The following is a 72,089-nucleotide window of genomic DNA, read 5'->3' as shown; positions in this document are numbered from 1 at the left end:
GTATGGACATGTAAGAAGAACTAGCGACAGCAGATGGATAAAGAGAATAATCGCATGGAGCCCCATAGAAAGGAGGAAAAGAAGACGACCCCGAAGTTCCTGGAGGAACGAAGTAGACAACGCCATGAGTAAGAGAGGCCTAAACGATGGCGAATGGGACAACAGAGAGATGGAAACGGTTGAGCAAGGGAAGACAGTGAATACTGTAGAATCCCTGAATATATATATATATATATATATATATATATATATATATATATATATATATATATATATACAAAGAATATCGTGGCTTAACAACTTGAATGAATGGTTTGAATGCAGTAGAACAGTACTATTTAGAGCGGCAGTCAACAGGGTCCGTTAAAATCAAAAAGAGTTTTGTTAAATCCTATAGAAAGAGTGCCCATCGAAACACTGAACAAATTAGACTTGCAACGAAAACTACTACAGAAGATAAAGAAAAATCGCGTAAAATATGATCAATTAGGATATAGAAAGATATAAACGTAAACGAGAGGCAAAAGTGATGTAAAAAATAGAGGAAAATGAAAATAAATGATGAAAGAACTCTAAAACACAATATTTTTTAATTTTTGCCGTAATACAAAGCCGTAATACAATGTGGTATTTTTCCTTTGTTGATTTGGTTACTTTCGATATTAAAACATTTAAAAATAATCTAGATAAGAACAATTCGAAATCATAGAATGTATTAATTGTCTCTAATCGGATTTTTTCATCAATATCCTACTGACACAGCAATTATCACTAATCATATTTAGTATGTAAATTTTCATCCTTATCTAAAAGGTAGGTATTGCATTTATTGCAACAACTGTTCTGAGTGATGAATCATTGCATCGTCATATTGATCAGCAGTTCGAACTCCAGCAGAAATTGTTTTGATATCAGGTGATGAATAGGATAGTCAATTTTCTTCGTAATCAAATGTTTAACCTTCAATTAGAAGAATACTTTAGATTCCAATGAGTACTATGCGATAGGAAAAACAGTATATACAACTCCTAATGAATTTATTATTAAAAAGATTGCCTGAATATATTAATTTTGAATATATTGAAAATATATTATTACAAAATTTGGCAAGAAAATCGAGATTGGAGAGATACACGAACAACAAAATAAGAAAAATGAAGCTGAAACTATTGGAATGTAACATGTGGTTTATGACCACGCCTAAAATAATCAGCAAGAAGTCTTGTTGAAGGCCTAGAGCTTTCGACTTAAAAGCATGCTTCATATGATTCCACAATATATACAACTTACAGTTAAACTTATCCGTCATACTATTTACTCTTACTAAATTCTTATAATCGACTTGTAATCTGGAATTGCTACTGAATCGGTGATTAAAAATTAAAAAATTAATCCATTTATACTACGACATTGTGCAATTAGGCGTGATAATATCTGGAAAATATCCGATTTCTAAAGCGCAAATATTACTTACTTATCGTAATTGATATTTCCGCGGAAATAAAATTAGAAATTTCGTCAAAAGATTAAGCAACAGTACCAACGATTTCAGATGAATTGTAGACACATAGGTCTTTGGCTTTAATACTTCTTGTTCATCCTGAGGACTTGGGACTTAAATATTTTAATGTTTGATACCACAAGTGCAGAATGGTTTTTTATATCAACAGTTTACGTTCTATCAAAAATCTGGATAGTCCACCTATTATCCAATACAGACTATTTAGTTGAAGACCCAATTCTTTTAGAAGTAGGTCCTCAAAGACAAGAATCTTACAGAATCTACTTTCCTCGTCCAATAATTTTATCCCTTCAACACTTAAATCATCTGAACCAGACGCTTTTCCATACTTAGTTTCCTCTGTTTATTCATATTGTTCTGAAGCTATTTTCTTGTGGCATTTTAAAGTAATTACTATTTAAATGGGAATAAGCCACAATTAATGGTTTCAATTTCCACTTTCGAAAAATAAGAACGATTTCCGAAGTGGAAATTAAAACGTCGACTCGGAGATTGTGTATAAATAATCGCACAATCTTTGAGTGAGGCGACCTGATTCGAATAGTGACTCCATCTCAACAGCCTCCAAAATGTTCCACTAAAAGAGGAAGAAGAAGAAGATCGCTAAAGCCCCAATGAGTTTTTGGACTGTTATTGCTTTTTTCAACACATTCAACGCAAGTCTGAAGAGGATCAAATGATCCTAAACGGGTACAATTTGTTCATTCCCTTTAGAAATAAAGCTAACCTAACCCTATCCTACAAAATGAACATTGACTAACTCGAGTAGTGAGGATCAGTCGTTTGACCACGGCCTCACCTAGAGCATAGTACGCTCTAGGGGGTCGCCGGTCGGAGCTCTGCTCAATTTGCTACCGCAAAAATCTTAAGACTCTGTAGATAGTCTTCTTCACACATCAGAAGTTGTTTTAATTCCAACGATGGTTTACTTGATTACTCATATAAGAAGTTTCACACCAAGTCTTTATCAAGACTTGATAAAATGCACAACATCCAGAAGCTAATATGGATAAATGCTTAGGGGTACTTCATACATTATACATGAAGCCCCTAAGCAGAGCGTACAGCAGAGTGGATAATTTCATAGGTCCACTCTTGCTGCGATGACAAATCTATGGTACCTTTCAGAGGGAGACTCCATTTTCGTCAGTACATCCCCAAAAAGACTCATAAATATGGAGTAAAACTATACAAACTCTGTTCTCCTGAAGGCTATACTTTCAATGTAAGTATTTACACAGGAAAAAATTAACAACAACCAGTTAATGTAGCACACTCTGAAGCAGTTGTTCTAAAATTACTTCAGTGTATCACAGATAAAGCTGGCAAAATATTATTTGCTGATAACTTTTAAACAGAAAAGGAATACCACCTATTTTTAACAAGTCCAAGAAGATGAAACCAATAGAGGTCATTGGAAAAAAGAAAGATGGACTAAGAATTATTAAGTGAATGGATAAGAGACCTGTGTTAATGATTTCAAGTGTCCCAGCCCATACTAAATAGTTGATTCCAACAGGAAAGCAGAATAGGCAAAAAGAGGATGTTGTGAAACCGAAATGTATAATTGATTACAACTCCGCAAAGAACGGTGTAGACTATTCTGACCAGATGTCATCTTACCATACAGTGCTACATCGAAGCTTGAAATGGTACCAATAAGAAAAAAAAAAATAAGTTATAATTTTAATCTTCTTCTTCTTCTTAGTCGTTAACCTGATGCAGGTATCGTGATATCATGAAGCTATTAGCTGAATTTTCCAATGCTCCTCCTCGTTTTTCTGTCTTCTGCCATTCTAGCACATTTTGACAATGGAGCGCCAATGGTAGCAACAATATGATCCGTGTATCGTGTGGGAGATCTACCTCTATTTCTTTTGCCTTCTACTTTTCCCTGGATGGTAAGTTTTTCAAGACCATTTTTTCGAAGCATATGTCCAAAATAGCTTATTATTTGTTCTGATATTTGTGTTCTTAGTCTTTTCTTAATGTTTAGCTGGTCCAGTATGGATTCATTTGTTCTTCGGGCCACCCATGGTATTCTCAGCATTCGTCTCCAGCAGTACATCTCAAATACATCTATGTTCTTTTTGTCTTTCTCAGTAAGGGTCCAGCATTCCGATGCATAAGTAAAAACTGGAAAAACTAGACTTCTTACTAGTCTCATTTTTGTATCGGTAGTTATTTCATCGCTTTTCCAAATTTTTGTTAATTTTGCCATAGCGCTTTTACGATTGCTGACCGCCGCTTTATTTCTTCAGTACAGCCTCCTTTGTTGGTTATTAATGCGCCCAGATACACAAAGTTATCTACAACAGCGATTATCATGATTCTCGTTTTATCTCTGTTTATTTTAAGGCCCATCGTTAAGCTTACGTCTTCTATCCGTTGTAGCAGGTGAATCAATTCAGCTTCAGAACTAGCGAGGATAGTAGTATCATCTGCATATCTCAATCTCATAATTTTAATATCTCTTTCTTATTAATTTTTTTTAGGAAAGTAGTATTTGAGACTCGGAATAGCTATTGTTAATAGTTTAATTATATTCAATATGTGCTCCTAAATAAAAATGAGCATTACAGAATTTAGACGGCAGTTAGCTTATAATTTAATACAATCACCTGACAAATAAGTTATCAAACCTCGTCGAAAACCATGTAGGGGCTGTTGTCAATTATTACAATCTTCAGGTTTAAGTTACCGTGAAGTGGATAAACTTTTTGTTCTGATTGCCCTGGTCAACCTGGATAATGTTTGCCTTGTTTTAATAAGGCACATAATTAATAAGAAGAAGTAGAAATTACCAATCAATTTTAAAATGCGTTTGTTCTGTTAATTTTAATATAAAGTATTTTGTTTTTATAAACAACTTTAATTTATCTCCAATTACCTCCAAGAGAAAATTTGTTTAGCTGTCTGTGCTACACCGGATGTTGACGGCATGTCCTGTTTGAGAGGAAAGTAGATTAATACTTCTATAATAGTTTTCTATATCTAATATATGCAAAAGTTATACTTCTGTGTACTAGAGGCATAAAGTAATAAGTAATGTGACGCAAGAACTAGTATATTAAGTATTTAACTGCCGCAGTAAAGGTGTTAAAGAAGTACTTTTTTGATACAGACATAATTAATAACAATTAATAATTTTACACACAAATTAACATACAATAAGGAAAATATAATTTTAAAATTATATTTTTAAAAATTTTAAAATAATTTCATATAAATATAATGTCGAATTTTTACAATTATCATTTCAAAAATTGTGGCAAAAAAAGTTATTTACATTCCTGTATAATTTCTATATTCTACTGTCTATTTGACATATGTACACAATCATAAATTTTAACCGTTGCTACAGAATTGCAGAAACATATCTACTTTTTTTTTCTTGGTCCTATTTAATTTTTTGTGTAGATGTAAAACTCACTACCAAGAAATAATAAAAGAAAACATTAATACTTATATTGATTTAAGTAATTCACAAAAAATGCCGCACACCTGCTTTACAATCGGTACTAATTTCCAATTACTCAGCATTTGCCAAATATCCGCTAATAAATCATCACGTATGATATTCACCGCCATTTCTATTTAACTTAACAATTATGATCATTTTCGAGGCACCTACAATTTTCTCCTGCGACCAAATTAGTCTCTTTACCATAAACTTAATTTGTTTGAACAAAAATTTTGACAAATATTTGAACAACGGGTATCATAATTCACATTATCAACAAAAATGAGCGACTAGGTTCCAGATTTAGAATATGTGTCAGTGTCATAGTTTTTTTGATTAAGTATACAATGAGTGAAGGATTTTGTCATAATGTTAACAATTTTTTTAACTAAATCATACTAAATTCTTTAGACAATAGAATACACAGAAAGACAAACAATGAAGAAAATACTTCATATAGACGTTTAATTTTTTACAAGAAGTTTTTCCTGTTGAAGGACTAAGAAAAACATGTTTTGGAAAGGCAATACACAAGTATTTCATAACACGACAACAGAAAATGGAGTCTTGCTTCCTATAGATCATAATCTAAATCAACAAGAAAACCAATTTACCTCAATTTGAAGATGAAATGGAGAAAACATTATTGTGAAATATGTATTAGACAACATTTTGCAGAACTAGATTCACAATTTCTAAAAAAATATTTTATACTAAACCAATTGTTTTGTTTCTGTGGTAATTTACAACGTACCGTAAAATTCAACAAGATTTTGAATAAAAAATGCAAACAACTGGATACACAATTTCTTACCCTGAATGGGGCGAATTGGATCACACCTACGTTATAAATATTGATGATAATCTACATTTTCATTACAACAACCCGTTTTTTAAACATACAAGCTCAACGTCAAGTTCTTTTTCATGGCATCCTTGTTATTGGCGAAATATTCAACCCCATTATTGTCAAACTCAGCCAAGTTAGACGTTTCACTTTCTGTTTCGTTATCATTTGGTGGCTCTTCTTAACTGTCGCTTTCAGTTTTATCAGGTTGTTGAGCTACAACACTTTTTCCTGGCTCGACATTCAGTTTGGTTCGCTTAATATTTCGACTGGAGGGAGCAGCTGAATATCTTTTCTCCTTTAGATAATGTACCAAAAGGTTGTCGATTTGGCCCTCTATTTCTTCATCTTCTCTAGGTAAATTTCTCGAGGAAGAAAGGTAAATCCCGTGGCTGCAAAGGAGGAAACAATAATTCGTTTTATAGCGCTGTTTTCGTCCTCTGTTTTTGTTTTTTTGTCCATGTGCTAAAGATAGTGTTTAACAAGTGTGGAAAATCTTTGTATCTATCTATTGTGGTTAATGTGGAGGGACAGTTTTTCCAATCATTAAGAGTTTCCCTCCAAGCTATCTTGAAAGGGACGGAAAAAACCGGCATCAAGTGGTTGGGTCAAATGTGTTGAGTTTTTGTCCAAATATATAAAGCCCACATTGTTTTGTTCGCATAAAGATATCACCTCATCGGTAAAATGTCAGAAAAGGTTATCTTCTAGGATGATTTTTCGCCCTTCAATACGTTTTGCATGTGGTAAAAAGGTCAAGAAGACGACGACGAGAAAATTGAGGTCATTGAACCAAGAGGAAGAAATAGACCACCAATCACCAAAGACGAAATTAAGAAAGCGCTAAAACGTATAAAAAATAAGAAGGCCATGGGACCAGATGAAATACCTACAGAAATCTTAAAAATATTAACAAAAAATCATATGGGCACACTAATAGAATTATTTAATGACATTTATTATACGGGAGAGATTCCGAAAGAATGGTTAATATCAATATTTATTCCAATACCCAAAAAATCAAAAACAATGAAGTGTGAAGAGCACAGGACAATTAGCTTGATGAACCATATTCTAAAAATGTTCTTACGAGTGATACACGAACGTATCTATAAAAAGCTAGATGATAGAATAGCTGAAAACCAATTGGGATTCAGAAAAGGCTTTGGCACCAGAGACAAAGTACAACACCGAAGAATGGCAAAAATACTGCAGAAGACAGAATTAGATGACGAAGACGTGAGAATCATTGCCAATCTATAACAATATCAGAAAGCCATAATACGAATAGACCTACAAAAATCGAAAGAAATACCTATAAATCGTGGAGTAAGACAAGGATGTGTGCTCTCCCCTTTACTTTTTAATATGTATTCAGAAGAATTGTTTAAATAGGCATTAGAAGACGTAAATTAAGGCATATTTATTAACGGAGCACTTCTGAATAATCTTAGATACGCAGATGATACAATACTCCTTGCGGACAGCAGAGGACTACATATGTTGGTTGATCGCATTACCCAATACTGCGAAAGGTATGGAATGGCACTGAATACAAATAAAACAAAAATCATGGTGGTAAGCAAGAACAAGATTGAGGAAGACAGTGTTTATGCTACAGGAAAACTTTTTGGCAGGGTGCACAGATATCAGTACTTAGGTTGCGAATTAAATGAAGAATGGGATAGAAGTACGGAAATAAAACGGCGTATTGAGATAGCTAGAAGTGCTTTTAATGAGATGGAAGCAATATTATGCAATTGAAAACTCAACATCTAAATTAGAACTAGAGTATTGGGATGCTACGTGTTCTCTGTCCTGTTGTATGGAGTTGAGGCCTGGACAATTACAGAGGCGATAGAGAAAAAACTCATTAAAAAGGAAGGTGGAAGACAAAAGAGGACCGGGGAGAAGACGCACATCCTGGCTGAAGAATCTGAGACAATGGAGTGGGAAAACGTCAATAAAACTTTTCAGAACGGCTGCAGATACAGTAAAATGGACCATGATGATCTCCAATGTCCTTAGGGATGGGGCACGTTAAGAATAAAAAAAGGTCAAAGTAAACCAATTCGTAAATGTCTGTGAATCTATCCATCCATGATGGGTGCAATTATATCGAGAACCTGCAGAGCAGCATCAAAGCACACACAAAATTAAAAATCCGTTCGGGATATTTGGTGCCGCGTGGAAATATAATTTCCTTATTTCCAGGGTTATCCTTGTACATTGGTCAGTTCCAGGTAAATGGTTTGTGAAAATATGCACTTATCGACCCTGGGCATTAAAAACACTTTTATATCTCGCAAGTCAAGGGAAAATCCCCACTGGCCGCATATTGCAGCACGCTGTATAATGGTTTTTCTTCGTTCGCGGAAAATACAGTCTGCTCAACGTTTTTTCGTCCATGTCGGCCATTATAGCGGTTATTAAGGGTTCCATAGGGAATTTTAGATTCTTCGGCAGCGCGACGTAAGGACCATCCCTCTTCAAGAACTTTCTGAAAGGCATTTTCCACCCTTTCTTCGTCATAGTCCTTATATGGACGAGCATCAAGTTTTCTTATATAATTTCGAACCATTGATCTAAAAAGAATCGCCCGCGGTGGAGATACTATACATTTTTTTTTTGTTTCTTAGTTAGATAAGAGGATAAGAGCCTTTTCTACTTCTGCTCTTAAAATAATTGGTTCTGTCTCTTTGATTGCATTGCATTACCCAGATAGCATAGCATTTCTACTTTCGAGTGTAGTCTCGAGAAGATAATCAGGTGGTTTCCCCTTGCCTGCTTATTCTATACTATAATAAATAAAATATAATTTAGTATTGAATGAAATATCTTATTTTCAATACAGATCTTGCTATTTGCACCTGGTTAGATTTTTGATATCCAATTTATTGTTTCAGTCATTAGGCTACATAAATATCCACTTTTTTTATTCTCTATGTGTATATTGTGTTTCATAAGGTTTGTGATGTTTTTTCTATTATATTTTGTTACTTTAAAGTTAATCTATCAGTCAATCAAGGACTGTTTTTCTTCGTCTATCTGTTTGTATTTCCGTATTTTATTCATAATCTGTATTTTGATGATCTTAGACTGATTTATATCTCACAATCTGTTGCCCACTAATAATCCTCACCCACTTACATCATTAAACCCGATCCAGAAAATCGTCTTGTCTTCTACAACCAACACCAATTTTTTTCGATCGCAGGCCGACGGACATCAGTTACCTTTTTAAAAATGTGTCACATTAATGGGACCGATATCTTTCTAATTGATTCGAAAATAGCCAGGTGACTAGTGATTAAGCCATTATCGTCGGTTGAAACGCCTCGAAGAGAGAAGTTGTGTCTACTTATTTGGATCTTAAATATATATACGAACCCTTTATGATGTTCCTTCATTCGGAGAGACAGAAACAAGAAACTGGCTCTTGGGAAACTTTCCTCGCGGATACAGGGCCGAATTCGCCAGCTTTGAGTCCTAAAATCGTTTAAAAAGTGTTTAAATAAAGAAAAAAAAATCGAAAATACACTCAGGTGCAAAAAAATCGATCCATTCCTTTTTTCTCATTTATTTGAAGTTGTATAATTTTAGAGACATTAAATTACGTATTTAAATTTAGGTATTTAGGGTTTCTCGTATACGATAAATAAAATAATATTTTTAATATTGTTTTTTATATTTCTTAAAACAAATTGGTATTTCAGGTTTTTGTCAAAAAGGGTCTGAAGCAAGTAGATATTTATTGAATGTTGTTTTTAATTCAACAACCATACTAGTGTAGTGATTTTATTTTCAAAACGTGTTATATTTTAATTTAATTATCCTTCCTAAATGTCTTTATCTCCGACAGATGCTGCAAGGGCGGTGACTTTAGTTCAAGATGGTCGTAGCCAATATTATGCAGCTGAAATGTTGGGTGTTAGTCGATCTTCGGTTCAAAGAGCAGTTCGGCGTTTTAGCGACACCGGTAACTTCACAAGAAGACCAGGATCAGGTCGTAGAAGGGTAACATCCGAAAGAGATGATCGATTTCTGATCTCATCATGTTTGAGAAATCGGCATCTAACTTCAGTTGAACTGGCAAATCGTCTAAGGGAAGTGAGAAATGTGGATGTAAGCAGAGGGACAGTTCATCGACGACTTGTAGAAGGTAATTTAATATCCAGAAGGCCAGCCCTATCTCCAATACTATCCATAGAACATCGCAGAGCTCGCCTTGCTTTTGCAAGAGATCATGAAAACTGAAGTGATGCAGATTGGAGCAATGTATTGTTCTCAGATGAGTCCAGATTTTGTCTAAAGTCACCAGACGGCCGAGAAAGGGGTTGCAGTAGACACGGGGAGCGATATTTTCAATGTAATATTGCGGAAAGAATAAGTTATCGGGGGGGCTCCGTTATGGTTTGGGCTGGTATCAGTTCAGAAGCCCATACTGATTTAGTTGTTATAGATAGAGGTTCTATGACTACTGCAAGATACATAACAAGTAATTTAGATCAGCATGTGGTACCTTTTGCTCCTTTCATTGGACCTAATTTTATTTTTATGGACGACAACGCGCGTCCTCACCGTGCTAGAATCATCAACCAATATATAGAGGAGGTGGGAATTGTCCGTATGAACTGGCCAGCTTGCAGTCCCGATCTCAATCCCATAGAACATCTATGGGATATGATGGAAAGACGTCTTCGAGCACGAGTACCCCGTCCAAACAACTTGGCTGAACTTACAGCGGCTCTTCAAGAAATATGGGACCAATTGGATCAATTTGATATTCAGAGGTTAATTACCTCAATGCCTAGACGTGTACAGGCTGTTATAAGGGCCCGAGGGAAAAACACTAGATATTGATTTATTATGAATGTTTTTCTTAATTTCAGAAAGTTTTGAATATTCTTGTATTTTTGAGTTTTGGCGTATGTCTCTATAAATAAATGATTTTTTTGGATAATCTGTAAAAATTATTTTAATCTTACATATACTTTTAGATATATACCTGATTTAAAACTAATATCTTCAAACGTTTTCTTTTTTCAACAAATAATACCCATGGATCGATTTTTTTGCACCAGAGTGTAGAATAGAATAAAAATATGTTTTATTGTTACTGAAAATTGTACAATTTTATGGACAAAGCTTACAAAAAGTCAAAAAAATAACAATAACAATTTAAAATTTACTAAAATTACATAGGTAGATTGCAATTCCTATAAATTGCATCCCAGTAAGTGTGTCCAAATATTGGCCGTTTCTGTATGAAGCCTAAAAATCCTTTTGAAACATGCCCGGAAACTAGGTAGCGGTGGCAGATGACCGAATATAAGAAAATCATTATCTTGTAACCAAGTCGGTAGGTTCCTAAAATGACAAACGGACCATCCAGCCTGGATCATCTTTCTGACATGAATGTTCTGAACATGTTCGGCTTGGGACGCAGCATTGTGGGCCAAAGCTGATATCCAATTCGTCTCCTAGAACTGTTCCATTTTTATTTCTCCAACTAAAGTATTCGTTTATAGTAATTGTATGCCTGTTGTGTTTTGTTTTGTAAAAAGTCTTTCTTTTTTTTTTCACATTTTGTCTTCACTTCCTGTGAAGTGATTCTGTTGCGGTGTTAATTATGTTATTTTTGAGTTCTTCCCAGCTTTCCTCATGATATGGTTTTCTAATATATCATTCTCAGAAATTTTCTATGATATTCTTTTTCTGCAATAAAAAAAAATAATTAGTAAAACAAAAAAACGAGAAGTTGACTGAATGTTCGTTGAAGAACAACGATTACAGCGATGATTAAAGAAAGGACATTTAAAAAAGTCGAAAGAAAAGAGAAATTCTAATTTTTTGTCTGTTTATAATCAGAAGAAAGAAAATTAAAACCAAATTACTTAATGATCAGGACATCAACTGTAATTAAAGAAAAAAACAGGATGAAGTAAGGACAAAGCGAATAGTAGAACAACACTGAAAATGGAATATTATTATCTTAAAATATTTCTCTAATTTAAATACTAAATTGTTACAAATTAAATTGATTAGATTATTCTATATAAAGTATAAAAAAAATTAAATCCATTTAAAATCAGGTTCTTTTTAATTAAATTAATTGAAATGCCACTTACGCTTCGGTTATCCACTGCTAGATACATATTTTTGATAATAGTTTCAATAACACATTTTTATCGACGTTCTCACACATTATTAGTTTGCTTACGTCAGTAACTTTAGTGATCATTCTCCTATGCCTTGACATATTTCCTCTGATCTTCATTTTCCGTTATTAAAGATTCCGATTTAAAGATCTAATAGGTTCTTCTTAGAAAAGTGAAGTTGAAGCAGCAATTATGAGGCAAAAAAGTCAGAAAGCTGCCGGTCCAGATAACATACCTATTGAAATGATTTGGGCCCTAGATGACGTTGGAGTGGATATAATACATCAAATTTGTCAAAGAGTGTGGGAGACAAGTAAATGGCCTGAGGACTGGACACAATCACTATATATTCCCATACATAAAAAGGGAGCGAAAGATTTATGTAGCAACTATCGCACAATTGCTCTAATTGCGCATTGCAGTAAGATACTCTTACACATAATTCTCGAGAGGATAAAGCCCTTTTTACTACCTAACATTGCGGAGGAACAAGCAGGTTTCGTCCCCGGACGTGGTACTAGAGAACCAATTTTAAACGTACGGCAGATTGTAGAAAAATCCAGAGAATTCAACATCACAACATGTTTGTGCTTCATAGATTATAGTAAAGCTTTCGATTTGGTCAACTGGAGTAAAATGTTGCAGGTTTTGTCTGAAATGGGAGTCTCCAATCATCTGATACTGCTAATTAAAAGCCTGTACAATAACAATTATGCCAGAGTTAGAATAAATGGGGAACTAACCGATAGTTTCAGGGTCACAAAGGGCGTGAGACAAGGCTGCATACTAAGCCCAATTCTATTTAACATCTAGATGAATGGATAATGCGGAAAGCTACTGAGGACTGGAACGGTGGCATCACCATTGGCGGGAAGAAGATTTGCAACTTGAGATATGCAGATGATACTACTATCCTCGCTAGTTCTGAAGCTGAATTGATTCACCTGCTACAACGGATAGAAGACGTAAGCTTAACGATGGGCCTTAAAATAAACAGAGATAAAACGAGAATCATGATAATTGACAGAGCTAACAACAATCAAAATCATCTGGTCATGATAAACAATATCGCTGTTGTAGATAAATTTGTGTATCTGGGCTCATTAATAACCAACAAAGGAGGCTGTACTGAATAAATAAAGCGGCGGTCAGCAATCGCAAAAAGCGCTATGGCAAAATTAACAAAAATTTGGAAAAGCCATGAAATAACTACCGATACAAAAATGACACTAGTAAGAAGTCTAGTTTTTCCAGTTTTTACTTATGCATCGGAATGCTGGACCCTTACTGAGAAAGACAAAAAGAACATAGATGTATTTGAGATGTACTGCTGGAGACGAATGCTGAGAATACCATGGGTGGCCCGAAGAACAAATGAATCCATACTGGACCAGCTTAACATAAAGAAAAGACTAAGAACACAAATATCAGAACAAATAATAAGCTATTTTGGACATGTGCTTCGAAGAAATGGTCTTGAAAACTTACCATCCAGGGAAAAGTAGAAGGCAAAAGAAATAGAGGTAGATCTCCCACACGATACACGGACCATATTGTTGCTACCATTGGCGCTCCATTGTCAAAATGTGCTAGAATGGCAGAAGATAGAAAAACGTGGAGGAACATTGGGAAATTTAGCTAATAGCTTCATGATATCACGATACCTGCATCAGGTCAACGACTAAGAAGGTTCTTCTTAAAATCCTGTCGTTATCTATCTGCCTTTCTGCGCGATACATTTTTGAAGCAAAAGTTTTAGAGTTTTGAGGGTTCCCGGAAGAACCCTCAAATAAGAAGAATTTAGAATTAATGTCAAAGTTATAGAGAGTAGGCGTAGTCTAGGGAGTAGTTAAACATTGTTATATCTTACAATTTTAGTACAGGATTTTCGTGATGAACAAGAATTCTGTCTGATCTTTTAATATGTCGTCTATACCGTTGTGCTATGATTACGGTGCTATAAGTATACCTAGTATTCTTAAATGTAGTATGTAATGCACATTAATTCCCGTACAAGAATTAATAAAACAGCATCTACCATAATTGATTATATTGTCTCAGATTTCTCCCCCTTGATGTCCACCCTACAATTATTAGTTACGGGACTATCTGATAATGAATCACTATCACTATCTACCAAGTTCAATACTCTCAGCAAATCCTTTTTTTTTCCGTTCAGAACTTTCGTGAACTCCTAAATCTTCCAAATGACACTTTCCCTCTGTGGACATGGACTATAATTTCAGTGATATTTAAATAAGCTTGTCTGTATTTTCAGTAAGGCATTTCCTTTAATTACATTTAAACCAAAACATCTTAAATCCTGGACTACCAAGGGTATCAAATCAATTTAGGATCAAGGAAGGAAATCAATTTAGCATCTTCCAAAATAACATATATTATAATGTATTTTATATATTGTAATATTTTAATGGATTGCTTTGCTCTAGTGTTTTTATGCTCTCTCTCTCTCTTGTCGTTTCCTCATTGCTGAGAATCGTGATTTCCTACAATGCTCTGTCAATTCTCTCCATCTCTTGCGATTTTGGGCTGCTCTCATGGACTCGGAAAACGTCTCTCCAGTGGCTTTCTGTACTTGATCTGACCATCGGATAGGTGAGCGTCCTCTGCCTCTACGTCCTTCTACGTTTCCGCACACAATTAGTCTTTCTAAGTTGTCATTGTCTCTTCTCGCAATGTGGCCAAAAAACTTTAAAACATTTGCAAGACACTGAGAGGAGAGTCTGGTCTGAATGTTTAGCTCTTCGAGAATCGACTGATTGGATCTGTGCTCCGTCCACGAGACGCGTAGCATTCGTCTCCAGCACCACATTTCGAATGCGTCAATCCTTTTCCTATCCTCTGATTTTATTGTCCATGTTTCGGCACCGTTTTTATGCATTATACTTCAATTTATATAAAATATGCAAAATTTGCATAAAATCTGCTCTGTGCATATTTCCCTTAGTCTGTTAAAAATGCGCTTACACATTGGGCGCGTCCGAATCTGGTCTCCAAGCTCTCTCAAAGAGTACCCAATGACTCAACACTTCGACAGACAAAAGGAACCCGGTATACCGGGTACCCGGATTGATAGAACTGCATTCCTTTTGGGTTACTTACAAGTCACAATGGAACCTGAAACCGTACAGTGGCGTCAGCTGGGCCGGGGTCAAAAGTTCAAGGAGGCGATCTTTGTGCAAAAGATATTAAACAAAGAATTGTTTTAAATATCAATTATAATATGCAGGGGTACGGTAATATAATAAAAAAAAACAAGAAGATGATAGGTATTGATCTTTTGTAAACTGATTGATTTTTAAGTTAGTGATGTCATTTATAAAGATAAGGAAAAGTGGAGGACCCAATACTGAACCTTATGCTACTCCACATACAATGCTTTTGTGACTAGAGTCAGTATCATTTGCTCTAACTAGTTGTTTTCTATTCCTCAAGTAAGATTGGAACCAATTCATAGAAATACCTCGAATTCCGTAGAAATTTAGTTTTTTTATCAAAATGTCGTGATTTACACAATCAAAAGCTTTGGCATAGTCACAAAAAACAGTAGCAGGGTAAAGATTATTGTTTAGTGCTTGATAGACCTCATGTAGTACAGAAAACAGCATCACTGGTACATTTATTAGATAAAAAGCCGAACTGACTTTGTGATAAAGTGTTGTTTTCAACGAGAAACAACATGAGTCGGGCTTTTGTAAGTCTCTCAATAATTTTGAATAGAACCGGTAGTAATAATGGCTGTCTTTAGGCACTCTGGAAATATGCCTTTTTCAAAGGAATTAATTAATGGGACCAGGACTTCCAACACATTTTTTGGGAGATTAAAGAAAATTTTTATGGATATTCCATCAGTACTACAGGAAGATTTGCTTTTAATACTACTGATTGTTTGGTTCAACTCAGACTTATCAACTGATCTTATAAAGATTGAATTCGAGACCTTTTTTGAATTGGGAAGATAGGAAATAGGATCTTGTTGTGGCAAAATAGTTGATGATATATTTTTACTCACATTAACGAAGTATTGTTTTAGATTTTCAGGGTTTGGAAGTGAAAATGATTGAGCTGTGTTAGTTTTTCGTTAGAATTTCGTTAATTATGGACCAAGTTTCTCTTACAACATGTTTAGAGCTTGCCAGACGATTCTAATAGTAAATTTTTTATCTCTTTTGATAAGTTTTAGATAGGTTCCTATGTACTTGGAGATATATTCAGTGACAAAGACGTTGGTACTAAATTTCTTGATGTTCAGTAGTGAATGCATATTTTTGGCTGATATGCAGATACCTTTTGTAGTCCAGGGTTTGTGATGTTTTGACTTAATCGTAATTAAAGGAAATGTCTTATTGAATATACAGACAAGCCTATCTAAAAAAATTACTGAAATTATAGTCCACGTCCACAGTATGTTTAGGTTGTCATATATGTTGTTGTGCACACTTCGATATTGTCTGTCTTTATTTATATATAATCTGAATTTGACATTTTTTCTAAATGTTTTTTGGGGTTTTTATACTAATAATTTAAACAAAATTTGCATAGTAGTATTTGTGCTCTCCTGTACATTAAAATAATAGTTGTTGCATTAAAATATGTATTATATACACATACTTTGGCATAAATTAAATAAGTAGACTTGACATATAAAAACGGAAACGGCCAATTTTTATTAAATATCCGAATGGAATGCCATATTTCGCCTCGAGGATCAAACTCATCGACGTCACTGGGTCTACAAACTCTCTCCGTCTCTGTCGCTCTCTTTCTACACCTCTCTCGTTCAGTCTCCGTCTTCGCAACGACCGTCTTCGTCTTTAACGAGAATTCCAATCTCTTTAGCGGCTACTGTTCACTTCCCAAGAAACGGAATCGACCTGAGAATTCTTGATGACGACGAACAACGAGCCACGGCTTCGCCTCTGCATCTCTTGTTATAAGTAGCACGGTAGTTTACTAATAACTACGGTTTATCAAAAGAGAAGAGGAGGCTGGCTTTTTACCTACTTTAGACAAGATTATTAATTTTTTCTTAACTTTTGGATAAGTGTTAGATCAAAAGTACCGGTAGGAAAGAAGTTGCTTTTCGTTTTTATTGGTCCGAGTTTTACTTTATAAAGTGTTTTGGTGTGTTTGATTTTTCTTCCATTACTTCCTCTCTTACACAGCTATGTATCAGCTCCCATCTCTTTCCTTCATTGATTTGCATTTTGTTCTTTACTGCAACTTTAAAACTAAGTTTAAAGGAGAATACTGTTTGGCATGAATATTAAAGGATGTATTTAGACAGTGGATGTGACAATAGTTCTTGCAAAATAAATATAAGATGGTATAATTACCGTAGCTTCACGTTCTTTTGCTATATTTTAAATTTAAATGAACATAATTTTCATAACTTCTTTTCATAATTATTTGTCATTACTCTTCAATTTATACCTAGAAAAAAATAATGCGAGAAGCAAAAATCAATAGAGAAGTACTCCTATATCATAAAAGACGCCAAGTTTTGGCATTTGCGGATGATGTAGTGTTGCTGGCAAGAGGAAAAAAAGAGCTACAGGAGATAGTACAGAGAATAGTAAAAGCAGCAAAGAAAATGGGACTTTACATAAATGAAACTAAAACAAAATGTATGCAGTGGACAGATGATCAGTTCAGGGATGGACAAAAGTTTAAAGTTGAAGTAGGAGAAAAATCATCATACGAATTCGAAATGGTAGAAAGATTTACATACATATAAAAGTGCAATAATATCACGTAAACCTAACATTAAGAGCGTAGGCGCAAAATTTTGGGCCAATGCTTTTTAAATGGATTCATTTTTTTTTAATCCTGAGAAAACTAGTATTTTTGAAAAATTTAAACGTAGAATGAAATAATACATTATTACTGACGGCCGAAAGTCCCTGAAAACTTCTATAATGTTTATTTTAATAAGTTACAGGGGTGAAAAAAAAAGAAAGTTTAGTGTGATTTTTTAATTTCAAATATCTCATTCAAAAAAACTTTTTGTTTATTCTAAGAAACTTTCGGCCCTCGGTAATAAAGATATGGAAAAAATTGGACTAGAAGACCAGAAAAGAAAAATGAATAACAAGAAGGAATGGAGAAAAATCACATATCGAGCCAGAGAAGATCTGAGTACATAAAGAAAAGCGAAAATGAAGAAAGAACAAACTTTTCAAGCCATGGGCCTCTAAGGCCTTTAGTGCTATTGTATATATATAATTTTCATAACTACAAAAGTTCTTTTTTCAGTACTCTTTCTTATACTTTTATTTTTTTTGCTTATTAATCAATCTAATAAAGCGTTTTTATGTAACATCTTAAAAACGAAGCCTTAAGGATCTTAAGAAGTTTCTTGATTTAATATTTCCTCCAATTTTTAACCAGACTGACGTCTCGTGATTTAACTGTCAAAATTTAATTCGCGAAAATTGCCAAGCAACCAACTCTCATGCCAGTCGAATATATTGCCGGCAAAATTTTCTCTCTTATGATAATGTAACAATAAAACACTGAAAACTTTGTTTTCAAAACTTCCACAAAATTTATTTTAATTCTTATCACTACAGCTGTTTCGGCTGATTGTCGTTCTCAAGTGATCTGTTTTTGGCATGGGTTTACACTTTATAGTCTCTAATGGAATAGGTTGAGGAGGGGAGAACTGTTTGTCTCAAGCTGGTCATTCAGAATTATATCTGTGTTTTTTAATTTGTTGATTTCCATAGATTCTAACAAAGATAGCTTAAGGCCTTTATTTTGAATGTGGAGAATTTTAAATTCGTCATTAAAAGAATGATTATGATCTAGAAGGTAAAGTGCGTATGTAGAATCTGTTTTTCTATTATTGAAAGCCCTTTTATGTTCTGCTATTCGTTTATTAAAATTTCTACCTGTTTGACCAATGTAAGTTTTTGGGCAGTCGCCACATTTAAGTTTGTACACACCATTGTGTAAGTGTTTTTTATGTTGGCTCTTGTTGTTTTTAATATATTTGCCTAGGTTGTTATTTGTTCTGAAAGCTGAAGTTAAACTTCTTTTGCATCTTTTTTGGAGTCCCAAAATTAATATTTTCGGAAAAATTCAGCTTGTTCGTATGATGATGATGATAATGATAATTAATAAGTTATTGAAGTGAGCTAAATCTCAGCTAGATCTACCAAATAGTTTGTAAGAAATCTAGTGTAATGCCAGTAATCGAATCGTCGTTGAATCGTATTACACTAGTAATTGAATTAAAAATGATTTGCTCTTTCTTCGTTTATAACCAGTTTCTAACAGTAAGAAGCTGTTCCAGCGATTTTACCTATAAAAATATTCTTTTACCTAATTTATTACATCATTCGTTTTATATCCTTATTTGAATACCGTGTTTTTCGGATGATTTTTTAAATTTAACCTTTGTATTGTCTTACATAAAAATGAAATGATTGAGCAGATTTATTGGCAGTAAATTATGGTCAAAATGTTGCAGCTGTCAAACAGGTAATCTAGTATGTCTATTAATCAATGTTTTTACTTTGGTTGATGGTTGTTTTTTACGATTATTGTGGTTTTATGTAAACGCGTTGGTTGACTTTCTAATTTATGGTTAATCTTCTCAGGATTATATATATTTTATATATTTCTCGGACGTTTTATCATTGAAGACTATTTATAGTGAAGATCGGGAGCAGCATATCATCAAACATTATCAAATAATGCGAATTAAATGAAAACTACGTGCCTTTTACTACAACGAAAGGATTTTTGCGAATTCCATTAATTGTTTAGAGGTGTAAATTGGTTGAATGTACTGTGTTGTCATCAACTTATTATATGTCAGAGGGTCATACCAAGTCATACTTAACATCATTCTTTTTACCTCCTTTTTGTCTGGTTTGTTTATGACCGATATCCAAATTCAACTTATCCATTTGCTCTTTGTTACTTTTTGTTTGTAATCCCAATTGGAATCTTTATTGTCAGGTGTTTTATTGTACCCTTAATATGAAGAATTTTCTCTATAACTTCATTTTATTTCAAAACATTTACGACGTGCTAAGCAATCCCAGTACAAAAACCATAATAAACATGCACAAAACCAACTTTGGACTTTTATTGTCGTATTGTAAATGGATCTCGACAAAAAATCGATACCTGCTCATTCTGTATATTATCGGCTCCATTGGACTATTAACAAAATATCAACAACAATATCTAAATGAACCAAAACCTTACTCCAAGCTCATAGAGGAATTTATTTTTATGTTATTTCTAGCAGGGGCGACTCGTGACCTATCGTAATGGTATCTTTACCCTTTTACTTTATTCTTACATAAACAGAATGTAGTAGAGCAGATCTGTCCAATTCCAAGTAGTTTGGGGGCCACTATATAAGAAAATAATAATGTGACCACTGCATTTTATGCGAGTTGGTAAATGGTTTATAATGAATAAAACTGGTGTATATTTGGATATCCATTTTTAGTTATCCAATCTTATTCTGATTTTTTTTCTTCTTTCTTGTCTTATTGTTATAAGCTTTGTCCATAAAATTTGTACAATTTTCAGTGACAATAAAGCATATTACTTATTTATAACTTATTTATTTGTATTGCTATTAAATCCTAATTCCTATGATCACCAAAACAATGTCGTTCTCTGTATAATAAATCAGTGCAAATTCTGACCTATGCTGATGATATAATATTGTTGGGAGAAGGGAAAATGCTGTACGAGAGGCGTATGTAGCATTAAGCAAGCAACTATAAATCCTACGACCACTTGTTATAGGAAATGGAAACATCGAAGCAGTGAACGAATTTGTATACCTGGGAGCGCTCATTGACACTGAAAATAATACTACCGCATAGATAAACCGCAGAATTTGCACGGCCAAGAAATGCTATTTTGGGCTCAATCTCCTTCTTAAATCCACAATTATATCGAGAAATACAAAAATAAAACTCTACAATACAATAATACTCCTATAGTTTATTTTTATGAACGAGAGAGTAATTAGCATAATTTTAACTGGTAGCTCCGACCACTCCATGGGCGTGCTCAAGATTAATTGAAAAATTACTTTGAATAATTGTAAAAAATAAATGAATTATTTCAGTGTTATAAAGTGTTATGTGTATGTAAACAAAAGTGACCTCTTTTATCACACACTATATTAGAACTGACTGGCCTACATTAAAAAGGGTTTTAAAAAATTCACATTTTTTTTAATTTTTAAAAATTACAAAAGAGAAAAAGAGTTTTTAAAACCGTCTAAGGTATGTTAAATAGATGAATAAAAATATTAATATAAAACTTATAGCTACTTGTTACAAATCCAAATCAGATTCAGAAGATGAACTTTCAGAACCAAGATTTATAATAACTGGCTCGATCATTTTATCAGTAATATTGTCCAGCTTCCACATTTTTTCCTCTTCTTTAATAGTGTGATTTACTGCCTTTTCCCAGTTTTCAGGTTTTACATTATTTACGGCCTCCAAAAACAACTGTTTAACATCATGAATTTTAAAAGTGGTATTTTTTCTTGAAACTTCACTCTTTATCTGTGCCCATACCAGTTCAATCGGGTTTAATTCACAATGATATGGTGGGGATCTAAGTACTGTCATTCCACGATTTTTGGCAATTTCATCAATTTCATATTTTTTAAATTTTCCTTTATGAAGGGCACACAACGAATAAAGTTCCTTTCTTATAGATCCGGGATGGTACGTAATATTTTTTGAACTAAGCCAATTCTGCAAGTCTTTTTTTAACCACTTGGTTGTGGGCAGTCCTTCTATAAGTCTGGAGTGATAACTTGCATTATCCATTACTATTACACAGTTCTTAGGAAGAAGATCTATCATTTGTTCGAACCATTCTTGAAAGACATCAGCGTTCATGTCTACATGGTAGTCACCGGTACGAGTTAATTCAAAAGTTAATAAACCACCTTCAACAAAACCGTCTGAACTGCCAATGTGTACTATTATCAGCCTGCGTCCCTTTCCTGATGGTGGGTTTAAACCAGTAGATAAGTTATTTACAAAAGCGTGCCTTTGACTTGTAACAGTTTCATCCTGCCAAAATTTATTTGGTGTATGACCCTCGTTGATCCATGTTTCATCAAGATAAAATATTTTTCTTTTTTGGTTTCTCATTTCCTTTATGGTTCGTAGAAAATGTCTTCTCCATATGACAATATCGCTTCTTTCTAATAAAATAGACTTTCTGGGATTCTTTTTCCAGCGGAAGCCTATTTCTTTTAAAAGTTTCCATAACGTACTTCGACACATTTCTGGGTAATCCTTATCATCTCGAACTGAGACAAGAACTTTATCCAATGTTGGAAATTCTTGTCTAAAGAAGAATTCATGCACTTTCCGTCGAAGTCCTTCTTTAAAATGATATTCTATTTGAAATTTTGGTTTCCCTGGAGCATTACGTGGCATTTGAAAACTACCACATTTCTGTTCTTTAATAACTCTGTAAATCGTAGATTTCCCAACACCAAGTGTACTGCTAACTAACTCAACGGTCTCATCAACACTTTCACATAAACGTTTGTCTGTAAATGATTTAAAACAATTAAATATTAATGTTTTTTCATTAACTGTTAAAGGACCAATTTTTCGGCGTTTACACGGCACTTCCAAATTTTCCATAACACTAGTATATACAATAAACTGCACCTTGCAACTGAAGTACCTACTTTTAGTGAACTGTTAAGAATTTTGAATACGCCACTTGGACCTTCCTACAAAATGGAAAAACCCACTATCACATTTTCTGTGGAATAAGTTTAGAAGGTAATTATCTAGTCAATTACTGTCGTAGATTCCTGGAATTAAAGAATTAAATGTTTGATTGTTGAAACCCTTACTTCGTGGAATGCACTCATTTCAGATAAAATAAAACGTTTTATTTTATCTAAAGAATTAAACCTTATTTTGCAAATAGGTAGGTACTTATTAAACTTTTATTGGTTATATATAACCAATAAAATAAACATCTTACATTTCTTGCAAATTCATTAGTACCTGTTAACCTCCATCACTCCGACACTGGCAACCTTATTTAGGGATTAGTAACCCTCACAACTATTGTATTTTATTCTGCTCCAACCTTTATACCTGGTGGTCATACTCAATTTAAAATTGTTTTCCTATATACTTCTGTAAACTTGTTGACAAATATCTGTTTTTCATTGAGTCACCCGTATCAACAGTTTAGGGATTTGCATACATAATTTATTGTTTTATTACTCTCTCATACATAAAAATACACTATAACATATGATCCAGAGATCTGGACTCAACAAAAAACAATGAAAACATGTTAGGGCATGTAATGCAGATGGAACAGAATGACCAACTAGAAAAACTCTCCTTGATAGACCCATTGTTCAGAGAAGAAGAGGAAGATCCAGAACAAGGTTCCTTGATAACATCGATGAAGACATGAGAAATATTGGAATTGGAAAGGGGATGGATATGGACCACTAGAGAGAAATTCTTGAGGAGGATGATGATGATGAAATTTCATGTTTGAAAGGCTGCTTTAACAAAGGTACGTGCTTCCTGGCATGGAACGCATTCTAAAATCAAATTTTCTTAAATTGGAATAACGTTCTTCCGGTAGTAATTTGAAAAAGTCCAATCCCCTTTCAGGTCTTTCCTGGTAAAAAGATTCTGACTGCAAATCACACAGTTCCAGTTAAAGGTCAGCTCTTACATTTTCAATCGATTATCAAATTCTTCTATAAGTGTTTCAATCCAATCCAAATGGGTTGAAAATTAAATTTCATCAAAGTCCTTCATTTCTTTAAAATGCTTTTTACAGCTTTGAAATAATGTGTAATTCGTTCAGAGGAGAGCTCATGTAGGTTAAAATTGCAAGGTCTGACAAGAAGTTTGCTTCTTCCGTTTGATTTTTAAATTCCGTAGTGTTGAAATTCACTTTATTTTTTAGAAAAATGACCATTTCCTTGCGTAGAGCAAGAAACGTTGCAAAAAGTTTCCGGCGCTCATCCAACGAATCTCTGTATGTAATGAGTCCCCATATGCCTTTAGCTAAAAAATCACGAAACTTCCTATAATCGAGTGCTCGATTTCCGCCTCTGATAATGTTTGTTATTTAAACAGCAACTTTCATGGCATCTGTTTAACGTAAGGATCTTCCACATGAGGCCTCTTGGTGAACAATACAGGACAGTTGATATTATTTTGTTTTAAGAGTCTAGCAAACCAAGTTTTACTTCCTATCATTGCTTTGGAATCACTTAGAAATTCCAGATTTGTTTGTTGAAATTATTTTTCACGTCATTCAGAGCTTCACATTACAGTATGATGCAAAAATATGGAATAAATTCATTATTTCAGAAACAGAGCTCTTTTAAAAAAAAATTCGGGACACGAGAGTTTGAAAGGTCTTCCAATTGCCTTTAGAACAATGTATTATCTGAATATTTATTTTAACAGGGTTAACCAAAATTATGTACCTACTTAGAAGATGACTTTGATAGAAGAGTCAAATTCTGCGAAACTATTATGGAACGATGTAACAGAGATCATATTTCCATGGAAAGAATACTTTTTTCAGATAAAGCGGCTTTTATACTCAACAGTCACGTAAACCACCAGACATATCAACACTGAGCAAGTGAAGATCCAAGAGATCCACTAGATGGAAGAATATGGGACACAATACCCTGAGAAGGTGAATGTTTGAGCCTGCCCTATAAACAATCTTGTTATAGGACTATATTTTTTTTGAGGAAAACTTAATTGCTCCTCGTCATCTGGAATTTGTTCAGAATTGTCTGATACTACAGTTGAATCAGCTATTCCCAAATATAAATGATTTGTGGTTCCAACAGAATGGGGCTCCCTCACACTACGGCGATGAAGTACGAAATTACTTAGATAACGTTTTCCCAGATAGGTGGATATTTAGAAGGGGATCTATCGAATGGCCACCAAGATCTCCAGATTTGACTCCACCTCATTTTCCTGTGGATATAACCAGATTTTAATAATAGTTTATATTTTTAGTTCCGAAAAATACCAAAATGTTTTAATTTGCCTTTTCACAAAGGAAAGTAGCTCCTGCCAACTTCGCATTTTCATTCAGTACCAGCATAAGTGTTTATACTTATATTATAAAGTGTATATTATAAAATAATTCTTAGTTACAAACATTTTTAGAAGAAAGAAAACAATCAACTAAATCAAGAACATCTAAAAATAGCACGTTTCACATCGGTCTTATAATAAACTGACCATTACGGGTAATGGCTCGTTTTTAAAAAGTTCGTTATTGTTAATGATACTAATAACATTATTATAGGCCATCAGCAAAAACTAATTCTTCAAATTAGCGATAATAAAGAGCAATTAAGGTACCTCCATTTTTTTCGGTAGATCCTTGAAACCGCCTCGAGGATCATTTACATCCAAGTAAGTGCCGTAAGAAATGAGACACTCTTAGAACCGCTTATTATACGCAGTGGAGGCGCGTCTGGGATGGCACGGATATCATACTTATTTCAAAGTAGATTATAATAAAAAAATTCTCCGATTCGATATAAATCCAAAACATTTGTCATTCGTCCAAAGCTAAAACTTTCTCTCGACGAAAAAAAAGTTTTTATTTAAAAAAATTGTTTATAAAAGTTATTTTAATATAAAAAACCCTATTGGGATATATCACGGAAGGTTTTCAGAATCACTATTCCATCATACATAATGGTATCTAGAGATCTTTCAAACCAATAAAAACTTTCAATAATATCCCACACACTTTGTTGTATAATTAAAGACCGTATATTAAAAAAAAAGTTCCACCTAACATATGAAAAAGCGAAGACTTTGACTCATGAAACCATATCGATGTTCTCATACAAGCACAGGCTGAATACATTCTTTTTATATTATTAAGCATTCCACGACCTTCAAGTCTGCAATTTTTTAGAACGTTGACTTTGCGTATGAATAATTCATGGTATAACAAATAAATAATTTGGCACTGCACTTCGACGGTGATATCTCAAATTGGAATCTATTGGAGTTTGACCTCCAAGACACTTTATTAACCTGAAATGCTTCTTAATCATGCAAAAAACGATTAAAAATTTAAATTGAATTTAATGTTTGTTTATAAATAAAAAGTTTTGGCAGGTGATTTTTCAAAAGCGACCGGTTTTATGGGTGCTTGAACAAACTTGTCTGAAAACCTATTCATTGAATAAGTTCAGAAAGTAGCAAATGATACGACATAAGTCGATAAGCATCGTCAACCATCTAGAGGACAGAAGGAGTGTGAGAAGAAGGTGAATATTCTGGCGAAAGGATCTAAGAGAAGTGGCTCTTTAGAACAGTTTTGAGCAACTCGTTGAGTTTTATTATAATTTCAAGAGAAATGTGACTTGCGTTAACTATTTCAATGATCTTGCTCTTGCACATGAATTACTGGCAAATTCACTAACTCTTGTGGGCATAGTGAAAAAAAAATAAGAGATTTGTTCCTCGGGAATTTCTACCAAACAAGAACCGTTTGGAGAAATCTTCAATTTTCGGATTCACTCCAAAAGGCATCACATCTTATAATGAGCTGTCATCATTTTTCTAGACAATATGCAACTATGTCGCTTATAATGTTTGGTGGACACAGAGCCTCATCACCTGGAAAGTAGGCTGAACACACCACCAGTTTCTTCTCTCCTACTTCCGTGGCTATAGTTAGAACAGCTGTAACAATATCATCGGTGCAGAGCACCGGGAGTAGTGTACAATCTACTCTATTACTGTGAATTATACACGACCTTGGCTTTATAGCTTTGGGTGTGTATAAAACCTTACCTTGTTTGGTTGATAGGCCAGCAATCTTCTCACCTATCCTCCAAGGCTCCATTAATGCCTTCTTGTTCCACTATTCTAACTAGCGTTGCCGATGCGGCTTTCGCATGTTGAAGATTAGCCTACAGAAGCCTTATTTCCCTCTTCATTGCGGAGATATGGCCAATTCTGGATCTGTGGACATTCCTTCTTCCGTGGGTTCGACACACACTTGGACATTAGTCCTTGAGTATATAAGCTCCACCCGAAGAAGGTTGTTCCTCTTCCTGAACCTCCATATGTAGGGAAGTTTTCCCTGTTTCACTGGAACGAGTTGCTACTGGCTTTTCATTCCGTGTTTTTGTCTTCCCTTCTTTGGGTCGGAACGTTAACCGTCCTACTCCGAAAAAGGGTGACATTTTTAATTTCTGGAGTTCTTCTCGAGATTCAGAATCCATCGAGAAGGTCCATGACACCCCTTTGTTTGAAGGTTTACTACCCCAGACTGTCCATAAATGTGTCCTGTGCCCATGGTTACTTATCCTTAATCTATTAAGGATCCTTTTTTACTCAAGTCATGCTCGTCCTGTACGAAGACAGTGCATCAGTACGGCTTGGTATATCTTCCCAAGAGAGATGCACTCTCCCAAGGCCTCAGGGTTAGAATCACTTCCTTTAGCCACCACGCACTTATGTCGTCCGCACAGTTAAGTTCTAGGAAACCCCGCCTGTATGTACTCTTCAGGAAGCGAAACTATGGTCCTGCTTCCGAAATTTTGTCATACGCACCCAAGATAGCTATTTCGACTGGTTTAAGCTTGTCTACATCCATCTTGGCTTCCGGGAATCCTGATAGTATGACTGCAACTTTAACAGAAGCGACAGCTTAGCTGAAAGTCACACCTTCGGTTCTTGGCCTTTTCCCTTTGCGTTGGCTTTCGGGTGGTGTGCTTCCGTCTGACCTTAGCCTTTTTGGGTCATTACTTTTGTCATGGCCTCTAATGGCTTTGACGGCATCTCTTTTGCCCTTTCAGTCGCCTTGATGAAGTTGGCCTTCATTACAGCCCTTTTGGCTTGAACGTAATCTTGGCCTTGTTTCACCAGCCTACTGATTTTGACTTTAGAGACGCCAGATAGCTTTGCAGCCCTAATTTCTTTGTCTGTCATGAGATCAACGTCTTCCAACGCTGTTACTCTGACAGCCTTTTTGTTTCCTTGCCTATCAGCTTGGGAAATTTCTTTAGAAATTCCGGGCCTTTCGGCGTTCGGATTTTCTCCAGAAGCTCCCTGCTCTTCGGCTTTAGGAACTGTGATTTTGGCTCTGGAGTTCTCTGGCCCTTCGGCATCGAGAACCCTTTGGCCCTAAGTTTTTACTATATATATTTTTTTTGAGATTCCATATTGGTCCACGAGTAGCTAGGAAAAGACAGTCAACCCTTCGCAGAGCCCCGATTTGCGAGGGTAAGGTCTAAATACTAAGAGGTGTGACCTGTTGTCCCAAAGGAACCGTTTGCGACACTGTCACCCCAGTGTGCCTTACAGCATTCACCACGGTATCTCACGGCTTGGCGTGGGGATTGTTTATCGACTATCTAGTCTAGATCCACTGAGTTTAGTTTCAACAGGGCCACCACGTGAAGGATGCACAATTACACACCTCCAATCATTGTTGGGGTACCCAGCGGTGTTGAGATAGTTTAAGGAGGTGCAAAGTCCTAAGATTCTCCGTGCAAAACTTGTCCCCTGAGATTTGTTCTTTTCCCGCTCAGCTTTACGCCGATTAGAAGAAGAGCGCCTCCCGCGGCCCCATACATATTTACTAGAGTACTACTACCTAGAATAAGACCACACCTGAGGATTTTTTGTACGGATTCACACTTCAACAGATGGTAAGTGATTTCTTTGTACAGATAATATTTATTCACAATCAAATATTACATTTTTTTCGTTATCGTTCTAATTATTAAAGCAGCGACCTCAATAAGCTTTACATAAACAGTCTTACTTCAATATTTACTTCCCGAAAAATTATTAAACAATCATTCATAGAAGAATATTGTTAATAATAGGCAAAGTCGCTTGCTCGTCCTTATTATTTTTTGTTGATGGCACATTGTTTGCATTCATCATGTCGCCTTTAGTTTTTGGAACGGATACTCTATAGGCAAACATTGTAAATCTCCGTAAGTCGAAAAATGTTTGTTTTTTGCTTAAAATAGAATATTCTAATAACATATTCATGTATGTTATTTAAATTTGCACACGGTATCTTTCGCAAATTTAAGCAACAGCATAAATTAGCATTGCTAAAAACGTCTGTCTGATCTGTTAAAAAGAAACCGAATTATGCAGGTATTTTAGGCTTCCCCCGCAGGAAAAATGTATTTTTTATAAATTTAGAATGTATTAAGGGGAATATATTTCATAGAAAATAAAAGCAATCAAAAGGCATTAAATATCTAAAAACTATCTACGTAATGTTCCGTGTTTAACGTGAAACACTTCCATAATCGGTATAAGAGATTCTTTTAAAATATTCAAATATTTGTCCGTGTTTACAATGCCATCGATAAAATGTAACTTTCCCACATCTTTAAACGACATGCTGCCCCAGATGCAGGAAATTTGACTTTTCTCTCCAGACAGTCGGGATCGAAAGCTTCATTTTTCCTGCGAATGACGCGACTCCTACTGTCTCCAATACACACTTCAAATCTGGACTGATCACTCCATTGTATTGAATCCCATTGCAACTGACTCCAATCTTTATGCTCTTTTGACCATCTTAGTATATTTCTCTTTTGTTGTAATTTTAAATGTGGCTTTTCCTTAGCCTTAAATAAAATGAAATTTATTAAAAACAATTCGTACTAATTTCTTCAACTATAAAACTTACTGTGAACGTACCAAATCCTAGTTTGTGGGCCTCTCGGTGACATGTTGATTTAGAAACATGTCTTCCAATAACGTCACTCCATAAAACGCTTACCTCCATTTCGATCTGCTTCGGTTATTTTACTTTTTCATACATTTCTAGGCTTTGTGACGACCGAACCTGTAGTATTGTATCTTCTGACTATATTTCTTACACTATAGCGTGACAATTGGAATATATTCGCGATTTCCGAATTGGATTTTACAGAATAAAAAAATCTAATAATGATTGAACAAATTTTCTCATCATTAACTTTACCTCGACCCATTGTACAATCCACAAACGGCAAAAAGGTTTACAATACTACAAAATACATTTGACATTAACTGACAATTTTATTGTTTTGAAGTCATTTTTAAGGATATTTAAGGAAATTTACCGCATATTTCCAATAAGAGGCCATAGTTTTATGCCGGCTGATCCCGTCTTCGGACGATCAGAAAAAATAATAAGGAAACAAGAACAAATTTCGAGTCCTCAAGGTTATTACAATATTTTTGATAAAAATTGCAAAGTGCTGCAAAATGGTCAACAATGGGTTATTAAAGACTACACAGCTTTGGCCTGCAAAATGTTAAAAAAAAAAGTTTGCGTTAAGTTAGCTGAGCAACGAATCTTTACTTATTACAAAGAAAAGAAAACAGTTTCTGTGAAAAACACTTACACCGGCAATGCATGTTCACACAATGTATTGAAAAGTAACAGTGTTAATATTTCACGTACTTTAGAAACAGCCACATTGTTAACAAAAATAGTGATGTCAAAAAGGCAAATGTCAGACATCTTTTAAAATTTGTCAATTTAACCGATGAGGAAAAGATGTTCTGTGAACGTGCACTGCAGAATATTGGCAATGAAGACGTTGCGGAAGAAGCCGTGGACAATGAGGAAGTATTTCTTTAGTGTAATTCATAGTGTATTCGTTTTTTTTTGTTGTTTTTGTTAACTAAATCTCTTAATAATTTTTTAAATGTACCTTAAGTCCATGGACTTGGTTTAACTTTGGAATGTTATATAATCTTTTTTATTTTGTTGTAAAGGAAAAAGCAAATAAAACCTTAATTTGATTAAAAGCGGTTAATTAGAATGTTATGATTAATAAATCTGCAAAAAATCTTTTCTCTACCAAATGCGAATCAATAGCAGCAGAAATTCGATCGTACTGAAAAATCACAAATTTGGACTTTGTAAGTTTTGGAATAACGCTCTTCAGTTGTTTATGGTAATCGACTTAAACTGCAAATTCCATAGGTGGGCCAACTGATATGGGAAGGGGCTCGTACACAAGAACATGAAAACTAAATGTAGACAAGGATGGATAAAAATTTATCGCTAAACTCTAGATGTTATTTGCTTTGATGCTTCAGCAATATTTCCCTACTGATTCAATGACACTCGTCACGTAATATAATAATAAAAACAAATATACAACAATTAAAAACCCGAATTTTAGGAAATATAATTAAACGGAAATTATAAATCTCAAAATCATTATGCAAACAAAACAATCTAACAAATCTAAAACGTATTAGTGTTTTTTATATTTTTATTGTAATAAAAACATGATATGTATGATGATACGATATATTTACCTATTTGTTTTTCACTTGTATTTAAGTGACAATGAAAAAGTTTGTTATCTCCTGGATAACAATGGATTTCACGGAATTAATAAACACTCTTGGAATTTTATCGAAATTTTGCTTATAAATAAATTAAAGACTTAGTGCAAGATTTGCTGGTATTGATAATAAATTCTCAAGAAATATTTAAATTACGACAAGATTGTTGTAATATTAATCCAGGAACATAAGTTTTCTCAGAACATCCTAATTGCCAGGTATCTGTCTTTTCCCGTTAATATATATAGTCCTTTTCCATCATATTGATAGCACATTATGTATGCAAATCCTCAACAGATCAAAAAACCATAGGCGTCACCCTAAACTTGTTTTGAAATAAATAAAAAAAATTAATATTTTAAGATGCCGTCAACAATTCATTATCTTTTAAAAAATCTTCTGTAAAATAAGTATCCACTAATCTCACTATACCTTTTTTGTGCATAAAAAACGTCGGTATATATGCCACACGATTATTGTTAATTATACACGGGTGATTAACGAGAGAATTCAATGTTTCACGAAATAAATTAATGTAAACAGTAATTTAAAGGTGATTATTGTTTTCTATACAAGTTATCGCCTGACACAAAAAGAATACCTTCTTTGAACAATTACCTGGAATTACAGATAAGGCTTCACTAATGATAGTTTAAGTAGTTTTTATGACACATTACAGCTTATGCCAATAATATAAATTAGAAATTGTTTGCATCTTCCATTTAGTTTGTAGATGTACATTGTTCATGTCTTACCTACCTACATTTTTGGTGTCGATATTTTGTTATTTGCATTTAAAAATGACGTCGACAACAGGTTTTATCCCGGTTAAGTGTAGTTTTAAAGGTGCCTTCAGTCTAAGAGAGAAAAATATAATATTAAATGTACACGATGCACTTGTACATCAACGCCCTTTAAGTAATGTTCGTGAAATCGTTAACATGTGTTCAAATATGACAGGGGTTGGAGAAGCAACAATTTATAGATTCCTAAAAGAAAGAAAAGGAGGAACTGTTTCATCTCCCAAGAAGAGTGGAGGGAGTAAACCCTTGGAAATTGAAGAAATATATAAAAACACGATAAGACGCAGCGTCCACTCATTTTTTTAACAAAGAATTTCCAACATTGTACAAAATCCAAACATTAATTAGAGAAAACGAAGAGTTACCAATCATAAGCAACAAGAAATTATGGGGACTCTTGAGAGAGATGGGATTTCGTTGGCAAAACAGTAGAAGAAAATCCGTTTTAATTGAAAAACATTACATTGTATGTTGGAGACGAGATTATCTAAGAACTATTAAAAAGTACCGAGAAGAAGAGAAAACAATTTTTTATTTGGACGAGACTTGGCTAAATGAAGGTCATACTGTACCATATCTATGGGTTGATACAAATGTGAAAAGTTCCCGTCAGGCATTCATCGAAGGTGTATCTACTGGAATAAACAATATTCCCGTTGGAAAATGGTGGATTATTAAGTTTTGCCTCAAAATCAACCAAAGATTACCACGAGGAAATGACTGCTGACGTTTTGAAGAATATTTTGAGCAAATGTTGGATTTAATTCCAAAAAATTCTGTCATAGTCATGGATAATGCTAGTTACCATTCAAGACTAGCAGAAAAATTTCCAACAACGGCATGGAAAAAAGGAAAGATAATAGAATGGTTGGATAAACACGCAATTGAGTACAAGGAGAATTCGACAAAAAAGGAATTATTACCTATTGTAAGGCAACATAAAGCAGCTGATAAAAAATATATAATTGATGAAATGGCATTAAACCGTGTTGTAATTATTTTACGTTTACCCCCATACCACTGTGATCTGAATCCGATAGAAAATATGTGGTCTCAAGTAAAGGGAGAAGTCGGACGCAACAACAAAACTTTTAAATTAGAAGACTTACAACAATTATTAGAACATTCCTTATCAAAAGTAACTCCAGAAAATTGGAAAAATGCTGTTAGTCATGCTCACAAGGAAGAAAATAAAATGTGGAATTTGGATAGTATGACTGATGCAATGCTGGAACCGGTAATAATTAACATTGGAGTTGAAGATTCCTTAGATTCTGAAGAATATTTTATATATAACCAATAAAATAAACATCTTACATTTCTTGCAAATTCATTAGTACCTGTTAATCTCCATCACTCCGACACTGGCAACTTTATTTAGGGATTAGTAACCCTCAAAACTACTGTATTCTATTCTGCTTCAACCTTTATATCTGGTGGTCATACTCAATTTAAAATTGTTTTCCTATATACTTCTGTAAACTCGTTGACAAATATCTATTTTTCATTGAGTCACCCGTATCAACAGTTTAGGGATTTGCATACATAATGTGCTATCAATATGATGGAAATGGACTATACCTGCAGTAAGAAAACCTAACCTTTTCTGCAGAAATTTCACCATTGTTTTTTAATTACATATTAACAATTTAGTGCAAATAATGTGATGTTTTGAATTTTATTAATGGATAAAAGCCAAACTCCGCCTGCAGTTTTGTTGGGTGCAGTGAAAACTTTCAATGTGTAACTCATCAGACTAATTAATCTGTATTCGTCGCATCTTTTCAGAATAGGTACTCATCAGAGTCATAAGAAGTAAACTAGAAAGGTACTTCAACGAGCAGGTTGGTGAATACTAGGGAGGATTCAAAAAGGACAGATCCACCATTAATCAAATAATATTCGTGTTAAAAATTATTCAGAAGAGTACGTAGAAGAGCAACAGTTAAAGCTAAACCTCCTCTTTATAGATTTCAAACAAGCTTACAATTCTGTGATAAGAAGGCGTCAATACCATGCCCTAAGAGTACTTGGAATTTCGGAAAAGATGATCAGACTAGTAAAAATGACCTTAATGAAGACCGACAATAGAGTAAGGGTATAAAAGTCACATGTTTGTTATTTTTATTTTAATAATCATTTTACTTCAATTTTTTGGATCCCGTCGGTCGACAATGTGCGGGACGGTACGTCCCATATGCATCCCTATGCATATTAAACATATATTTTCTAATCCTTCCATTTCTGAGCTATCCATACACTTATCTATCCACCATACACTTTTCTTTAGATTCTCGTTTTTTTTTCTCTTTGTTATCGTGTGTATTCTTCTAATTTGTTCAGTCTTTAACAAAAAGTAAAATGGATTAAAGGACACAATATAAAATTCTGATGTTCTCTTTAGTCTGCTGACTCTCGAAAGAGTATAGCGATCTTATGCCTTGATCGCTCGGATCGTGGATCTCTATTCTCTTCTGTATTGGGCAATTAGGGAAAGCTTCTAGATCACAGCCACTAATTTCCTTGGCTTGATCCATGCAGCGTGTGGAGGAATGTCCTCGAAATTTTGCTCAGAAAGAAAGAAAAAAGAAGTTAGGTTAATACATTTATTACGCTGTTTTTTCGCTATTTGTAATTTTAGAATAATAAGGACGATATATTATAAATCTCTCCTCAATCTTTTCTCCTTCGTAAGGATGTAGTGGCGAGTGGCGTCATGTAATTTTTTTGACTATTTCTGTCCAATTATCTCTCTCCTGGGCGTGTTGTTTTGCTGCGGAGAATGAGTAACCAGTCATCTCCTTTATTTAGTCCGACCATCGAACTGGAGATCTTCCTCTGTATCTTTTACCCGCTACATTACCTTCAACTATCATTCGCTCCATGCCTTCTCTTCTTCTAGTTATATGTCCAAAATATCTCAGTATATTTTGATAGATAGTTGTGATGAGTCTAGTTTTTATGTTAAGTTATGCTAGAATTGAGTTCATTGAGCTACTCCATCGTTTAGTGGCAAGAATATAATCTATTCGATTCTTGTATCGTCCTCCAGGCCAAGTCCATGTTAATAATCTCCGCGGATGATGTTTAAACATTGTGTTTACTATACTAAGATCCATATCGATGGCAAATTGAAGGAGCCGTTTATCTCGTTCATTTCGCTCGCTTAAGCCATGCTCACCTATCCTTCCTTTCAAATGGTCATCTTATAAATATCATACAACAAATTGACTACGTGAAGCAACAAATTGTCACCAAATATTGTCAATTGTCATGTAATTATTCCAATATAGGTTTTCCTGCTACTGTCATCGGACGATACATAATATGATGAACATGCGCAAAAAAAAGTACAAGCAATTTTGTGACGTTTTCGGGGACCTACAAAAATTACTTGTTGCAACAAATCTACTACATATTTATTTTTCCTCTTCTGAATATAATCGTTTCTTTTAATTACCGCATTTTCACTTGTCGTCAATTCTGGTATAAATCATGTCAGCTTCTATTTTTACATTTCTTGTGTTATCAACAATAAACACATTAATTCCCTTTTTTTGGACGAAGTATTTTTAGTTGCACACGTTATTTTAAACGAGAATTTTTTTAAAATTTGATGTAAAACCAAAACAGCTATTCATTACCGATTTCACGTTTGATGATTGCGCTATTACGGCGATTTCGAACCACAAACCGCAACCTCATATTATATTACGACGAGACGATTATTTATCTGTAAAAAAATTAACCAAAAAAATTAATTTTAATAAGTCTGAATCAGCAGAGAATTATGTTTTAGAAATGTAATTGCGTTCTATTAAAAAAAGTATAAAAGCGAAAACGAATATTTGACATACTCATTTGTACACGCTTTCGTTATCCTGAAAGTCCTTGCTTTTCGTTTTTTATTTGGATATTACACTAGCTCGTGTACGATTTTCACTACTATTCTTAATATCTTACCTAATTATTCCATTTTACTTAAGCTCTATTTTCTTAATAATTAGTGATCTTATGTATACAAGAATCCCGAAAAATTGGTGCCTTGAGATGTTGTCTTGGAGAAGAATGCTGCGCATACCTTGGACAGCTCAGCAGACCAACGTTTCAATTATTAACCAACTTGACTTGAAAAACAAAATTTAGAGAAATTAATTGTTTCTGGAAACGTTCTGGGGAGAAGACCAAGAGGATGGACACCAACCAAATGGTCTGAGCAAATTCAGAATTCAGCAGGCCACTCATTCTGCAAAATTCTTAAAGCAGCTAAAGATAGAGAATGGAGAAAATTGAATGGGAGTATTGGAGATAATTACAATCCTCGGTAACGAGAAAACAAGAGAGAAAGAGAGAAAGAAAGAGGGCGAAAGAGAAAGAGGGAAATCTTGTTTATTCTTAAACTGTTTAGAATAAAATTTTTGAACAGACACAACCAGACAATCTATCAAAAAACTTTTTGACTTCTGGAAAATCTCATTTTGCTAGTGGATTTTGAAGATATAAGATCCAGGAAAGCGGATAAAAGATCTTTGCCTATTTTTGTGCTAACGGTAGAAAAAGAAGACGTACCAAAAGCCAAAAAGATAACGAACCTTATGTACATGAAAATACATATTAAAGACCTACAAAAAAGTCAAGAGCCAACACAATATTTTAATTGCCAGGTCTTCCACCATGCCCAAAATGCCTGTTAGAAGGAACCAAGATGTATAAAGTGTGGTGAAAACCACCTGACAAAATGGTGCAACAACCAAAACACCAACAACAGAATAATTACTATTGAAACGGGAATAAGCAACAATTGAAGGTTAAAATAAGTTTATTAACGTTTCAATCTCCACTTTGGAAATCGTTCTCAAAATACCGAATTTCGAATGGAGATTAAAAGATATTTTAACCTTCAATTATTCAATTATTCCTATTAAAACAGTAATTACTTTTAAATGCCACAAGAAAATAGCTTCATCCTATTTTCAAAAGAAAAGCAAGATAGACTAACCCACATGGTGAGAAAAACAGCCACCAGTGGGTGTATGAAGCGATAGGTGGGATAAAGGTAGCACTGAACTAAGGTACTAGAAAAGGGGATACTTGAAGATAGGCTCCTGGAATCCAGGCGGTATAAGAACAAATGAAAACGTTTTGGACGAATTAATCAACCAACACGAAATGGACGTCGTAGCAATCCAGGAAACTAAATTGACGAACAACATAAACATAAAGTTTCCTGGCTATGATATATACAGGAATGATCATAGAGCAAACTCAAGAGGCACTGCTATGCTAGAGCCAATTTAATCGATCCCAATTTAATATAGAAAAGCTGTCAATAATAATAGGAGACCTAAATACCAGATCCCCAAACTAGAACGATAGAGCTACGAATATAAACGGAAGATTATTGAACAACTATCTAACAAACAATGAAGACTCAATGGTAATAGGGTCCATCTAACAGACTTCTTCCCGGAAATTCTCAACCCACCCGTCTAGACATAGTAGTAGCCAAGAATCTAGGACTACAGGTCAAGATCACAACATTAAACGAAGGATCACAAGACCACAACCCGAAACTACTAAAAATAGGAACATGGGAAGAAAACAACACAACAACAAGAAACAGTGGTGAGTATTAGAATCAACAACGTCCCAGTGATAAACAATCTACAAGAAATAGAAGAAAGGGTCCTAGAGTTCGAAAACATCGTACAAAAAGCACTCAGGAATAGCACTACTGAAGAAAAAATAGGCATACACATTGGCAGGTTTAGAGACATAAGCAGGAAAATAAAGCTCATGATAAGAGAACATAACAGAGCCAAAAAGAGAGCTAGAAGGACAAGAAACCAGTATGGCAAAAACAGGGTAAATCAGCTAAACAGAGAAGTGAAAACGGCACTAGTAGAACCACGTACAAAAAATACTAATAAATGATAGAAAACCCATACGTCCACTACACGGTGAAAATGAAATTGTCTACTTCATAGATGAAAAAGCCGAGGTACTGAGGAGGACTCTCCCTCGAGAGAGTGTACATCAAATTATCACCAAGACGAAGATGTAGACTTCATCAAAGAAGTCGAAGAACAACAAGAAATGCCCGAAGAACCAAAAGAGATAATCACACCTACATCTCCTCAAGAAATAAATTAAAAATTGCTCACCGAGAAAAGCACCTGGTCTAGATAAAATTTCAAATAGAGCTCTGAAGAATCTACCAGCAAAAGCGATAGTATTTTTAACCAACAAAACGAACGCAATCCTTAGATATAGGCTCTTTTCAAATCGATTGAAGGAAGCCCACGTTAACATAATTCCGACTTTGTCACTAATCACACATGAAAGTAGCAACTTTGTTACTAATAGTAGATAAAAGTGTTGGCTTAAAGTGGACAACTATGCGGAGGGAAGTTTACATCGGAAAACAAAAATTAACAGCACTTCTAAAGTTAAAAATTTTGAAAATTCTGATCTTTGTATGCGTATTGTGTTAGTATCATTTCTAACTTCTTTCAGTATTGGTAAGCAGATGTTGGTTGTCTTAAATCTAGTTGTAATGAATACTTCACTTATAAGACTTGACTAAGAATGAATCTACTATATAATTATTAACTTAACTTAGTCTTTTTCAATCATTGAAAACCTCGTTTATTATATCACTTGTTATTATCATCGCATACACATTACTAACACATTAGATGATAACAAGTGTTTTGGAAAGTTTCCTTTTGGTTTCAAATAGAAAAAAATAGTATTTCATGGCCAAACATTCGGTTTCTTGGTAAAACTTCACGGATATTTATCTGGTTCGCAAATTGCCGTATTGTAAAGTGTAATAATACCAATCACCGAGTCAGAGTTCTTACCTGGACTATTGAAAATAACCAATATCGGCTTTATGTCCATTTAACATACGGTTAAAATCGCCAACGTTGCAACATGCGATACCGTAACAAAACCAGCATTAAAATCCTCACTAAATACTTAGGGCTTGGCGACGTTGCCGGATCGCCCTTCAAGAATATACCTACTATGATATTAAGGTTCTACAAATATTAACTTGTCAAGACATGTTCGTAATTCCGTATTATAGGATGAAAATGATCCAAAGCTCTGTTTACAAACATTCTTGACGAAATACATAATTTATTTAAATATGAACAGATTGACTTTAGTTACCGAACGCGGATGAGAAAGGATGAAGGTAAATGACTATAGCACATTTGAAATTGATTGATAGCACAAATTACACGTGAGATAAAACCCAATATAGCATCATAAAACAGTGACGGAGACTTTCTAAAATAAAATGTCAAGTCTATGGACTTAAAAGCGTGGAAGTATCACAGAAACACCTAAAACATCAACAGGGAGAAAACTCATTCAAATCCTAAACGACATTTTGAAAAAATCGATTCGAAGAAAAGTTCATATATTTTATTTACAAAAAAAGATTCCTACGTTGGATAAACTTTTAGCAGACATTAATGAAGACGAATCTTTGCCAAACATTAAAAGAGAAAAATTGTGGAAAACTTAACGTGCATTAGGATTCGCTTATGAGATTCTCTTCTTCTTCTTCTTCCTCTTTATAAGCAATTCTGCTTGTTCGTTGGCGGATTAATAGCTTTATGGAAAGTTGTCACATCTTTTGCGCAATCTGTCCTTTCAAGTCCAGGCAAAAGTAGACGTCGTCGTAAAAGCAAGACAACTGATCTGCCTGAAGAAACTAAAATGGCAATACGAAACACTGTGTACAATATGTACCTACAAAGTCAGTATAAATTGATATTGTACAAAATAAAAACGATCTGGTTTATACCCCAGCCAATAGATGTTTCACATCAAAATTAACACTTCTAAAATAAAGTGTCACTATTATTACTAGTTTTTTTTTTAGAAATGTGAATTAGAGAAAAAAGAAGTTGTTACTATGGGAAAAACATCCTTGAGAATTCTACTAAGAGATATAGGATTTAAATATAAAAAGGATGACAATCGAAGATCATTATTCGAACGAACCAATATTGCTGCTTTAAGAGCAAAATTCTTTCGTAAGTACTTTGAAAACCTGGAAAGAGTGCATCCAAGAGAACTTGTTTTTTTTGGATGAAACATAGATTTATTCAAAAGGAAATAAAACAACTTCCTGGCAAGACACTAGTAGCAAAAGTTTACGTAAACCAGAAGGTTTTGATGGTAAACGTTTCATAATTGTTCACGCTGGTTCTTCTAAAGGATTTGTTTCTGAAGCAAGTTTATTGTTTTTTACTAAGTCTAAACATATTGATTACAATGGAGAAATGAACAACGACATTTTTATTAAGTGGATAAGGACACAAGTAATTCCCAATTTAGAAGAACCATCGTTGATTGTAATGGATAATGCTCCATATCATAGTGTTCTTTTAGAAAAGCAACCTACCACTGCTTCAAAGAAAGATGAAATTGTTACCTGGCTGACAACAAATAACATCCAATTTGACCCAAAATTTACAAAACCTGAATTATTACAAGTTGCAAAAATGAATAAAAAAGAAAATGTGTATGTTATTGATGAGTTACTAAGAGAGCATGGTCATGAAGTGTTGAGACTACCTCCTTATCATTGCGAATTCAACGATATTGAATTAATTTGGGCAAATTGCAAGTCATATTACAATAAGCATATTGGTAGGGACGGCTATTCTGATAGTGCTGTTATAAATATGTGGAAAGAGGCGCTTAATCAATGTAATGGAGACATTTGGGGAAAATGTGTAAGCCATACTCATGAAATTATTCAAAAGTGGTGTGTCCGAGAGCAAAATATAGTTGATAGTGATATTCAACTCATCATAATAAATCCTGGAGATAGCTCGGATTCTGAAAGTGAAGGAAATATATAACTTTGATATTTTGTTTTTTTTTTCAATTTATTTTAATAATTTAGTCATTTAGTCATATTTTTGTGGAAATAGGTTGTAACAAAGTAATTGATCCATTCTTTAGGCTAAAACAATGAAACCTTTTAACATAACTTTCCACACTTTATTTTGGAAACTACAGAGAAGTTGGATACACAAGTAAAAAAAAATTGATAAAAACCAGCTAGTATAAAAAATAAATACTAAGTCTCTAGGTATGCTACATAAGGAAAGTCGTATTATTTTAGCCTAACAGATTGAGCACTAATTTGTAACACCCTTTAAGTTTTCTACAAATTAATGTTTTTTCGAAATTTTTCTTTTTCCATTGTTTTTATTGTTTTGTTTTGTAAAGTTTAATTATTTTTTTTTGTGTTAGCAACTTAGTAACTAATCCAAGGGAGTACCCTTGAATTTTTAGCAAATTTCGTTAATCGGCTATATTGGCGTTAATTTTGGTCCGAGAGTCAAGCGAATACACATTTCCTACATAAAATTGGCTGCTCGTTCTTCTGCCATACTCAGAATTTTCCTACATCTAACGATTCGTGAGAAAAATTTTCACTTGGATGTATGTATTCGCTGAAAATTTCAAGAAAATTAAAAGTGTATATTTTGTTTGAAATTTGAATTATTTCGATTAAGGGTGACTTGCTGATTAAAAAAATCTAAACATGTGGCTAAAAATTATGCACTGTTTTGCCAGAAAATCGAAAAAACTGTAGATTTTTTAATTCGTTTTTTCCTCTTTTCCGGCAAACTGGGGTTAAGGGATCAGAAAAAAACACATGTTTGGAATAAGCTGGACCAAGTGCATGTACCAAAACATTAAACAAATTTTTTTTTTTGAAAAATTTGGAAAAAATTTTCCAAGGGGTTACCCTTAGATTTTTATCAAATTTCGTTAATCGGCTATATGGGCGTCAATTTTGGTCCGAAAGTCAAGCGAATATACATTTTCTACATAAAATTGGCCGCTCGTTCTTCTGCCATACTCAGAATTTTCCTACATCTAACGGTTCGTGAGAAAAATTTCCACTTGGATGTATGTATTCGCTGAAAATTTCGAGAAAATTAAAAGTGTATATTTTGTTTGAAATTTGAATTATTTCGATTTAGGGTGATTTGCTGATTAAAAAAATCTAAACATGTGGCTAAAAATTATGCACTGTTTTGCCAGAAAATCGAAAAAACTGTAGATTTTTTAATTCGTTTTTTCCTCTTTTCCGGCAAACTGGGGTTAAGGGATCAGAAAAAAACACATGTTTGAAATAAGCTGGACCAAGTGCATGTACCAAAACATTAAACAAATTTTTTTTTTTGAAAAATTTGGAAAAAATTTTCCAAGGGGTTACCCTTGGATTTTTATCAAATTTCGTTAATCGGCTATATGGGCGTCAATTTTGGTCCGAAAGTCAAGCGAATATACATTTTCTACATAAAATTGGCCGCTTGTTCTTCTGCCATACTCAGAATTTTCCTACATCTAACGGTTCGTGAGAAAAATTTCCACTTGGATGTATGTATTCGCTGAAAATTTCGAGAAAATTAAAAGTGTATATTTTGTTTGAAATTTGAATTATTTCGATTTAGGGTGATTTTCTGATTAAAAAAATCTAAACAAGTGGCTAAAAATTATGCACCGTTTTGCCAGAAAATCGAAAAAACTGTAGATTTTTTAATTCGTTTTTTCCTCTTTTCCGGCAAACTGGGGTTAAGGGATCAGAAAAAAACACATGTTTGGAATAAGCTGGACCAAGTGCATGTACCAAAACATTAAACAAATTTTTTTTTTTGAAAAATTTGGAAAAAATTTTCCAAGGGGGTACCCTTGGATTTTTATCAAATTTCGTTAATCGGCTATATTGGCGTCAATTTTGGTCCGAGAGTCAAGCGAATACATATTTCCTACATAAAATTGGCTGCTCGTTCTTCTTCCATACTCAGAATTTTCCTACATCTAACGGTTCGTGAGAAAAATTTCCACTTGGATGTCTGTATTTGCTGAAAATTTCGTGAAAATTAAAAGTGAATATTTTGTTTGAAATTTGAATTATTTCGATTAAGGGTAACTTGCTGTTTAAAAAGAAAGTAACATGTGGCTAGAAATTATGCACCGTTTTGCCGGAAAATCGAAACAACTGTAGACCATTGGATTTTTATCAAATTTCGTTAATCGGCTATGTTGGCGTCAATTTTGGTCCGAGAGTCAAGCGAATACACATTTCCTACATAAAATTGGCCGATCGTTCTTCTTTCATCCTCAGAATTTTTCTACATCTAACGGTTCGTGAGAAAAATTTCCACTTGGATGTATGTATTCGCTGAAAATTTCGAGAAAATTAAAAGTGCATATTTTGTTTGAAATTTGAATTATTTCGATTAAGGGTGACTTGCTGATTGAAAAAATCTAAACATGTGGCTAAAAATTATGCACCGTTTTGCCGGAAAATCGAAAAAACTGTAAATTTTTAATTCGATTTTTCCTCTTTTCCCGCAAACTGGGGTTAAGGGATCAGAAAAAAACACATGTTTGGAATAAGCTGGACCAAGTGCATGTACCAAAACATTAAACAATTGGAAAATTTGGAAAAATTTTTCCAAGGGGGTACCCTTGGATTTTTATCAAATTTGGTTAATCGGCTATATTGGCGTCAATTTTGGTCCGAGAGTCAAGCGAATACAAATTTTTCCTACATAAAATTGGCTGCTCGTTCTTCTTCCATACTCAGAATTTTCCTACATCTAACGGTTCGTGAGAAAAATTTCCACTTGGATGTATGTATTCGCTGAAAATTTCGAGAAAATTAAAAGTGCATATTTTGTTTGAAATTTGAATTATTTCGATTTAGGGTGATTTGCTGATTAAAAAAATCTAAACAAGTGGCTAAAAATTATGCACCGTTTTGCCAGAAAATCGAAAAAACTGTAGATTTTTTAATTCGTTTTTTCCTCTTTTCCGGCAAACTGGGGTTAAGGGATCAGAAAAAAACACATGTTTGGAATAAGCTGGACCAAGTGCATGTACCAAAACATTAAACAAATTTTTTTTTTTGAAAAATTTGGAAAAAATTTTCCAAGGGGGTACCCTTGGATTTTTATCAAATTTCGTTAATCGGCTATATTGGCGTCAATTTTGGTCCGAGAGTCAAGCGAATACATATTTCCTACATAAAATTGGCTGCTCGTTCTTCTTCCATACTCAGAATTTTCCTACATCTAACGGTTCGTGAGAAAAATTTCCACTTGGATGTCTGTATTTGCTGAAAATTTCGTGAAAATTAAAAGTGAATATTTTGTTTGAAATTTGAATTATTTCGATTAAGGGTAACTTGCTGTTTAAAAAGAAAGTAACATGTGGCTAGAAATTATGCACCGTTTTGCCGGAAAATCGAAACAACTGTAGACCATTGGATTTTTATCAAATTTCGTTAATCGGCTATGTTGGCGTCAATTTTGGTCCGAGAGTCAAGCGAATACACATTTCCTACATAAAATTGGCCGATCGTTCTTCTTTCATCCTCAGAATTTTTCTACATCTAACGGTTCGTGAGAAAAATTTCCACTTGGATGTATGTATTCGCTGAAAATTTCGAGAAAATTAAAAGTGCATATTTTGTTTGAAATTTGAATTATTTCGATTAAGGGTGACTTGCTGATTGAAAAAATCTAAACATGTGGCTAAAAATTATGCACCGTTTTGCCGGAAAATCGAAAAAACTGTAAATTTTTTAATTCGATTTTTCCTCTTTTCCCGCAAACTGGGGTTAAGGGATCAGAAAAAAACACATGTTTGGAATAAGCTGGACCAAGTGCATGTACCAAAACATTAAACAAAATTTTTTTTTTGGAAAATTTGGAAAAATTTTTCCAAGGGGGTACCCTTGGATTTTTATCAAATTTGGTTAATCGGCTATATTGGCGTCAATTTTGGTCCGAGAGTCAAGCGAATACAAATTTCCTACATAAAATTGGCCGCTCGTTCGTCTGCCACACTCAGAATTTTCCTACATCTAACGGTTCGTGAGAAAAATTTCCACTTGGATGTCTGTATTTGCTGAAAATTTCGAGAAAATTAAAAGTGTATATTTTATTTGACATTTGAATTATTTCGATTAAGGGTGACTTGTTGATTAAAAAAATCTAAATATGTGGTTAAAAATAATGCACCGTTTTGCCGGAAAATCGAAAAAACTGTAAATTTTTTAATTCGATTTTTCCTCTTTTCCCGCAAACTGGGGTTAAGTGATTAGAAAAAAACACATGTTTGAAATAAGCTGGACCAAGTGCATGTACCAAAACATTAAACATTTTTTTTTTGGAAAATTTGGAAAAAAATGTCCAAAGGGGTACCCTCGGATTTTTATCAAATTTGTTTAATCGGCTATATTGGCGTCAATTTTGGTCCGAGACTCAAGCGAATAGACATTTCCAGTTCGAAAAGCATGCACAAGAGTTTTTTATCTTTTAGGGCATTTTCTTATTCTTAAACTTAAAAATTGAATGTCATATGTATACGATGTAAATGTTTAATATTGTATTTTGAATGAAAACTTTTTTTTCATACAGTAACTGGCTTCGGCTGTTGGATGTTTTGGTGTACAAATAAATAAATAAATATGAAAATTTAAGCTGTTCGATCTTGGGTCCATCTTTCTCGACTACAGTATTTCAAATAGAGCATTTCTTCCAATAATCATAATAACGTTGAATATGTAGAAAACTCAAAATTACGTTCAAAACAAATTGTAAGGAAATGTCCTAAACCAATACTTAGTATTTTTATAAAAATTAATGTGGGTACGGAATATTGACATTTTAGTTTTTTTTATATTAAAGTAATTTTATGTTCTCCGTCACTGAGGCGTTTAGCTATTGTTTAATTCCTTAGGGTTTACTCATTTGCATTTTATGATGTATTTTATTTGAGGTTTGTCGGGGCCGTCATATTGAAGTTGAGTGAAAATTCAGAAAAGAAAGTACATATTAATTATTACATTTTTGCTGAATTTACCAACACTCTACTTAAAGCTTAGCTATGAAATTTGTGCTATCAATCATTTTCAAACTTACTATAGTAAGACATTCAAGTTTACTCATCGATTTTAGTGCTAAGTATTTAATTTTATAAGTTGTTTATAGTTTTAAACATTTTCAAATGCAAAATTTTCTCTCTTGGTATAACTCTACAAACAGTACCTACTAAATACGAACCACGACTAATCAAAATATTAAAAAACGTAGTAAAAATAGTAATGAATAATATTATATTTCGTGTAATTTAGCACTTTCTTTAATGATATTCACAATTGTAATTGATAATTATTTATAGATTAATTATTTAAATAATGTAGGTTAGAGCCCGAACGATAATACAATTCTAGAAAAAATCGTAACAGTAAAGTCCAGTGTTTTAATTAAGTGATATCACTCTTCCGATAATTTTATAGAAATTTCGCGAATTGCCGTCAAAGGCAGAAATGAGTCAACGCCGCCCATGACCAAAACTTCTTTCTTCGCCGTTGCATCTGGCGAACCCCTCGATGCGGCTAAGAGCGCGGCGGTGGGGATGCGGGCCTGTCACTCCCCTCTCTCAGAATGCGTTCTCTCTGGCAGAGCGAAGCGAACGGTGAATGTAGTTTCAGTTTAGAGTGGACACCTTGGAGACCGTAGAAGTTCGTGTAATCGGTTGCGTACACACAACAAATAGTTCATAACAATAATAAAAAAACTGTAATACATGTTAGGTCGTACAACGGCCTGATTGATTTGTTCGCGAGTGCGTGTGTGTCAGTGTAGTTCGTCAAAATGTTTGATGTTTTCGGTTCAGTGAAAGGTCTCTTGAAGATCGACCAAGTATGCATAGACAACAACATATTTCGTTTGCATTACAAAGCAACCGTAATTATCCTAGTGTCCTTTTCTCTATTAGTAACAAGCCGACAGTACATAGGAGATCCTATAGACTGCATAGTTGACGAAATTCCGTTAAATGTTATGGACACTTACTGTTGGATTTACTCCACATTTACCGTTCCTAATAGATTAACCGGACACATAGGAAAAGACATTGTCCAACCAGGAGTAGCTAGCCATGTCGACGGCAAAGACGATGTTAAGTATCACAAATATTATCAGTGGGTTTGCTTTGCATTGTTCTTCCAAGCTATGCTGTTCTACGTACCCAGATATTTGTGGAAAACCTGGGAGGGCGGTCGAGTTAAAATGTTAGTGCTTGATCTCAACTGTCCCATCGTCTCAGAAGAGTGTAAGAAAGACAGAAAGCAATTACTAGTGGACTATTTCACGACAAATCTACATTTACAAAACTTCTATGCCTATAGATTCTTCATATGCGAAGTTCTCAACTTCGTTAACGTAGTTGGGCAAATCTTCTTCATGGACTTCTTCCTCGACGGCGAATTCAGCACATACGGCAGCGATGTGATCTCTTTCACCGAGATGGAACCCGAGCAGAGAGAAGATCCAATGGCCAGGGTATTTCCTAAAGTAACAAAGTGCACATTCAACAAATACGGTCCTTCGGGTACAGTGCAGCGATTCGATGGATTATGCGTTCTTCCACTCAACATCGTCAACGAAAAAATCTACGTCTTCCTGTGGTTCTGGTTCATCTTGCTTAGTGTTCTCTCCGGAGTATCTTTGCTGTATCGCCTCGCTGTCATATTCGCACCCAAGATCAGGTTGTATCTTCTTAGAACCAAATGTCGCATCGCCGCCTACGACCAGGTGGAAACGATAGGTAACAAGTGTGAGATTGGTGATTGGTTCGTTCTTTACCAATTGAGCAAAAACATAGATCCTCTTATCTTCAAAGAAGTTATTAACGATCTATCGAAAAAACTCGAAGGTAAGGAGTCTGTATCGGTGTAACGCCGTACTGCTGTTATTCGGTAGGTTCGTTGAGATACAATACATACATTTTTCTGATTAGAATGTTTATTTTACTGTATATAACTTTCCTATTTTAAAAGACTATTTAGAATTTGTATCATAATATTTACATCTACAATAGAACAATATTCTTTAATTGCTTATCATTTGATCCTCATTTAGATGAAATTTTCGTGTACAAAAATAATATTTCATTTCAAAGAACTCTTGTCTATAACTGAAACATAAATTTATCTTCTGATTTACTAATTTTAATTGAGCTACATTTATAAAAATAGTGAAAATATCTATTCTGAAAGTTTTTGTAATCATCTGGACCCCAAAGTCGGTATTTATCATGGAATTAATTAAAAATACAGCATGAATGAATGTTTGCGTAAAAAATGCAAGCTTCAAGGTTTTATGAACTGTGTTTTTTAACTCGCCATATACTAATTTATGTAATAGCGTTGGATTACATAAAAATTATATAAACATCGTATTTCAGAGATTTTTAATAATTTCCCGTTCATGTACACAATGATCAAAGACCTTTAACAGCTAGGTCAAAACATTCAATAAAAAAAACTGATATAAATACAAATATAACAAAACGTATTATCGTTAGTCACAGCTGTTCAATAATTTCAAGTTTTTTTTTATTCAAAAAGTAAAATTATTGTTTTTTTGTACAAAATGTTAGTAAATTCTTTCAGTATACGTTTACCTGTTTATCCTACAACTTAAATTCAATTAATTACTCGTTTTAGAGCCAATTTAATAAATATCTACCAGCAATAAACTACATGGGCCAAACAGGTAGACCTTATAGTTGGAGATTATGCGAACATCTCATATTTACTTTATTTTCATCGTGTAATTTAAATCACAATCATAGTTTTAAGAAATATTGAAACTTTCTGAATATGCAGCCATCTTGTAAGCTTTAATTTTTGTACTAATTATTTTTAATTGATCAGAAAAATGTGTGCGAGTAGATACTTAGACGACCTGCTGAATATACGCAGAGGATTTCTGAGCAAAATGTGCCTTTCGAACAATTTTTTACTCCGGAATTCCACCACATCAGCTCGCCGAATTTTTTCGAACACTTCGTAAGAAAAACGCGACGATTCCGAGAGTTACGGTAAAAAAGAATTCTGTGATGACAGAAAAGACTGTATCGTACGGCCAGCGTCCTCTATCGGTGCGGCTGTGATATTTAAACGTTTTTTTTTTCTAAATATTTTACAATAGCTCAATTATTACGTCATTCCAAAAATATGCTTTTTATTCCTAATTTGTTTTGTAATACATACTGCCACTTCATGATGGATAGAAAAATATGTTAGAAAAACGATTTCGCTAGCATTATGATCTTGTAAAACGTGTAGCCCCGTTGAGGCTGTCAAAAATAGTCAAAATATATTTGACACTTATCAAGAATTGTTTTTTGGCAGGTTTTTTTGTATAAAAATGTCATCAAATTTTGCTAAATTTAAATACTTGTGTTATATAACCTCACATAACCTAAAAAATGTAACAAACACCATTTTACATCATATTCTGTAGTAAAATGTGTCGTATTGTTAATTTTTTTGAAAAAGTTATCAATACTCTATAAAATATTTTAAAATGAGTACAAAATGTTGTATTTTTGTCAGTCTTCAACAGCTCTTAATTGAAAAACGATAGAATCACGTGATAGTTTATTTTTTAAGAGGAATTTCCATGTATTTAGAAGACTGATTATGAAAAACTACCTATACCGAAATAAATGATCATAATAGCTAGTGAAATCGTTTTTCCTGTGATAGTTTGATCTGAGATGAAAGAAATAAGACAGCTGTTAGAGGTTTAAAAACTGTTTTACTGTTTGGTGATATAGAAAATCCTAAATGTTATTGTAGTCTTATTTTTGCTGTAAGAGCACAAATATTTCTATCATAATTTAAGATTCGTAGAAAAATGTTCAATTTAAAGTCTTCATTCCATATTATTATTCCCTTTCTTTGGTTTTTGTTTATAAAAAGATTTGTTCTTTATAAAAAAGAGAAATATATTCACCTCTGTCATTTTTTATTCTGACAATCAGAGTAATACTTTTTTGACATTCTTGTTCCAAATGTGCATCGTAATTTGCAAAACTTTTTTTTAACATTTGTATTTAATAAAACAGATTTATCATGTTTTGTTAAATATCAGTTAAATTCTCATTATTCTTAGACTATTACACATGCACAATATAGGGTGTGACAAAACTAAAAAAAAAAACAGTTTTGGCTCACACTATATTATATGGATTATTTTTCATAGATATTTCTCAAGAAGACAATTATTTTACAAAAAAAATCAGATTTGTCCCTTTTTTGATGCTCAAAATTTGCCCTTAGCAACTATTTTTTATTAAAAAAGTGCAGCTATTTTCACTTTTATAGGATACATAAACAAATACATCTAATTCAAAAAACAGTGCATTTTTGAACAGTTTTTAAACCATCTTCAGCAAAGAAGTGCTCCTATATATACATATACTGTTATTACGAATCAATAATATTTTCCAATTTTATATAATTCATAATGTGATGATTAGGGAATAGTGTTAGCTTTAAGGTCCATACATATACTACATCTCCAAGTGAAATTAAAGAACTGTCTAAAACCAACACCTTGGGGTTCCTTTATGTAGAATATATACAGGGTGTTGATTTTGGACAGATCCTGTGTACGCCAATTTTTTAATTGTATTGTATTTTATATCGAATTGTGTTCAACCTGATACGGTTATATATTGTATATTATACAAGATTTTGTAAAGTAACACAAGTATTTGACGGCCGTTGTCCAAAAAACGACGTTTCGGTCACAAATTCTCGACATCTTCACACCGACACACCTAGTTCCATAAATTTGTTCACATCGATGCGAAATTGTTTGGAATTTGTTATTGGGTCGTTTTTTGGACAATTGCCATTCGACGTACTGGAAGTTTGTAACAACGGCGGTTTTTTGTATTTAAATATATTGTGAAAAGACAGAAGTGCCTTTTTCATGTTGTATGGAAGTATTTAAATGAGAATAAATAATTTTAATTTTATTTTATTGTGTTATTTGTTTCCATGTTTCACACAGTAGCAAGCACGTGTCGTTTTGATAAAAAATACAGAACATATAAAACATGCAAGTCACGGATTTATCATCATTTGTAACTACTCAATCGTTTATAATAAGTAAGTTGTAAGTATCATCTAAGCTTATTATTCCATGATTTTAAATCTTCTCAACGATATAATTTTAATAACGACGTTTAGGGATTTTGTTTGAGGGAAAGTCTTCTAAAAACAAAAGTAGGTTATCTATAGTGTTTTCTGAATTTAAAATGTCTTTATGATTGTTTGGTTAATGGTATTTAATTCTGTAAGGATTGAACCAATCTTATTTGCATCATCATCATATAACGGGGGTCCTACGGCGATTGTCGCTTCCCGCATTTCAGCCTCCATCTTTTCCTATCTCTCCAATCTGCCTCTTCTAAGCCTCTAGATTGCATTGTTTTTGTAATTTCTCTTCTCCAGGAATTTGGTGGTCTTCCCCTTTTCCTTCTTTCTGGCGGAACATACATTAAGGCTTTCTTTGGCCACCGCTCCTCCTCCATTCTCATCACGTGACCATACCATTGTAATTGCCTTGTATTCTATCTGAAAGAATATCTCTAATTCCTGTACGGTTTCGTATTTCCTCATTCCTGATTCTTTCCATTCTCGATACTCGACATGACCTTCTAAGATAATCCATTTCCACAACGTCTACTTTATCTCGTTCATTCTTTGTCATCGTCCAACATTCAGCACCATATGTGGTAATTGGTTCTACAATTGCTCTGTATACGCGAAGTTTGGTATGCATCTTTATTTTATTAGACCACAGTAATGAATTCAGTATTCGGATGCATTTTTTCCCTTGGGTTATTCGGTTTTGTACATCTATCTTAACTCTGCCATCTGCTGATATGATGCTTCCTAGATATTTATACTGGTTGCAGCCTTTTATAACTGCGTTTTCAAGCCTCAGATCTGTGGTATTTCCTCCAATTTTTAAATATTCTGTTTTGCTTATGTTTACAGTAAGCCCCCATTTGGCATATTCCTCAAATAATTTTCGATTCATATAATTTATATCTTCCTCATCGGTTGCAACCACCACCTGATCATCTGCAAATAACAATGTATACAGAGTTTCTTGTCCCACTTCGATGCCCATAAATCTACATTTATTTCTCCAATTCCTCAATGCTTCTTGGACGCATATTTTAAAGAGTGTCGGTGACAAACAGCATCCTTGCTTTAGGCCTTTAGTGACTTTAAATTCATTTGAGGTTCTGGTTCCAATTTTTACACAACTAACTGCATTTTTGTACAATTTATATATCGCTCGGATATACGTCGAATCCAATCCGGACCTTTCGAGGACCTCAAACATTTTCTTTAACGGGACACTATCATATGCTTTCTCAAGGTCTATAAATACCAAATGGGTATCTCTACTTCTTTCGACACGCTTTTCAATTATTTGTCGTAGGATAAATATATTATCAAGGCAGGATCTCCCGGTACGAAAGCCGCTTTGTTCTTCAATATCTTGTATCTGTCTTTCAACCCCCTTCTTTAATATTCTGCCGTACAACCGGCCCACAGAGCTCGTCACACTAATACCTCTATAATTGGAACAGTCTCTTTTATTCCCTCTCTTATATATGGAGCTTATATAAGATTTATTCCAATCTTTAGGAATTTCCTGGTCTCCACACATACATTTATTAAAAAGGTCTACTATTAATTCTAAAAGTGCAGTCGGCCCATATTTAACCAGCTCTATGGGAATGTCTCCAGGCCCTGCGGCTTTTCCGTTTTTAATCTCTTTTAAGGTTTCCGTCAATTCAGATAATGTTATTATAGGGATTTCCTGTCTTTCGTCTCTGTTGTCTATTAATTCCCTTATCTTTTCCCATCTGTACTCTACTCTATCCTCTTTCAGCAGTTTCATATAATATTCTTCCCATTCATTTAACTTTATGAGAGAAATGTCTTCATTTTTCCTAAACTGCTTTAATGTTTTCCAAGCTTGTGCCACTTTTGTTCCACCCATAAATCTGTCCAGTTCATCACACTTAGCCTCCCAGTTTATATTTTTCGCCTTATCCACGTCCTTTTTAACTTCTCTATTCCATTTAGCGTATATTTCTCTGTCTTGAGGGTCTTTGGAGTGAAGCCATGTGTGATATGCTTGTTTTTTCTTGAGAACTTTCTCTTCTAGTTCCGTTGACAACCATTCAGGTTTACCTTTTTTCCGATTTTCAACTTTTCCCAGTGCTTCATTTGCCGCTTCATGAATATATTTTTTAATTACCTCATACAGACTTTCAGGGTCTAAGTCCTTTGTTTCTATATTTTTTATTTTCTGAGCTATTCTAATTTTATATAAGAACTTTGTCGAATCTTGTTTAAAGCTTTCCAGGTTATATTTTATGTTTTCTATGGTTGTTCCTATGTCTGTTACTTCATCATTTTTGTGACTTGATTGTTCTCTCTTAAATGTCACCATTACTTTTGCAATAATCATATGGTGGTCACTTCCACATTCTGGCCATCTAAACACCTTCACGTCCTTCGTTTTTAGTTTAGAATCTTTACGCTGAATGAAATAGTCAATTATTGATTTTAAATTCCTGGTAGGCTGCGTCCATGTAAATTTGTGTATATTCTTATGGGGGAAGAAACCATTTAATATTTGCAAAGAATTTGCCTCGCAAAAATCTATTAATCTTTGACCATTGTCGTTCAGAATGTCTTCTCCATATCTCCCTATTATTTCACTGTTGGAGCTCTTTCCAGTTCTTGCATTAAGATCACCTAAAATCCAAATTTCTTTCTTCTTATTAATTGTGGCTAGAACAGTTGTTAACTTGTTAAAGTACTCTTTCTTGCTGTCAATCCTTGAGTCATCCGTCGGTGCATATCTTATTTTTTATCCCCTAAATCTTTGATCGTGTGGATGTCCAATTAGTGTTCCAGTTCTCGAACAGGTGTTTATGAAATAGCTTTTTAAATTGATACTTACAGATTGGGGTAGTATCAGGATACTGTTTTGGATACTACTGAGAGTGGGAAATCACTCCAAATAGTGTTAGCTTGCTTTCTCCATAGATGACGATTCTGTGCTAGATAAACGGCTTCATGTAGAGATTTTCCATCTTGAGTCTTTATTTGGTCTGTCAATCTTGTTAAGAGATCTTTCCCTTGGTCTTCGGGCTTCTTCTTTCCTTCTACTACCAATAGTTCCACAGTCCCCATTTTTCTCGCTAAGTGACTTAATGGAATCTATTTTATCTGCTTCTTATATCCTTGTCGATAGTAAAAATGTTTAAGCATCACCATTTTTAAATACAAAGTTATTATTTAACATCTTGTTTGGAAATAGTTTAATTAGGTCTCTTTTACAGTGTTTGGTAAACCTGTATGATAAATGAAGAATAATAATAAATATTACCTGTATAATAAATGAAGAACAGAAACAAATATTTATTTTTTGGATTGTACATTAGGAATTGAAAATATTGTATAACAATTCTTTTTTAAAATACGATTCATTATTACGTAGAATTTTATCGTCTTTCTCAGAATTTGTACGGTTTATATTATCAATGACAGTTTATTTAAAATTAGCCAGTTAACGACAATTACAAAATTACCATAAAACCCATTATAACTTTCTCTATAAGGCGATCATGCAAATCGTTTTAAATTATAGGTGTCATTTGGTAATTAATAGAAATGTTTAACATTAGTTTAAAAGTTAATTAAAGTTGTATTTGGACTGAATTCGATTTTTAGAAATTTTACGTAAAGAGTACAGTGCGTTGCATATTCTAAGAGATTGTCATTATAAATGAAGTTCAGGGGAGTATGAGTTCTAACATAATCAAAAACATAGCAAACATAAATTGGTACTATTAAATTAAATTGCATTTCTCTGTTCAGTTCTGACTCATCGGAAGAAGTGTAGCTTCCGTCTCTAAATATCTATGGAAATGACTCAGACAAACGATTCAACAAGCAGCCGAGGTAGCACTACCAAAACCCTCTCAAAGAAGACAAAAAGATTGGTATGATAATGATTGTAAGAGCGATTAAGGAAATGAATAGAGCCAAAATCAATAGCGTAAGGAAGATTAATTTGAACAATAGAGAACTATATGCTGAAAAGAGAAGGGAGGCAAAGAAATATTTAGAACAAAGAAAAGGTTGTAGTTGGAAGAAAAATTAAATAATATTGAAGAAGGTTTTGTTAATAACAAAGTCAGGAAGTTCTACAAAGAAATAAAAAGATAACGGAGTCAATATAAAACCCCACCGAAATAACCGAAAGATGAGGACGTCATTTAGTAAGAGGAATCGACGAAAAACTGGACAGATGGGCCAGATATTTTGCTCTAGGCCCTTTTGTTGTCGTGAAGTCTCCTATGTTTCTTGTTCCCATTTTAATGGACACTTTATTTTCTTTATACAGAGCTTTTGTAGCTTCTATGAGTTTTGTCTGTATTTCTAATTTGTACATTGCCTTCCATAGTTCTAACCTTGGTACAAAGTCATACGCCTTTCTCGGTTTCACAAATGCCAAATGTATATCTGTATTTTTTGCTTTTTTTCTTTTCCAACAGTTGTTCCAGTGTGTATATGTGGTCTATGCATGATCTTGCACTACGCAGACAACCTTGCCCTATAACAGGAAGACCTACATACTTAAGAGAAATTTTTAAAAGATTCGGGAGAACAGTCAGGGAGTATAGGCTGGAAGTAAATGAAGAGAAAAAAAAAGGTATATAGAGATGAGACGAAATAATGAACATTTAAGACACTTTTGGAAAGTATCTGCCCTAGACAAGGAATATAGCTTTGAGATAGTTGATCAGTTTGATTATTTGGGAGTAACGTTGGCGATAGTAGAAATGAAGAGACGAAATCAAGAGTTCGAAACGATGACGTCCTTAAGAGAGCCGACGTGGAAAGAGAACTCTTTGAATTAAATAAAAAACGCAAGATTGGTTACCTTGGGCACATATTGAGAGGAGCAAAATATGAAATACCACAGTTAATCCTACAAGGGAAGATCGAAGGTAGGAGAGGAGCCGGCCGCAAACAATTATCCTGGTTAAGGAATATTAAAGAATGGACAGGAATACTCAATACAGGCGAGCTGTGTCACGCCGCCAAGAACAGAATTCTAGTAATGAGATAGTCGCCTACGCACTTTGGTGTACGGCATGTTAAGAAGAAGAAGAAGAAGCAAAAAGAAGAATATATACAACGGTTATCCGACCAATGATGCTTTATGCTAGCGAGACCTGGATCTTAAGCAAAAACCATAGAACTGAAGCCATAGATACTCAGAAAAATATATGGAGATATTAAAGATAGGTAAATATATAGACAAAAAAAAATTTCAAACATTGCGAAAGATGGCTCGGACACGTAGCCAGAATGCAGGAAGGAAGAGTCCCCAAAGCATAAATACTGAAGCTGGCACAAAAGGAAAAGTAGACGACCACGAAGAAAATGGATGGAATCGGTAAAGGAAGACTTTGGATTGTTAGGAGTACAAAACTGAAGAAACCGTTTTCCATCACGTGCCCATGGTCTATTTTCTTTTATAATCGACAAAATCTGTTGCGTTGGTCTATATTTTTGTACATTTCCACAATGAGTGAGATTTTTGATTATATCCATTTCTCTTTTTAACTGTTGAGTGAGGTTGTTTAATACATTTTTATTTTCTGCAGCTCTATGTTTTTTTACCATGTTTTCCTGCCTTTTCTTTTACTTTTTTATTATTATTGTTATTGTTTCATGTGGTTGGTTGTATATTTATGGTTAGTTTCTCTGTATACTAACCGGCATATCTATGTTTCGTGGACCTTAAGAAGGCATTTGTCCAGGTCAAATTAAAGGGCGTTATCCACTTATTGTATGCAGAAAAGATACCTCTAGGAATAATCAAAACGATCGAAAATATCTACAAAAACAACACAATAACAGTAAAGTAAAGGTAGAAGAAGAACTAACTGACCCTATTGAAGCTGGCAATGAAATAAGACAAGCAGATTCCTTGAGTCTTCTATTGTTCAACCTGATTATGGATAAAATAATAAAAACAGTAACAACTAAAAAAGGATACCAATTGAGAGAAAAACAACTTAAAATAATCTGCTATGCAGACGATGCAATACTACTCTCTCAAAGTGAAGATGATTTACAAAGTATGCTGCACCAATTTATTATAACCGCCAGAATATGTAGCATGGTAATTTCCCCAAAAAAGACAAAATGCATGGTTACAACAGCAAATTTACTAAGATGTAAATTGAAGCTGGAAGGTCAGATAATAGAACAAGCGATGGAGTTTAAATGTCTAGTCATCACATTATCTGGCTAGGGAAAGCTCGAAACAGAAGTGGAAGATCAAATAAATCGAGCAAACAGAGCCGCAGGCTGCCTAAATGAAACAATATGGAGAAATAAAAATATCGGGAAAGAAACGAAAGGCAGAATTTATAAACCAGTCTTCAGACCAATAATGACCTACGCGGCAGAAACAAGACCTGACACAAAGACGACAAAAAGGATATTATAAACAGCAGAGATGAAAACTCTTAGAAAAATTGATGGTAAGACACTATGGGACAGAGCAAGTACATATATACGACGTAGACGCAAGGTGGAGAACATCAGGACTGAATAAGAAATAGAATAGTGACATTGAAACAGAGAAAACAGTCATGCTTACATAAAAAGAAGATATTACAATCTGGTCATGCAATATGATTAAATTGTCTTCGTTTTTCGATAATTTGTTTTATAATGAAAACATCCTCATTAGTAGACCTGTCTTTTCGAAAATGGTATTATTCTTCTCCTATAATCACTTCCTTACTGATTCATTTGATTATTTCTAATCATATTTTTAAACCATAAACATTCCCATAAACATATAATTTATGAAGAATTCCACATTCCTAAACTGAATAAGTCAGTGTACCTTTTCTTATCTATTCGACTATTTTAAAACAACAAAAAGAATAAATAAAGGGTGGTACAACATTTTTTGATAAGATTCACTGTGTAACTATTTTTATCTTTAATAGGAACCAATATTCCCGGTACGTTATCGCGGGAGCGAACATACAAGATATTGAAATTTTAATAAGAAGATCTAATAAGCGATAGGATTAGAAAGCCGAAAGGCTAGTCAGTTATTTCAATTTCAGATTGTGTGAGCGTTAATTAACTATATTGTTAATAGAAAAGATAGAAAGATATTCAAGGTAGCCATGAAAGAATGTCTATATTAATCAGAATCAGACGAAAAGTTTAAGGAACATTCTACTAAATTAGCCATATTCGCTATCGTGGCTTTATTGACAGCAGCTCTAAATAAATATGTAGTATTTTTTCCTTACCATTATCTTTGATTTGCAGCCATGATGTTCTTGTTGACGGCAGCAGTCAGACAAATGAAGGATGGAAAGGCACCGGGACTTGATAAAATGCCTGCAGAACTGCAGAAGCTATTAGATGCAAAACAAATACAAATAATAACTGAAATATTTAGTGAAATATATGTCAGGAAAAATACCACTAGAGTGGCTCAAATCGGAGTTCGTACTATTGCCCAAAAAACCAAGAGCAAAAGTTTGTGAACTCTGGATCATCCAATCTGGATCAGGCCAATCACTTTGGATTTGTGAACGCAGTTGGTACCAGGGAAGCTTTATTTAGCGTGTAGGTATTGTTTCAGAAATTTAGAGATGTCAGCTGTGATGTTTTTGCATACCTGATTGACTACAAGAAGGCTTTCGATAGAGTCAGGCATGAACAAATAATGGAAGTGCTGAAGAGAACAGGGATTAACGGAAGAGACCTAAAAATAATAGCTAACCTGTATTGAAATCAATTAGCGGTGCTCCGAATAGATGGAGAATATACAGATCAGGTCAAAATCTTAACGAGGGTGAGACAGGGGTGCATAATTTCACCACTGATATTCAATCTGTACTCGGAGCACATTTTTGAAGAGGTTCTAAAATATATTAATGAAGGCATCTAAAAAAATCGGATCGGAAATCGTCGATCGGATAGCCAAGCGGGCTGGGCGGCTGGCTTCTCCTTCGCTTCAATGCGAGAGATGTCAGTTCAAATCCCCGGCCCGGTGAATAGAAAACAAAAAGGCTAACGCAGTAGTTTAAAATTCTAAAATGGATCTGCGGCTTAGTCTATAATATGCTGGTATCTGATCGGCCTATGGTGGAGCAGTACGGCAAGAGATAAGGGCTTGCGGCTAGGTGATACTCCTCCATAGATCCCTACCGGAAGGGCGTGGAACGCCTAAATACCGGGTATATATATATATATATATATCTAAAAAAATAGAGACAAGCTCAATAACTATGCAGATGATACAGTAGTTTTTTCCAATACCATAGAAGGGCTGCAAAACTTAATGAACAAAATAACGGAAACAAGTAGAACATGGACTGGATATAAACACCAGCAAAACCAAGCTAATGATCATCAGCAAGGAACATAACTGGAGCAAATTTATATGTGAACCAAATGAGAATTGAACGTGTCTCACAGTACAACTACTTGGGAACTATAATCAATGAGTCGTGGGACAATACCCAAGAGATTAAATATCGCATCGGAAAGGGAAAAAGTGCATTCTTGACTATGAACTCTGTGTTCAAGAGCCATGACCTCACCTCCTTGAATGATACGACATTGAAGGCGAAAACTCCATCAAAAATTCAGGCTTTTGAGCTATAGTTATACAGAAGGATCCTGAAGATACCATAGACAGACAAAGTCATCAATAAAGAAGTACTACAGAGGATGAACACAATCGCGGATTTGGTCAACATCGTGAAGGGCCGTAAGCTGCAGTTCTTGGGACATAAAATGAGAAATCAAGGCAGACATAAGCTACTAAAATGCATTTTGCAAGGTAAAATTGAAGAAAAAAGGGCCCCAGGACGAAGGAGAATATCCTGGCTTAAAAGTTCATATTTTTCAGAGTATCTAATAATGTGATCGAAGTAATCTAGCTTGCTTCTCTTTACTATATTGACCAGTTGTGTTGTTTGGTTTAGCCATCTAAGGACCTCCTCATTTCTAACATTGTCGACCCAACTTATTCTTACTTAGAGTCCAAGCTTCCACCCCATACAATAGCACTGGAAAGATATAGCGATATGTCATTCGAATGCGAAGTACAATATTGACCTTTGCGTTCGAATGAACGAGCTTAGTTTGCAGCCACGATCTTAATATTAGGATTCTAGTTGACAGTGATATCACTGCCAAGATACACGAGTTTCTCTACTACTCTACTCTACACCAAGGTATCTCCGACATATCTAATATTGGTCACGGTTAGACCATTCAAAATAATACCTTCTGTTTTGTTTTGTCCCAGTCCTCTTTTTATATTTATTTCATCCGACAGTTCTTCAGCTATTTTCAATATTTCGAGCATGTTTTAGGCCTGACCTGTACACTATAAATATGTATACATTTTGATTTATATCTCTGCATCTCTGAATCAGAACTTGGATGCTGAACAAGAATTCTTTTGTTCCCAAGCCGAATCTGAATTGAGGAATGGTAATTCTCTCGTCTAACATGACTTATTAGACTTACTGTTAATAATCACTGCATGTCTTTGCACGATGTTTCTTTAATTTTGAATTTTTTAACTTTTGGCGTCTCTGGTAAGCTTTTTGTAGATTTGATTGTGTTTTTGTTGTGAGATTTGTTAAGCAAAACATTTCTCAGATTTATCTGGCAATGCAGGAAAAGAAGAAGTGGATACAGACATAGGAGAATCAACCAATTACAGTATGATGCACTGGAATATGTCAGTGGTTATACATGCAAAAAATTAGATCTGCCTGAAATTAAAATACTTCCACTTATACATGGATTGATCAAGTATCCGAAGGCGGCCTCCGAAGGAAACCTCCAGAAGAATTGATGGCAAAAATGCATGAGCTAAATATTACATTTAAAAATTCCAATAGGTCTGAACTTCAATTAAGGTCAGCGAAAAATATACTTACAAAGATTGACTTAACTGAGAAAATTGCATGTGACTACAAAATCAAACATCTGTTCTTTCGATCTCGAATGTATTTTAGAATTAAAACTTAAAGAAAATATGAGAAATAAGAGAAAATTGTAGAAAATTTTGCGATTTTATTGCAGATAAATAAGGATCAATTATCTTCATCTGTTTACGTACAACCAGAATTAGGCTCCATCCCCTCCTTGACACTGGTGCCAAATAAGACAATCACTCTCATTGTGACGTCATGAACAAACTCGTCCCAATTTCGCGCTCAGGAGCATCATAACCTGTTATTCTTTGTATTATGGACTTGCAATGGCCAACCAGTGTTAAAAATTCTGTTGAAGAGACCACACAGTGCTTTAATTCCATTTTCCCCAAAAACTTTCTACCATTTCACCACTTAATTCTTCGGGGTCATTTTTTGCCATTTGTATTGCCCATATAACCTCACTTTCTATTATAGATGGACCTGTTATAGCAATCGGTGTATACTGTTCTACTCTTTCATCTTCAAATAATTCAGAAATGAAGTTTTACCATTCTTTTAACTGTTCATTGATATCTAATTATCTATTTCCGCTTTTGTCTTCTAAAGTTTGGAATAGTTGTTTCCATTTGATTCGGGCAATCTCTTTTAATTTCTTGTGAAGATGAAATGCATCTTGTTTCTTTTCATAGTGCTCAATATCACTACATTCTTTTCTATGAAATTATACCTGATTATTGCGTGGATCCTCTTATATTCGTTTTTATGTTTATTTCTGATTTCTCTTCTTTGGTCCATGAGTCTCAGTATTTCTTCTATCATCCACCCTTGTTTCTTTTGTTGTTTTTACTGCACTTAATTTTGTTTGTTGAACGGTCTTTAATATATCTTTAACTCTCGTCCAGTTTTCGTCAATACTTTCCTCTTTGCTTTCTAAGCAACATTAGGTTTTTCATTTATCTGAAGTCATAATTGTATGTCAGCTGTTACAGTTACAGATAATATGTACATGTCGCAGATGGTTCAGGTACTGCATATCTTAACAGGGCGAAAAAACATTCTGAAATATAGAAACCGTTGTATATAGGGCAAATAACGATAGGCTGAGTATGAAAGAAAGAGCTGTCTATTATCAACCTTTCTATTTTCAATTAGGAAACGTACGATAGGATGATAATTAGACTTCGGCAAATATGCATATTGCATATTTTGCATATTGTGCATATTTTATGCAAATATTTCATATTTTGGCATATTTGTATAAAAGTTTGCATAAAGTGCATAAAAGTTCAGATTTTTATACTGTATTTGAAAATGTTTAAACATACCAATTTATTTCAATTCTTGTATAAAATTTTGTAGTCATTTTAATCAAGAAATGATCTAAGTACGTAATCTCTACAGGTACAAAACATTTACAATTTCAAAGAAGATCAATTTAAGTAGCCCTTAACATTCTTAGAAAGTCTCGGTCACTGAGGCATTCAGTTATTGGATAATCGCTAAGGGTTCGCTCATTTGCATTTTATGATCTAATCCCCAAATCTATCTACAATTTATTGTATCTTAACAGCAGGTAAACGGCTAATAGTTTTGTTCCTAATTTAGGGATTTTCCAAAATCTCCCAGTTTATTGAATTAGGTACCTAAACATTTCTAATTTGATGCTCAGATTTGTAAATAATTTTTGTTTTGATATTCAAAGCGTAAACACTCGTTGTGCGTAACAAAAAGGAAGATTGTGATTTTATAATGCCTAACACAACCAGTGCTTCAACTTGGATTAAACCTTATAAAGAGCAGTCTATGGATATGGGAAAAATCTACTGTTCAGTCTGTGGCAAAATTGTAAGTATCTAATATTTTCTATTAAATATCTAATATTTCATACATACAGGGTGTTTCCAAATGACACTTACAACGTTTGACTGTAGATACTTCTCGAAAAATTGAACAAAACGATATAGTTAATGAGGGGTCAAACTTATTTACTTTTCGAGATACAGGGTGTTAAAATTAAAAAAAATTAAATTCTTTTAGTTAATAACAACAATAACTATAAAACCAATAAACGTATTTACTTGAAATTTAGTACTCGTAGGTTGTTTTTAAATGAAAAATAGCTTCCTTTAGTGAGAAAAAATTGTCCATGGTACAATACAATGGTGTGTATTTAGAAAAAATTTTCACCTTTACTTATTTTTATGAAGTCAGCTATTCTAAAACACAATTATTTTTATTGTAATTGAATTAACAAAAAAAAAACTTTTGTTGAATTTTAAAATAAGTTATATGATGTACTAATGGTTAGTAACAAAAACTAATTTGTGGATTAATACTGCATTTAAAACACTTAGCGAGTGTTTTTTTTTTCAAACCAGTTATTTGATTAACCAAAAACACCTTGTATATTTTTATATTTTAAAGGTTGGGTTAAAATAAAGGTTTTTATTTTTATTTATAGATAGCACGTGAGAAGAAATTTCAGATAGACCAACATGTGAGAACTGCTTCACACATTGCAAAAAAAGGAAAAATAGGAGGAAAACATCAAACTTCAATGGCTAAATGTTTCCAATCTACTTCAAAAAAATTAGATGAGCAAGAAACTTTTAATGAAGACTTGTGTCGCGCATTAGTGTCTGCAAACATACCGCTTTCAAAATTAGCAAATGTAAATTTTAGTTCGTTTCTAAAAAAATATTGCAAACTTAATGTTCCAAGTGATCGGTCTCTAAGAAGAAATAATGTGAACGGGCTATACTCGTCGGTGTTAATTAATATTAAGGAAGAAATTGCAGATAATTATTTTTACATATCTGTAGACGAAACCACTGATTCCTCAGGAAAGTATATTGCTCATTTATTGATGGGTGTTCTTATTTCATGCCAGCAACTTGAGAAAATAAATGCTTTAACAATTTCGCGGTTTATACAAGAAACATTAGCAACTTTTTTTCTTCCGACAACTATTCCTTCTAATAAATTACTGCTTATTTTATCGGATGCTGCTCCTTATATGGTAAAAGCAGGACAAAATTTAAAAATATTTTTCCCAGATTTAATACATGTTACTTGTGTAGCGCATGGATTTAACAGAGTTGCAGAGGAAATACGAAAAAAGTTTCCTCTTGTAAATACCATGATATCCAGTGTCAAAAAAGTATTTCTTAAATCTCCTATAAGAATTCAACTTTATAAAGAAATGCTACCTAACATTCCTCTTCCACCACAACCTATTTTAACGCGATGGGGAACATGGTTAGAAGCAGCTAATTTTTATGCAGATCATTTTGTTAAAATAAAGAACATAATTGATACGTTAACAGATGAAAGTTCCTAATCTCTTTTGGATTCTAAACAAACTTTTCAGAGTAACTTGCTTCAACAAGAACTTTCATTTATAAAATCAAATTTTAGTTTTGTTCAAAAAACAATTACTCAGTTAGAATCACCAAAACTGTCATTGTTCGAAAGTACAGCATTAATAAAAGAATTTGCGTCATGTTGTCGGAACGTTAGAGGTAATATTGGAAAAGATATTTTAAAAAAATTTGAAGCTACTATGGAAAAAAATAAAGGTTACCATATTCTTTCTGAAGTAGTCAGTGTTCTAGCTGGAAATATTTCGGAAACAATTAATTTAGAACCAAATGTTTTGGTTAGTTTGAAAAATGCTCCCGTTACATCAGTTGATGTTGAACGAAGTTTTTCCATATATAAATATATGTACTCAGACAAAAGCCACAAGTTTTTGTTAGAAAATTTTGAACACCACTTGGTCATTTATTGTTACCGTAATTCTAAATAAGTTTATTCATACTTAAAAATGATGTAGTTACTTAAAATAAATGTAAATCTTAATGAATAGTAGGAAATATTTAGTTATGTACACTTTTTTTTTAAATAAAATTGTTACTATTTTACGATTTTTTTATTTAGTTGTATGCATATTTTGTAAAATATTTGCATATTTTCGGGTAAACACGTGCATATTTATGCGCATATTTTCTACATTTTTATTTGCATATTTGCCGAAGTCTAATGATAATTATGTGGAACTAGAAGTAGCCTTAAATGTGTCATTCCCAAATAGACTATTTCTGTCTATATTCCGGGTTTTTAGTGCCTTGTTTCCCATTTATTACCTTTTTTTATTTTACTTATATTCAAATCGTTTATTTGCACGGTTCACGTAATAACTAACTCTCGTATAAAGTGCAATATTTGCCTGGATGCCTCGAAGTTCTTATCTGGCCGATAAACAATGTTCTCCTTCGCCCAATTCTTCATTAGTATGACGCCTGCCATTAGCGATACAAAGTTCAATGAATATAACCCCGAATAATCAGTTGTTTATTGAAATCAACTGCTTGCTGATGCTTGATATTATATATTGAATAACATGAGAGCATCTGGTATTTAATTTTTAATTGTTGAGGTCATATTATCAAAAGATTTTAGAAACGAAATGTATTTACTTCTATTATCTGATTTTACCGAAAATAATAATATTAAATTAATATTACATCTAATATCATTTTAGGTATCTAATTAGGCTGGTAATTGACTTAAAATAACAATTAATTATCGAACCAATGATTGATGTATTAACTGAAGAACGTATCACTGACTAGGAAAGTACAAACAGTGCTAAAGAGACTATTATTAAAAAGGAACATTTGTTATAATACCCCATCCAGATGTGTCAAGTCAAACGTTCTACCTAAATAAACTCTAACGTTTTACTTTTTGCATCAATAATTTGTATTGACGATGTTACAAAAAAAAAATAACATACTAAAATTCACTTATATAATAAGGAAATAAACAATTAAAAGAGAAACGGTTACGACCTTAGAAATATGATCTTGACCATCAATAATATTAGCTTCAGTTAACGCGATCGTACTAAAGATATCTGAGGTAATTTATAATAAAATAAAGGAAGAACTACTGTCGAAATATACGAGCATATAAAGGCGAGTATAAAACAAACAGCATTCAAAGCCCTTGGAGAGAAAGAACATAACAAATAAACAGCACTATTATGAAATAAATGAACCAACAAAAAGAATAATTGAAGAAAAAAAGCAACTATACAGAAAATGGCTGACTACAAACAACGATGAAGTTTATAAAGAATATAGAAAAAAAGATAGAGAAGTGAAAACACAACAAAAGAATGAAGAATGGGAAAGAACCTGCTTAAATATTGAAACATACATAAAAGGTACAAGAACTTCGGAGTCATGGAAAGTACTGAGAGGATTAAAAAAGCATAAGCATAAAAGCAATCAAAAATAAGAAATCAGCGGAACCTGGAGGCATCTCACCTGAGCTTATAAAGTGCGGCTCAAAAAAAATACACCGGATGATAAAATGAATATTTCAGAAAGCCATAAATGGAGAACAACTCCCAAAGGAATGGACGGAGGCATAAATGACATCTATATTTAAGAAAGGAGACAGAAAACGGTGCGAAAACTACAGAGGAATAAGCGTAATATCATCAATAGGAACATTATATGGGAAGATACTGCGAGAAAAGATAGAGCAAGCGATAAAAGGCAAAATCGGGGAGGATCAGACAGGCTTCACGGCAGGAAGATCATGCATAGACCACATATACACACTGGAATAACTGTTGGAAGAGAAAAAAGCAAAAAATAGAGATATAGATTTGGCATTTGTGAACCCGAGAAAGGCGTATGACTCTGTACCAAGGTTAGAACTATGAAAGGCAATGTACAAATTAGAAATACAGACAAAACTCATAGAAGCTACAAAAGCTCTGTATAAAGAAAATAAAGTGTCCATTAAAATGGGAACAAGAATCATAGGAGACTTCATCACAATAAAAGGGCTCTTGCAAGGTTGCTCCACATCTAAAACCACATTCAAACTATACTTATAGAAAGCCTTGACTACATGGAAAAGAAAATGCAAAGGCATCGGAGTACAGGTACGAAACGAATACCTATATACGTGAAGCTTTGCAGACGATCAAGTAGTGATTGCACAAGACCAAGAACACCTCAGTTACATGATGAAGAAACTACAAGAAGAATATACCAAGGCTGGCCTAGCTTTGCAGACGATCAAGTAGTGATTGCACAAGACCAAGAACACCTCAGTTACATGATGAAGAAACTACAAGAAGAATATACCAAGGCTGGCCTAGATATTAACCTCGCGAAAACAGACTACCTATCTACAAGTGAAGAAGACATAGAAGATCTACAGATTGACGACAACGTAAGAATACATTCAAAAACTTGGGGTTTATAATCACGAAAAAGGCAACAATAGAGGAAGAAATTAAGCAAAGATTAGGACGAACAAGAACAGCAATCCGACAACTTAACTCAGTATGATGGGATAGACACCTAAATATGAAGACAAAAACACAGATTTATAAAACATTAGTGCGAAGTATTATGACATGTGGGGCTGAAAATTGGATTATAAACAAAAAAAACAACAGTAGGATAGTAGCAACATAGATGGAATGCCTGCGAAGATGCTGCAGATCAAGAGATAAAAAGAATAAACGAATGGAGCCCCATAGGAAGGAGTAAAAGAGGACGACCCCGAAGATCTTGGAGGAATGAAGTAGACGACACCATGAGTAAGAGAGGTCTAAACGATAGAGAATGGGACAACAGAGAGAGATGAAAACGGTTGAGCGTGGGAAGACGGTGAATACTGTAGAGTCTCTGAATATATATATATTAGTTGAAATATTTCTAACAAAGCTTATCTTATCTATGTCATACTTAAATAGTATTTTTGGAATATAGCCAAATGCCCTAAATTTTGTGTTCATTTTTCATGTATTCTCGAAGCGTTTGAGTGAAAAAATGTCATTCATTCGGTTCAAACTCTGTCGACATACCCATAAACAATTCAACATTCTCTACTATTTAGAAAAACAAATAGTTTAACAAAAATAAAACTATTTTATATAAACACGCTGGTTCGTTTTGCACAGACATCCTGTACATAGTTACAGAACCAGAGCTGTTCCAAAAGAATGGCTAGTTCATTCAAGGTGAGATGTACATCGGGAGATATTACCTGATTTATTAAGTTACCTGTTCATTGTGCTTATATACCTACAATATTAGACAAAACATTTTTGTTATTAACTCGATTCGTCGTCAACACAAGAGCTATCAGGTGAAAAGTTTATTAATCATTTTATTACTTTGTCTATTGATAATGCCTTTATAAAAATTCAGGTAAAATTTTAAGCCGCAAAGACGATTATATTTCCATATTTCTCTAACTTTCTACGTGAGCTGTGACTTGTATTGTCGACTTTGGTGGTCCAATTTCTAGGAATATACTTGTAAACAATGTTAAAACTTCTATTTTGGGGATTTACTAAGAAAAGCTCAGTAGTTTCGCTATTTCCGGCGACAGTAATCCGTCGAAGGCGTACCAAAATAACCGAAACAAAAGTGACATCCCACCGTAGAGACCACCTTAATCATTGTCACCGAAATGCTAACATATTCAAATTACACAGACGTCCCGCTGACTCCCTAAATCACTCCTTCTGTCTCTTCTTTCTTTGTGCGATACGGCGAAGATGGCACAACCGACGACGGGGACGGGCCGTTGCAGAAAAGCTATAAAAGCCGAGTTGGCAACAAGATTTTTCCACATTATTTACACTTTGAAGAAGGTGGCCATGACCTTTGGTCGGCATTCTCTCAACCACGGTCGCCTTGGTACTCGGTTCTCTTCTCGATCGGTCTCTGCTTTACCTACCTGTCCCTTTGCTCCCCTCCCTCTTTTTTATTACGAAATTTATAGTCCAGGCGTCATAACAACGACAATTTCAAAATTGTACCCATCGAATTCAATATTCGTACGGGGATTGACTAAAATTAGTTTTGTAAAGTTGATTTGGGCAATTGTAGATATAGCTACAGCATTTAGTTGTTTATCAAATAGTTAAAATTGCAGAATACACCAAAAAGATAAAAGTTGAAAATCTGCAGAACGACACTTTACCATACTAAATTTACCAACGGATTTAGTATTCTAGCTCTTTCATTGCTTTGAACATTTCTCTTATATTCACAGAGTCGTAGGCTGCTTTGTAGACTATAGATATGTGATGAGTATCATTGCCATATTCCAGTGTTTTTTCTAAAATTTTCATCTTAACAAACATCTTAGACTCAGCTAAAGAAGCTCTGGACGAAAGAAAAATAAAGAAAAGCAAGTCTTTCCCAAAGCAAAAAATTCTGTTGTTCTGTACAGAGGTAAAAAAATGCAAGGAAAAGAAAAAAGCTTACTTGAAGTACATGTCAAACCAGACACAGTAAACTTACGAAGATTACAAGAGAATAAGAAATGAAACCCATGCATTTGGAAAAAAGAATTAGAAACGAGCACTGGGAACTCAAAGGAACTGATGCATGATGTTTATGGGTTACAAAACGAAATGTGGCGGTTTATAAGATGAAAAACATGAGTAAAGTTGACTGTTTAGACTCGGTGGTGGGGAACTCGGTGATGCCTGGAAAAGTTTATCATATCTTCGTTAAAAATGGACAAATTTCTCTCTTTTTTATCTGGGAAAGCGGGAAGTTTTCAATCTATAGACTTAAAAAAATATCATAACAATAAGCTGAATAAACCGAAACATAAATGTTGATGAACTGAAAAGAATGGGAAAATGCAAGAAAGTTTTTAATACCATTAAACAAAACAGGATAAAGTTCAAGGATCTTATGATCACCTGGCAGAGACTTTGGCGTCTTGCCGAAGAACTGAAGAAGAATATGTATAGAACGAGCTTCAAATAATAATGCAAGGAAGCTTTTAGAGAAGATCACATCGTGAAAGAGAAAATATAGACCAGAAATGGCACTCCATTAAAACGATCATTACAGAAACAGCAGAGAAGTGTATAGATCGGAAGAGAAAAGCAAAAAGAAATAAATGGTTTGATGAAGAATGCGAGGATACCTTAAAAGAAGCAAACAAAAGAAGAATCGACTACCTAGCAAACCCGACGGATGAAAAGCGTGAACAATACAATAGAGAGAGAGAGAGCCTTAGCCAGAAGAACAGTAAGGAGAAAAAAGAGACAACATTTACAACAACAAATTGAACACAGTAGAAGTAGAACGTGAACACAGAAGAAAGCAAAATAAAAAATTCTACAAAGAAGTAAGACAACATAAGAAAGGTGCATATATAAGAACACCGAACTTTGTGAGAGATAAAAATGAGCAAATTATTACAGCTGAAAATAAAATAATCGAAAGATGGGCTGAATACTTTGAAAGTCTTCTAAATGTCCAGGTAGACGCAGATGGAAATAAAGCAAATTGTGAGTACCAAACGGCCGAGATAGAAGTACCCCCGCCAAGCCTGGAAGAAATTATCACGGCGATAGAAACCCTAAAAAATGACAAATCCCCGGGACTAGACAATATTGATGCAGAACTGATTAAAAAAGGAGGGCATGAACTTAGAACTAAAATACACCAATTAATGAAAGAAGCCTGGGAACAAGAAATAATGCCAAAAGAATGGAGTGGCTGTATTATCGTGCCAATACATAAAAAAGGCAGAAAGGATACATGTGGCAACTACAGGGGAATCTCACTAATCGGTACTACATATAAGATATTAGCTTCAGTTGTACTAAAACGATTACTGCCATATACAGAGGAAATTATTGGCGATTACCAATGCGGCTTTAGGCCTGGAAGATCAACAATCGACCAAATATTTACTATCAAACAAATGCTAGAAAAGTATTGGGAATATAATAAAGAAGTACACCAGATCTTCATAGATTTCAAACAAGCATATGATTCCATAGATCGCTTAAAACTGTGGAGTGCAATGATGGAGTTAGGCGTACCAAAGAAGCTGACCATGATTGCGCGAATGTGTGTCAACAATTCCTTTGCACAAATTAGAATAGGAGGCAAAACTTCAAAGGCTTTCGGCATAAGCACCGGACTCAGACAGGGAGACCCGCTGTCCCCATTACTATTTAACCTAACATAGGAATATGCAATGCGAAAAATCTATACCAGAGTCAAACCAGACATAACTGCCAGAGGAGCAAAGATTATTCTGGCATTTGCAGATGATGTAGATGCAGTAGCACAGACAACACTGGAAGTTAAGGATATAGTATCGAACTTTGAAGAAGCAACACTAAGCGTAGGCCTGAAAATAAACGAAGAAAAAACTAAATACATGGTCGTATCAAAAAAGGAACGACAGCGAATAAGACAAAACATTACCATAAACGATCATAATTTTGAGGTGGTCAAAGAATTCAAATACCTAGGAGCAACAATTACCAGTGAAAACACAGGAGAACGGGAGGTTGAAATACGAATACTGGCGGGGAATAAATCATTCTTTGCCATTCAACATCTAATGAGGTCAAAGCTTCTCTCAAGGCGTGCCAAAATCCAAATGTACAAAACCATAATACGACCAGCAGTGACATATGGAAGTGAAACATGGACATTGAGAAAGAAAGAAATCAATAAGCTATTAGTATGGGAACACAAAATCCTGCGAATTATATATGGTCCTTGCAGGGACAGCGTGACAAATGAATGGAGGAGCAGATACAACAATGAAATAGAGACTCTCTTCGGGAAAGGAAACATCGTAAGATACATAAAAGCCAATAGATTAAGATGGGCAGGCCACGTGGTACGGAGTGATGACGACAGACTGATTAGCAATGTGTTTTGGGAAAGACCAGATGGTAGAAGATCGACAGGAAGGCCTAGAAAAAGGTGGAAAGACGCAGTCAGGGAAGACCTGGAGAAGATGGAAGTAAGGCCATGGGAAATAATAGCACAGGATCGGAATCAATGGAAGGCAATAGTAAACGCGGCAAAAACTCACGAAGAGTTGTAAAA

General features: G+C 34.0%; 1 protein-coding gene across 1 annotated transcript; it reads left to right on the top strand.

Annotated features, from left to right (window-relative positions):
* Window positions 1–46,704: 46,704 nt before the first annotated feature.
* Inx2 (innexin 2) lies at window positions 46,705–51,096 on the top strand. The gene has a single exon (XM_072541996.1). It carries the CDS (start codon window positions 46,914–46,916, stop codon window positions 47,997–47,999), a length of 1,086 nt encoding a protein of 361 aa, XP_072398097.1. The 5' UTR covers window positions 46,705–46,913; the 3' UTR covers window positions 48,000–51,096.
* The last annotated feature ends 20,993 nt before the right edge of the window (window positions 51,097–72,089 follow it).

The sequence above is a fragment of the Diabrotica undecimpunctata genome, chromosome 8, assembly GCF_040954645.1.
Source record: "Diabrotica undecimpunctata isolate CICGRU chromosome 8, icDiaUnde3, whole genome shotgun sequence".
Classification (NCBI taxonomy): domain Eukaryota; kingdom Metazoa; phylum Arthropoda; class Insecta; order Coleoptera; family Chrysomelidae; genus Diabrotica; species Diabrotica undecimpunctata.
The sequence above is the reverse complement of the archived record's forward strand: the minus strand, read 5'-3'. Positions and strand labels throughout refer to the sequence as shown.

Bases quoted from the DNA above. Each gene is read 5' to 3' on its own strand.
- Inx2 (XM_072541996.1), top strand. From the start codon at position 46,914: ATGTTTGATGTTTTCGGTTCAGTGAAAGGTCTCTTGAAGATCGACCAA.